Raw genomic sequence first — 53,619 nt, 5'->3', positions numbered from 1 at the left:
CCAAAGTGGCCTAAATTTAAATTGAACGAAAATCTCTCTATATTGACTCCAAGACTTTGTAAATATATCTATAACTAAATTCACAGCAGTTCAAAGATTTAATAATAATCTAATATGTGATTCTACAAACGTTAATTATGTTCATGATACTCATCCTGGACTGCTGCTGGACTTGCTTAATTTCGCATTATATGTTCTGCAATATATACTTCACGAAAGACGTCCTGTAATTCTGTCAGATGTTAAGGCAACTCTCAAAGGTAAGCACATTATTGTTTCTGCTGTTCTTTTTTTGTTCTGTTGTATGTATCAATGAATTGCACATTCATGGCTGCCAGGGTGTGTGAATAGAGTTCATGAATGAGTGGAAAATGCCGACTCAGCTTTCCAAATCCGATTAATTATAGTGGGGAATTTTTTTTTTTGAGGGTCAAAGTCATTGGTTAATTTCTTGACTGTCACTTTGGAATGGTTTCTAGTCATAGTTTTGTACCCTCTTTAATGCTATGTTTGATCCGTTTGACCTGTTTTCCTAGTGTAATCATATTTTTTCATCTCGTAATAGCAGCCGAACACCATGACTTTGGAGGCAGCGTCTGTGCCCATAGGCAGCCCAGAGAAAACTAAAGGTCTATTTAAATTATAAATAGAGATCATCTTTGCAATAACTAATGACATATTTAAAAACTACAATACTATTTTCTAGCTAGAAATAAATAAAAAGTTGTTGAAAGTGAAAATTCTACTTACATTTACACAAAACAATTCTCTAGCAGGCGTTTCGGCCGTTTCATTTTTTAGGCCTTGAGCCTTCTTGACTGATCAAGTTCCTCCCATGTTGTCATGGAAACATCAGGTCTCTGTCATTGGTTAGCAGTGAAAACGGTGCTTGACGTTTGGCGTTTTTTTTTCAGAAAAGTTGTAAATGTTTCAACCTCCAAAGACTCTTTGAGCTGCATATAATATTTTTTATATTATAAATTCACTGGTTCTCAACTGTCACGAAGGTTTCCATGATAGATAAACAAACGGGAGACTCGAGTTACTTATGGATACGACCCAGCACTCAAAATAATTCAAACCAGACTCAATTAGTTTCACAAACGGTGCAAAAAAAACCTTGAAAAATGATATATTGTAGTGTTGGTCAAAATATGGTAAGTCATTTATGGGGGAATTTTACTTTAAGATTTAATGACATGGCCGCTTCGCACGGGATTAAGATCACAGAGAACCTCTGCAATAATTACAAATGTCCAAAACAGGGATTGATTTCACGATTATGTTCTCAACTAATGTCTCTGAAAAACCATGACCTTTCAAAAATTTAGAACGGGTGGGAAGGCGAGTTGATGGTTGAGTTGTCAAACAGACACTGTCAGGACGCAGTACAAAGGATTAACTCATCCTCTTTTTCTGCACGCTTGGGGCTCATTCAGTTTAAAGTAGTGCATTGGGCTCACTTCAGTAGGGCTAGATTAGCAGATATATATCCAGGAACGGACGGGAGTTGTTTTAGATGTTCCCTCTCTCCAGCTGATTTAACACACACGTTTTGGTTGTGTCCCCGTCTAAATCAATATTGGTCATCTGTTTTTCAAACTTTATCCGATGTCATAAAAAATTCAAATTAAGCCTTGTCCGTTGATTGCAATATTTGGTATTCCATAGGAGAGTTTAACCTTAACCCGGAACCAATTGGACATTATTGCTTTTACATCACTTCATGGCTGTCGTAGAATTTTACTGGTTTGGAAATCCGCTACTCCACCAGCGGTGGCCGCATGGTTAAGGGATGTTTTATTTTTTCTCAAACTAGAAAAAGTTAAATTCATGCTGAAAGGGTCAATCCAGAATTTTAACTTAAAATGGCAACCCTTTGTGCCATATTCTTCTCTCTGTTTCCTTTTCTATCTTTTTTATGTATGCACATTCAAATCAATGGTCGACTTCCTTAATATAGTGGGAACTGAGCAGCCCGACTGACAACCTTTAAACTCTGAGTTTAAAGCCTTGTTAACCAACCGGTGTCGAAATGTGGGCATGCAGTTGTATGCTTGTTTTCAGTGTGTAGATCCTTAAACTGTTTTGAAGAACTGTTTAAAAAAAATGATGAAAACAAAAAAGCTGTTTTCCCAGAATTTTGTCAAAATATGGGGGATGGGAAGGGTAGCACAACTGTGTGGGGAGGGGGTATCACTAAGCAAGGTTTTCTTTTCTTTGTTGTGGGGTTTCACTTTTTTTGTAACCATGTAAAATCATCGATCCTCCAATAAAAAGATTTATTTAAAAACGTAGCACCAAAAGCCATACCTGACATTTGATGATCATAATCTTACCTCTCCATCTTCTGTCCCTCTCTGATCACATGTTTTGGTTTGCATATCTTACTTGGTAAATTTTTTTTACAATTGACTAAGGATCCCCAGGTAATACTAATCCTGTGCGAATAGGGTTGTCAGAGCATAAGATTGCATCGCCATTCGTAACGGATCCAATATTGACGGCACAGCACTGCATTTTAATTTTAGTCTCTCTGCTATCCAGCCTCGACCTGTGGCTTGTTTACGAAGGAATCCGCGGTGAAATGAAGCGGACAAATGCTCAATGTTTTACCCACATGAGCTTAAACGTCTTTAAAAATAAACTTCACCCACGCATTACTAATAGCAGAATCCGAAGTGAGTTTATTCAGCGACTGTGTTCTTCCACAGCCAGACACTGACTGCACAATATTTTGCAATTTTTAAAGGCATATGTATTCCTTGCTCGCTCTATCTGGTTCTGCGCAACTAGTGTCTTCCTTCAGTACTGTCATGAGCGAGCCACTGGGCGGTGACTCACGTCACTGGACGCACCCAAGATTGTCAACGGAACCCCTGAGGCTGTGTATCATTTGCACTTATTTTCCCCTTTGCGTGTAAAATAAACTAAACTAAAATAAACTACCCTCTGGGGACTTGTTGCATTAACCTGAGTTTGTTTCGTGCTTCACCCGTCACAATAGGTATGTGAAATCCCCTGGGATCGAACCCACAACCTTGAGTTGATAACGCAATGCTCTTACAACTGAGCTACAAGAAAGCTCAGTTAATCTTTTATTTAGAATAACTTTTATTGCAGGACATGTTTAAAACTAGTGGTACTTGAAGAGACCCCGGTGGTATGTGCAGGGCCTGATTAAGAATTCAGGGGCCCCTAGTCACAAGTGTTTGTGTTGCCCCCCCATACACATAAAGTTTTAAATTCGCCTATAGGGTACTCAGTGTAGGAAACACCTCCATTTTATAGAATTACATTGACAAATTACAAACAATGATCACAACCTGAAGAAAAATATCAATACACTCAAAACACATTCTTAATCCTACAGGATTTACTGCATTAATGCTTTCCTGGACCAGCCTTAACAATATTAAGACATTCTTCTACAATTCACACACAAACATGCCAGATTAACAAAACTGTTCTTTAGACAAAATAAAACAAATTTAACGATAAATTATAGAAAGTTTTTAAAAATATTCTTAAATGCAACTCTCCAATATTTTCATCTTCTTTTTTCGAAGAATAAAAGGGCAGTTTTTGTCAATGATTATACTAAAAGAATTATTTGTCCATTTGTCAAACTTTGTTTGTGTAACAAGCACCTCGGGACTGTTATTATGTATGAGTTTAATGTGTTACAGTTAATAGCATTAACCAGTATTATAGGGATACTTCTTTAGCCTATATATTACGATATCATAATATTTGTGTGTATGTAAACATTTTGCAAATATGTAAAATCACTGGATTATCTAATAATGAAGGCTAAACATTATATATAATATTATATATTATATTGTATTTATAATGGTATAATAAGGCAGTTACTGATCAACATTATATCAATATAAAATAATTCATAATTGGTAGGAAACACCACCAATTAAATGTCTTAATTTTTAAGATGTAAGACAGCCGCAAGGGTATTACAACAAGAAAGCTGTTCTTATTGACATATTTTAGGTTTCTGACGTCAGTTCATGACCCGCAACATCGAACAGCTGTGATTTTGGCTGTATGTTCTTTCACACAGCGTCATGGTTGTTGGAAACGCTGTTTTGTACTCATTTTATTCACGAGTCACCTGTCGTACAGTCCTGCTTCTTCCTTCCGCTCACTGTAAAGGGTGACGCCAAGAGAAGGGAAAGAGACACCTCGCACTCGCCGGGCAACAATGGCGACATTTTCCCACTGAATGGAAGCTAAGGTTTATCCAAGAAGTCGCTATGTGCTCCTGAACAAAAGCCTCTAAAGAGCTTCGGAGAATTCCTAAGTTTTAAACACTGTTTTGTGTGCCCAAACTGCCCATCTCCATGTGCGCGGGCCAGGGATGTGCATGGCAGAATGAATATAGCAGAAACGATGTTATGTGAAATTGTCTTCGACTTGCCTGGGCCCCAAGCGTGCGTGGGCCTCTGGGCCTGTGCCCATAATGCCCATTGGATAATCTGGCCCTGGGTGGTGACACGACAGTAAATTAAAAGCCATATATTAATTTACATTTCGTGTTTTAAATACAATTTCAAATGTACGATCACATTTTTCAAACATTATTTAGTTTGAAATATTGCTACTATAGCATAAATAACACCCGCAAAAGGATAAACTCAAAGTTAAATGCCAAGCAAGGTATTGTCTTTAACAGAATTCACTTTTCAAGGACTACAGAGAACGGCTGGAATTGACTACAGCCCTCTACTTCCCAGGTACATGATGTCACTATTCCGATTGCATTTAATAACCTAAGGCCAACGTCTGTTATTTGAATAAATGGCAGCGGCTGCACATTCAATCAAATATGTGGTGTTTAAATGCTAACAGTTTACAAAACCTTTTTTCATCTTAGCAGCCATATGTACTCAATAGGTTTACAGCAAGACTTTTGGCATTGTTTAGGGTAGAAAATAACCAACATTTAATCTCTTGAAATCATTTAGAAAAATAATTATTTTATTTCACAGGTGTGCGAGTGCAACATGTTGTCATAGCAACGTGGTACTTCCTGTTTCCTGTTCTGCAAGTATGTCCTACGAACGTCCTCTCGTTTAATTCTGGGCATTTTCCAAACGGCGTTTATGCGCCCTTGAAGGGCCCTTCGCGCTTCACCAAAACATTGAAATAAGACATAATTACTCAATATTCAACACAAGTTTAAAAATGTTGTTTATTGTAGGCTTTCTGCAAGTCCCACGAAGTTGATAAATCCCCTATAAGAGTTTACAGAGACCTGTTAACAGTGCACAACAGAAAAGTGTTTTGTGTCAACTATTACCGCTGACTAACTTGAAACATGGAAAAACACATTCTTTTCTTTGAAAACAGCTGCTAAATAAAGTGTTTGTATTATTAAAAATATCTTTGGATTCACAGCTCTACTATTAATTTAAGTGTTTATTCATGTTTTTTTTCTATGGCGGGCATTAGGTGGTATTTGGAACATCTTGGAACATTTGATTAAAGATGATACTTGATCTGAAAAGTTTGAGAACTACAAGGATTGATGCTAAATTCCTATTTAGAACGTATTCATATTTTGTGTAATAAATAATGTAGCAAATAATACTTTGTATGTCCTTACTGATTTTTGTTGTGGCCTGTTACTACCTGTGAAAGTTGAACTCCATCACTCTCTCCATTCAGAGCTTAATGGTGTCTCTAACAATGTCTCATGGTGACAATGTGACCGTTATCACTGTCACCACAAACAGTTTTGTCATGGGGGCTATTCTTAAGAAAGCATGACCTCATGCAAACAAAAGCACCTTTTTGGCTTTGTGCTGTGGTAAGAATCATCATTCTCCTATCCTAATGTTTTAAAAGAGTTCATGTAGGAACATAAATTCTTAAAAAAAAGTTGATAGTGACATTTAATTGGACGTGTTGTGAGCATGTGGTATTCAGAATGCCTTTTTTAATGAATTTTCAAGTTTTTATTTGTTTGCCCTGTAGTGTCTGGCCATTGGAATCATGTTTGTTATTGCTGCCAAGTTTCCCAGTCCTTGTCCTCTCCTGAAAGATGCCGCTGCCAATCCTGCATTGTAGAGAGACACAACCTGCATGAAAACACATATATTCAATGTATTGCGACACATTGACGATGTTAAATGTACTCTCATTTGTAAGTCATTTGTGATGCTTATACAAATATTAAAATAATCATTCTTGTATTTTACACAACAGTTTAAGTTTACTCAATAGATTTAAAAGTGGAAACCTTATGCTTATGCTTATTTTAAATAAACTTTTATCGCGTTTTGTTTGATGCCTGTTTTCTTTTTTTAAAGCTTCTGATGTCAAACAATGATCTGATAGCCCTCTGCATCATCACCACTGGCCCCAGTTGAAGACTCTTTCTAAATCGTTATTAATTCATTAATAATCAATACCTTGGTTTAATCAATTAAACTACCTGCTTCACAAAAAAAATGTAGTGTTTTGACATTCACATCATCTGCTGCTCAAAGGTGTCTGCAGAGTCAGACAATAGAAATAATGGAATGCATTATTTTTATTTTTATGTTTTGATGGGCGAGAAATCTCAATAGTCATCATTAAAGATAGATGTTTAATTGACCTGAGATCAGTTATATCCTGCTGCAAAATAAATACATGAACTTACAAATAATTACAAATAATTTTAGAAATCTCACAAACCACCAGCTGCATTAAAACTAGCCTATTACAAAATTCCCCTGTGTGTTTGTATTTTATTCTTGTAGGATTTAGAAGTATTCCATTGGCCCATCATATCAATAGAGAGACCCACAAAGACCAATATAACCATTTTGCTAGTTTCCATTACCAATAGCCTACAATTCCCATTATAATCCATAAAAACATCTTCAGATTCAACTCCATCTGTCGTCAAAGCAAAACATTACATGACGTGTCAAAACCACGTTGCTGTCCAACAAATAGTTAAACAGTTCTTACGTTGTCGTCTTTTAGCTAAAATCACGTGACTTGGTACACGTCGGAGCACATTTAAACACTTCAAAACACAAAGTTAATTTAACAAAGACTGAAGTACGCAAGAGGTAAGTTTTTTATATAAAAAATGTTAAGATACGCGAATACCACATACTATTAACAAGTAACAAATCAGCAAGTGAACAAAGTGCGATTTAAATCTTCACTTCCTTGTTCAGCAGACTGTACGTGTGTCAGGTAAAACTTCCTCCTACAAGCAACGATGTTTTAAAATGTGTTGAGAAAGATAAAACAAAACGTTACACGTTTTCATGACACTCATTTTTATTGAGAGATATTTCTCTGTAATATTAAAGTATAAAAGTGCTTTAAAATCAATACTGGCGTAATTTTGGATTGCTTATAGCTGGATTGCACAAATAAAAAACATAACATCATGCCAATAATCTACATTAATAATCATGAAAAGTACAATTGTAATTACCAGTGTTTTAAAAAAACTTTTTTTTAAATTAATACAAATTATACAATCTTAAATAGCTGGATACATAAGTAATACCATTATACTACAGTTGTATAGCCTATATAAGCATATTTGAACATAAATGTGTTAATTTAATGGAGATGTGTTCTCAGTGTTCTTCATAAGTATGTGGGATTTTTTTTAAATCATTATGACTTCGTACATTAAAATAATGAGAAATTACATAAATCAATTTCGACTCTGTTTCTCATTATTATGAGATAGTTAGTCACTATTGTGTGAAACCTTCTCATTATTGTGAATTTTCTATTATGAGATTCTAAGTTATATGACTCCCATGCTATTATAACATACTCTAAGTAGTATTTTATACAAAAAATCATGCCCCATTAAAATGTGTTGTATTTTGGACAATAATAGAACAGGTGCAAAATTATTTTTTGTTCTCTTTCAGTAGTAGTCTTTCAGATTTAATCATGTTCTCTGTGACTTTCAGTTACTTGCTCGTTTTCCTTCTAAGACATGGAATTTACAATAGTCATTTAGCAGTCGCTTTTATCCATGCATCGTGATTTATGTATTGTTTTAAAAGAATGTATGCACTATTTTGTCCTAATTGATTGAAGGTTTTTCACTTTTCTGCATTCAGAGCTTCAGGATGTCTCTGACAATGTCTCAGGGTGACGGTGTGACTGTTTTCACTGTTGCCACAAACCCAAAGAGCAAATGGCCACTTCTGTGTCAGATTCTGGGTACCATTTGCTACAGTCCAGTGTGTTCCATAGCTCAACATATAAAAGGAGGGCTGACAAACACCCTGACAGCATTTGCAGTGAGTAACTATATTTTTGATATACATGCAATTGTTATGAAATGGACAGTTCCAACCTCAGATGCTTTGTGGTGGATACTCTTACATTCTTAATGCTATTCAATAAACAGTATTAACTGTCTGTAATATATTTATTATGTTGTACAGGGCATTTAAAATTGACCATATTTACATATTGTCTTATTCCATAGGTTATACAGATGATAGTGGGAGTCCTCAATCTTGTGTTGGGTATTATACTTATAATCTTCCCGGTAGTCACTTTCGTTTTGGAAATGAGTTCGGCACCTTTTTGGTTGGGTGGTGTGGTAAGAATATTCTCCTCATTATTATGGAAGACTGAATCTGTTCATGTACAGTAGGAAAAATGTGAATCATTCCAGCAGTAAACTACATGGGTCAATAATAAGAGTTCGCAACCCTTTAAATATGATATCTTATACTGAGTTTTTCATGTTTTTATTTGTTTTCCTTGTAGTTTCTTGCCATTGGAATTGTGTCTATTTTTGCTGCTAAGTTTCCCAGTCCTTGTCTGGTGAGTGTGCATCAAAGCCATTATTTTATTTTGATCGGCATGTTTTCTTGTCCGCTCTGTTTTCTTGGCATCTGTGGGATCTATTGTTTGTGTGTTACAGCTGTTTGTTGCAGTGATTCTGAACATTGTAAGTTTTGGCCTGGCGATCACAGCTGTTACGTTCCATTCAGTCGACCTGGTAGTGGGCAGCTATCAGCGCTGTGATGACTATTATTATTCAAGTTATGAAAGTGGAACACCCTCACCTGAACAGAAAATGGACACAGAAAAGTGTCTGTACTTCAAGCATCTCAATCAGGTGATTTACTTTGTTTTCTGAAGATATATAAGACTTTGTTGCATCAGATTTCCTCACAACCAAACATCTAGTAAAAACAATTGTACAAACTGTAATGCTTTATTGAAATGAACACCAAGCATACATTTACAACTGCTTTAGTTGTATTAGAGCTGGTGTTCCTATTTTTTATCCTTGTAATAGTAATTTTGTCTATTGACAATGATGTTTTTACTGTTCTAGTTGATCCTCGGAGGTCTGGATATCATGATGATTGTTTTGGCAGTTCTTCAGATCTGCGTAACCATCAGTTTCTGTGTTCTGACTCTGAATGCATTGTGCAAGAAGAGTGGGGCTGCAAAGGTACATTATTACCACATAACAAAACCAAACACATCCACTGTGATGATCACAATTTTAGAGCGATGCATATATTTGTTTGTGGTTTTACAGTCTGTGGAGGATCCACAACCTTACGAGCCGCTCCTGGAAGATGCCGCTGCCGATCCTGCATGTTAGAGAGAAACAATGAGCATGCATGAGAAAAGCAACACAATAGTTCTGTTACATTTTTATTAATGTTTAAGTTACATTTTATTCTTGTAAACTGGATTACTGGGAGCTGCTTTTTAAATAAATAATTAGAGCAATTTGATTTATTTTCATAAAATGTTTCATACTGGTATTTTAACTGGGTTTTCACCTTTTACAACTTTTTTTTATATAGTTAAATTGTTGAACCTTGCTTAATGTATAGTATATGAAAACCAAGGTTTCGTCTCCATGTTACATGTAAAGTCTAGAAAACAAAATTGCATTCCTTGTGATTTGATTTGTGATTATTTGTATCACCACTAGATGGCGCTGGGATCTCTGGGTGTTATACGAGTATATTTGTTGTATTTCAGTAAACATAGCAGAGCAACCAGTCAGATGCTACAGTTAAAATGTCTAATGGCAATTTTTGACAAGCCTCTTTATCTAAAAAGTGCCCAAAAACCTTAAGATAAACCCCAATGTGAAGCACTTAGATTTTAGTGACTGCATGTTATCATTACACAGCTGCTTACCAAAACAATAAATAAATGGACAATTCTGACTTGAGTTTACATTTTTTATATGAAAAGAAGCAGCTAACCGTTGTGCGAGAAAATGTATGATTTTTAAGCCAATTAGCATTTTTTCCCAGTAGCCTGGGAAACATTAAAAAAATTCAGTTAAATATAATGATTGTTTCATTTATCCTAAAGGTTGAACTGTGTTATTCATAAATATCTGGTACGGCAGGTTTTAACTTCCAAAAATTATTAAATTGCCATCTCCCCTATGCTTTGACATAATAATATTATTATTATTTTTACATCCTGATTTGATTTATCATACTGCTTTTTGTTTGCAACTGCTTACATGTTGCTAAAATAATAGATCTACATTTTAAGTGTACTAAAAGTTTATTTATGTCATCTAACGCCAATTCCCGACATGCCCTGATAAACGGTATCTTTTATTTGGGACATTAATGCTGGACCTATTTAGAACCTTTTTTGTCTTCACCCTACCGTGAGGAGTATTCTCTAATAAATGATTTGACAACTAGCCCCACACATCCCTGGTAATGTAAATGTCATGCTTGTTTTTCCTCTAAAACTTAAAAAAGCCTTGTGGCTTATCCATTGCTTCAATAAAAATAATGTGTGACTGTGTTTAGTTAGAATACTCAGTGTTGACAATTATCACTTGTGTGAAGGTTGAACTCCATCACTTCGCTCCAATCAGAACTTCAGGATGTCTCTGACAATGTCAGATTCTGGGTACCATGTGCTACAGTCCAGTGTGTTCTGTAGCTTAGAAGCTGAAAAGGAAGCCTGACAAAAATTAATGAAGTTACGTCTTTATTTTTGTTAGTTGGATTAACGGGAGCTGCTTTCGTATTGGGAAGTTTATATGGGCTTTCACGTTCCACAACCGACAGAACTTAATAAATTTAGCTTTTGCTTGTGCTAACTTTTTGTTATGTAGAGTTGAAGCTTGCTTTAAGTGATAGTTCACCCCTCTCCCCAAAAAAACCTCTGTCATCATTTACTCGCCATCATGTCATTTCAAACCTGTTTGATTTTCATATTGAACACAAAAGAAGATATTTTGAAGAATGTTAACTGGCACCCATTGAAAACTTGCATTGGTTTGATGTACATACAATAGAAGTAAAGAGTGCCGGTGCTGTTCGGCTACCAACTTTCTTCAAAATATCTTAATTTGTGTTCTGTAGAATGTCATACATGTTTGAAATGACAAGAGGGTGAATAAATAATGCAAGAATTTTCATTTTTGAATGAACTTTCCTTTTAATGTATTCTTAAGTATATAAAGGTTTCATCTTCATCTTACATAAAAATACTATTTGAGAAACAAAAATTGTTTTTTGTTTTGATTTGATTTTATGTGGTTACTATCATTGTACCACTAGGTGGCGCTAAAACATTTGTTGTCAAAATATCTAATTGTAGGCTTTGACAAGCCCTTTTTAAAAAACTACACCTTTACGTTATCTTAAATTTAACCTCAATGTGAAGCGCTGATTTTTTTGGTGAATTTATATTGTTTACCAAATAAATAAACAGTTTTTGATATTTATGACGTGAGTTTAAATAATTTCATATGAGAAGAAGTGAAACATTGTGAGAAACATGCTCATCCTTTTAATTTCTCCATCATCAGCAATTCTTGCTTTATTTTCTGGGTTGTCAATTTTGGCTTAATTGGATGGAGTAAAACATTTTAACCGGTGTGGTAATTATAATATAGTCTTTCATATGATCCATAATCCAGCTACTTTTACAAACTATTTTCTGTTTCTCCCCATGCACTTGATTTTGCTTTCACTGACCGCACAACGAATGACTTCAAGCATCTGAAGAATTTTTTGATATTACCGTAAACGTAGGTATAAGTGCCGTCAAATCTGTTGTTGATATGACGTTACCGCAATGATGATTATAAGTGCGCACTTCGTACGTACTACGCTAACTTTACTGCAACCAGACGTCCCATTAATACCGGACGCGTTTGCTCCAAATCTGCCTACAGTAAGTAAACAATTGCAAAACTCAATACGAACTATAAAGCCTCGTTCTGACAGAAGTTAAGTCATATGGGCAGCTTATATCATTTTATTCGTAGGCCTATTATTTGCGTGAGATTTATTTTGGCAGTGAGCGCGTGAGAAATCGCATCATGAGGATGTCAACCATGATGTCATACAAATAGTTAAACCGTTCCTGTCGAGTGTCCAAATTTACCGGAAATCATGTGGTATTGTCGTTGTTTATACAATTTGAAGCACACACAAACGAGAGTGTAAAAACTTTACTCTGGATTGAAGTGATCTCGTGGTGAGTTTTCATTTAATTTTAAGGAAATATCCGCGAATCTCAGTAACAATTCTGAGAATAAACATCGACTTTGACCTAAATCGCAGCCATTTTCTCGTTAACGTTGCGCACTTTCATGCTGTCAAACTTCAGTTTCAATAAAAACGAAGTGTAGTTTTAAACATGTTTAGAAAGCTGAAATTTGACAAGAGTAATGTGATATCATACTGTATCCCATTTAATAAGTCCTGGAGAAGCTGGCGGACTCCACTTATCGGCAGTTTATTTATTTAAAAAGGATTGGGGGCGGTTTCCCGGACAAGGAACAGTTTAAATCTGGACTATATACCTTAGTTAAATTAGAAAATTTAAGTAGTTTTGCCTTACTTAAAACATTACTTGTGTGCATTTTGAGAGAACACAAAGGTACTGATTTGTTTTAAGGTGTGTCATCCTGTTGAAAAAAACAGCATGCTGGGTTAGGTGTATTCTGATGCTGGTTTGACCAGCTATGGACCAGCTAAGGACCATCTTAAATGTGCACATGACCAGCTCAAACCACCCCATCACCAGCTTAAACCAGCAAACCAGCATCAAAACATACCAAACCAACATGTGCAGTTTTTTTCAACAGGGCAGTGCGAGTTGTTTTCAGTTTGGACAAGTCATACTTTTATTTCAGTTTAGGATAAGTTTAAAACCTGTACGGGAAACCGCCCCTTGGTGTTTGATGTTATCACCCGCTTAAAAACTCTCCTTAAAAAAACAGTGTTATCATTTTTTTGTAATATCTTCTAGATAAATAAATGAATACAATAATACCAAACCAAAATTCAGTTATATATGCTCTTAAGTTTAATTTATCCCAAAGATTGAACTGTGTTGTTTATAAATATTTTGTTAGGGCAAATTCTAACTTAAAGGGGTCATATGGCACGAATACAAGTTTTTCTGTGTCGTTGGTGTGTTATAAGTTGCCCATGCATGTATGAGACACGTGAAATTGCAAAAATGAAAGTGCAAAGATGCATTCTATCTAAAAGCAAATGCTCACCCAGACCTGCTTGAAACGCCTTGTGTAACCACACCCCCACAAATCTACATCAGTTCGTGGTATGATTTGACTAAGATGCACCCAAATGCGTAGGCAAGTAAGATGGGCGTACATGTCAGTACAATTGACTAATCACTACGCACTTGTTAACTGGCCAATCATAGCTCACCTCGCTTTTCAGAGCGACGAGTTTTAAAAAAAATATACACGTTTTAGAGAGGCGGGCAAAGAAGAGACACAAACATGCACGGTATTTGGAAAATACAGCGTTTTTTACCTTAAATCGTGTTTACACATTGCATTACATCTAAAACAAACAATAATATTCAATTTATGTCATATGACCGACCCCTTTAAGCATAAAAATTACAATATGTAATGTTATTCTTTTATTTTATGCCGAGCTGTTTTATCAGACTGCTTTTTTCAACTGCTTTCATGTTGCTGAAATAATAGGCCTACATTTTTAAAAAGTCTTAAAACTAGTCCCAGACAACAATGAAGGTTTGAGTTGCCTTAACTGAAAATAATGTGCACTGACAAACCGTAAAATACAACCGTGCCATTGCTTTGTCTCAACATGCACACCAGTCATGTTTTTACTGAGGCATTTTTATAAAAGTGACATATCTCCTAATTCAACTAGGGCAAATTAAGATATTTGGAAGAATGTCAGTAACTGAGCAGATCTTGTCCCCCATTTACTGCTAAAGTAGGGAAAATAAATACTAGTCAATAGGGAATGAGATCTGCTCGAGTACTGACATTCTTTCAAATATCTTCCTTTGTGTTTAGCAGAACAAAGAAATGTTTACAGGTTTGTAACAATCTGAGGGTGAGTAAATGTGAAACCGGGCTGTACTATATTAGAATAGCATATTATTTTTAGTAAAATGTATTTGACACCTCAGTTAGGCTTAGTGTGACAACATGGCCCACATTTTAATTAGGACATAATGGTGGACGTGTTAAGAGCATTTTAGCTATACTCTACTCTACCATGAGGAATATTCTTTATAATAATAATGTGACAATTAGCCAAACATCCTTGTTTCATTTGGCTTTAACTTGTTCTCTGTGCTATTCAGGTTCAGGTATGTACCATGCTTGTTTCTCCTCTAAAACGTGTTACGTGTGCACTATGTTCTATAAGAGTGTTGATATGTTACTTTTTGCCTTTTTTTATTTGCCATTTTCACCTGTGTGAAGGTTGAACTCCATCACTTCTCTCAGCCCAGAACTTCAAGATGTCTCTGACAATGTCTCAAGGTGACGGTATGACCGTTATCTCTGTCACCACAAACCCAAAGAGCAAATGGCCACTTCTGTGTCAGATTTTGGGTACCTTGTGCTACAGTCCAGTGTGTTCTGTAGCTCAGAAGCCGAAGAGAAAGCTGACAAATACTCAGACAACTTTTGGGGTGAGTTACTATATTTTTGATGTATTTTTAATCTTAAGCAAATAGATGGCTTCTGTCCTGGATGCTGACTGTACAATAGGCGTGTTATCTTAATGGCACAGCAAGGACCTCTTCACCTACCTTCTATCACTACCCAGCGTCCAAAGAGGAATAGTTGTGTTTTTAATATATTCATTTTGTCATAAAAAGCTTCCTCAGCATTGAATATATTCACAATCCAGCAAAAGCTCTTGTACATTAGTGCTCATAAAAGATGCATTTGTTAGTACACACTAGTACAAGTTATTTTACTTATTTTGTAGGTTGTACAGATGATAGTGGGAGTTATCAATATTGTGTTGGGGATTCTCCTTGCAAGTTTCGGAATATATAGTGTAATTACGGACTGTCGAGCACCCTTTTGGCTTGGTGGTATGGTAAGCTCAATCTCATTCTTCTCAATAATAAATAATACATTTTCCTTAAAGGTCCTTCTGTAAGATTTCATGAAGAACCTTTGCATCCTGAAATAACCTTTCGGTTGCACCCAAAGTACTAAGAACCTATTACTGAAGGTTTTATCTGAGGACCAAAAAACAACACTTTTTTGTATGTTTATTTTATATAGTCCATATCATTATATGCTTGAATCTATTTAAGACATGGCTGTCAAACATTTAATTGCACTCATGTGCAGATGTTCTTTTCACTTTTTTCACTTGTTGTTTTGTAGTTTCTTGCAGTTGGAATCGTGTGTATTCTTGCTGCTAAGTTTCCCAGTCCTTGTCTCGTAAGTGTGCATCAAAACCGTAACTTACATTTTGTTCTTAACTTTTTACTTCCGATTTTATTTTACAAGGATCATCAGTTTATTTTTGTTTGTTTGTTACAGCTGGTCATCACAGTGATTTTAAACATTGTTAGTGCTGGTCTGGCAATCGCCGCTGTTGTGCTGTATTCAGTGGATGTGGCAGTGGGCAGCTACCAGTGGTGTGATCACTATTACAATGATTCAACACCCTCTCCTGAACAGAGAACGGCCACAGAATTATGTCAGTACTACAAGCATCTCAATCAGGTGATTTTCTTGGTTTTCAGAAGATGCTGTAAGACTTTGCTGTCAGATTTCACTACAATCAAACATCCAATTAATATATTTGTACTCATACTAATTAAGTGTTGTTGTGCTTTTGTCTTTTGAAACTGATGTTTTTGCTCCTCTAGATGATCCTCGGAGGTTTGGATATCATGATGATAGTTCTGGCAGCTCTTCAGCTCTGCGTAACCATCAGTTTCTGTGTTGTGACTCTGAAAGCTTTGTGTGAGAAGAGTGGGGCTGCAAAGGTATTATATTATTACCACAATAAACTTATCATATGTGATGATGGTGACGACAATTTCATTTGTGTATGTTTGTGGTTTTACAGTCTGTGGAGGACCCACAACTTTACAAGCCGCTCCTAGAAGATGCCGCTGCAAATCCTGCATGTTAGAGACACAATGAGCATGGAAAAGAAAGCGATGTATTGCAACACAATAATCAAGTTAGATGTTAATTATTGTGGGATAAGTTGCAATTGCTTTTAAAGAAATCACTAGATCACTTTGGTCACACCCCTTTTCCTTTTATATAACACCTATGTAGAAAAAATAGAAATATTCAGTAAAAGAGAAGATCAATGCTCTCACTTTTCACAACTGACCTTATATAACCATATATAAATGAAGGTCGTTTTTTGCTTGTGATTTTCTATTAAACGTGCCCTAATGTATCCTGGTGTGGTATGAATATATATTTTTAAGTATATGAAAGTCAAGCTTTCATCCATTACATGTAAAGATTGATTTTCTGTGGTTGCATCATTGTTCCTCTAGGTGGGGCTAAGATCCTCAAATATATCTTGTTGCCACCGAGAAAGTTAAACGGAGCCACCACCTGGTGCCAGAAATTTCTTTTCCATTCCACCATGACATCTATGGGTAAATTTAAATTTAGTTTTAACGGATTATCTTTAAATTGTTATTTCATGTCTATATTTTATATCTATTGTTCTCCATGATAAAGTTTATTTGACCATAAATAAGTAAGGAATAAATAACTGACAGCACCTCAAGCCTCAGATTGAAGCAGTTATTTCTATGTTTTCCGGAAAGCTATGTAATACAAATAAACTGTATGGAAATAAAAAATGCATGATAATCTCAAAATGAAGTCTGTACAACATACTAGTTTAATGATTGACAAATCAGGATTAAACACCATGGAAATCTTTTGAAAAAAATAGTTTTTTGGGCATGTTAATACATATCACAGTAACAAACCTCCCAATTTATATTCATCAATGTGTTTCGTTAGTATTTTAGATGTCAAAGTAGCAGTGGTTGTGCTTCAGTAAAATTATGATGATTTTTGTTCCTTAGTTTTGTTCCTCACATATCTCTTAAAAACAGCAGTCAGCAGACGTCAGCGATTCAGAATCCAGTACTTTCAAATAGAAAATCCAGAGTTTACTACCGTCACAGAAAAAATTAAAAGACCATTCCAAATTTTCCTTTAATCAATTTCTATTATTTGTGGCCATTCCAGTGTTGTGTCTTTTGAATTTCAAAAAAATCAAACCTCAGAAATGACAAAGTCATCCAACAGCAACGTGAAAGTGACAATGTGTCAAAACAGATGAAAATCCAGGTTAAATCCAAATAAAAAAAGAACTTTTCTGTTGTATTATTTTAAAGTAAATTTCTCTCTGCAGTATTTGAAGTCTGAAATATTATCAAATATTTTTTTATTTTCATCTGTTTCTCCTGTTTTTATTTTCTGCAAATAAAACTATATTTGTATTTGAAATTTGGGAGAAATATTGCTAGAAGTTCACAGAATGGAACAAATTTTTTAATTTTACCTAGACAAAACCATTTTGTGCATTACATGAAGTATAGTACGACGAGGTAGGAAAGGCATATATTGCTTGAAGCAAGTATAATTCTGTATAAACATGATGTATAATACTATGCTTACAATTTTTTTCACTAAAAAGACTTGGATGTACAACCAGTAACTCTTGAACATTATTGTTTATAATGCTAACTGTTACTACAATTTTACATAGTTTTTTCATCTGTTCTGAATGGAAATAGACAGATAATGTATTCAATGTGAGTTTACATGTTATTATTAAAAGGAGAGTTCAGGTGAAGGATGTTCTTTAAGTAGGGTCTTGATGTTTTTACTTATATCTAGCCTATGAAAATTGTTTGTATATTTTTGGTAGTGTAGACATGACATTTAAATTTTATTAGTTGTAGATATCTTAACCTTCGATAAGTCTCTTACTTTATTTCTTTTCATTTCATGTATTTTCTTTTGTTTATTTTAAACCAATGACATCACCAGTGAACCAAGAAAATCTGACTAGTACTTCCTGTCTATGCACATTTATTCATGTTCAGATTTTAAAAAACAAGAGCCTTGGGTTCCTCTTGAGAAGAACTCTTAATATCTATGTCTTGGCTTCATTCAGCGTGTTAAACCAGGAAAAACCTCACCCTATGGATGTTTTTCCATGTCTGCGTCAAATCCTGTTGGATGAGCCAGTCCATCATTGAACCCACTCACCTTCCTAACATTTATTCGATTTTTTTCAGATGAAATTGCTCCAAAATTAAATTATTTCAACAGAGACCGCTTTAGGGAAGAACTAAGGTAAAACTGAGCTGAAAAATGACAACACAATGTATTTCTGCATCTCGAGCGAAACCGCCCGATGCACGTGATGTTTTTCTGCGTTCCTAAGGTCACCTGATGGGGCCGGACTCAATGCGAGGCTCTGTGGCCAAATCATATACATGGAAAAGTAATTTTGGACTGATTAGAATGATCTCTTACGCTATTAACGGGGAGTGTATGTCCATGTGTTTCCTAAAGCCGGCCATGCATCTTAAGCACATTTCTCTTATTGGTTGGCCTGATTTCTAGTGAGAACTCTGCCAATAAGTCTATTTTCATTTTAAACGGTAAAAAATGAAGATTACTTGTCTTACTTGACAACATCAAACCTATACATTCTTTCCCTGTTGAAAAAAACTGCATATGTTGAGTTAGGTTTACATGAGCAGGCTAAGGACCAGTTAAAACCACTACGTGACCAGCTTGAACCAGCACATGACCAGATTAAACCAGCACAAACCAGCATATGCTGTTTTTCGACAGGGTTGTCTCTTGCCGTTCTGTTACATTTAGCCATCGTCAGAAGTGAGGCCATGTGTCCTAACCAATAAGGCCATTGACAAAACTACGGGACATTGCTTTTTGGTAAAACAATTATGGCTGGAAAACAAGTAAGTCACCCATGATAATTAAACAGCATGATACAAGACTGTGCTGAAATAAAACCAGTCCAAAAACCTGTTAGCAATAACTGATGACTCATCTTGCACTACACACATTTCGTCCTAAAAAGAGCATGAATATCACGTACCATTAGGGTTAAATTGGAATTTTTTGGAGGTGGAGAAACCCCAAAATCTGCTGTAGATTACCAGTGATTTGATAGAGAACTACAAGGGGGGAATGGTTCTTTAAAAGAGGAAGCTGTACCATCAAAGTACTACGGGTACATGAAGGTCGTGATTCTAAACATCATGAGAATTTGCTGCCCACTAGGACTTTAACTGCAATAAAACATGAAAAGGGCAAGACTTATTTAGACATATATAATGAAACACCTATGTAAAATGTATAGGATAAAGCAATGTAAGTCGCTTTGGATAAAAGCGTCTGCCAAATGCCTAAATGTAAATGTGATATTTAAAGTAGATCTGTGTGCTACACAAATAGCAGACCTGGGTTAAAGGATATTTAATATCAGTGGAGTTAAGTGCTAGCGTGTTGCTGTTCTAACATAACAATACACTAACATTCTACAAGCATAATAATAAATATTACAAACAAATATTTTGTTAAATGGTCATTTAAAATTGTATTCATTGTTCAAATGGTTATTTATTTATTTTTTAAGCAAGGCAATAACATCATTGAAATCATTCAGTTCTGTTGTTTTCTCCTTTATGTTGTAAGAGCCGTGCAGAAAGTTTACGAATGCTCTCCCAAACCCATCATCCTGGAAGCTGTTTGCCCTTCTGTCCACAATAATTTAAAATTCCTTGGAACAATTCCTATCTTAAAGCCTTTGTAAAAAGCTGTTAGTTTTTGACCGCTGTGCTATAGGGTGGATCTTGGGATAATAATAGATCTGCGGCTCTTGGTCAAAATTACAGGGTATGATGGGTGTTTCATCCACAGAACTATTTTTACAGTGAACCGTCTACAGCGATTTAAAAGGTGGATGTACAATGTTATAATTTAGGAAAACTTCAAATCTAATGCCTGTATAACCTGATAGGTTTACCAGATTTACATTTCATGAAGGAAATAACAGTAGATATACAAAGTAGGACATATGCAAATAGCATATGCAAATACAATGTTAAGTATTTTGTAAGAGTGTGTTTCTGTGGTTGATTTTAGGAATTTTTAATTTTAAAAGAATGTTTGGCACACTATATGGTTTGCTGAAGTTTAAGGAATGTCAATACACTTCTGTGCTAGAGATTATTTATGGAAATGTTTCCTCTGTTTCTGAGAGCTCAGGTTATCAGATTTCACCAGAAACAGTCTGAAACAGGATCTTTGAAGTGTCCAAATCCAATAAAGTGATGGGCTTATCCTGTACGTCTAGAGAGTACTTGAAAAACAGACAGATATACACTTCAAAAACATTTTGTTTTATGAAACAAAAGTAGAAGAAAAGGTTGAGTACTTTATCATGAAATGACTGTAAGTACGAACAAGACAAAACGTTACAAATTATAGTTAACATGCAACACAATCCATTTTACTTCCATATTTGACTTCCGCTGTATTTTTTAACAAAGAAGGATGATCATTCAGAATTTCAGATTGTAATACATGTAACCACTTTTCAATCCAAATAATGTAAAACTTTCATAGAGGGATAACTCTGGAATAACCTCAACAGATACCCACCTCATGTTTGCACGGCCCAACGCATGAAAAATAATAAAGTGCACAGATAAGTCACTTATGAAAAAACACTTATATTTCCTATAAAAATATATGATTTTGATCATGCTGTCTCCTTAAGAGAAAATGTGCAATTTAACTCCAGCATTTCAAACTAACTAAGATTTTGCAAAAGTAACTTGCCTAATACCGATAAGCACTGACACTTTGTTCAGTATATATTCTTTTTTCCCACAAAATTAAAATACATGTTCAAATGCAGTTCATTGTGAAGATCAAGTTTATTCAATGACTGACAAAGAGTGAATTTATTTGACAATGCTCACGTTGAACTTTAGTCTTCATTATAAGCATACAGGAAAATTTCACATTATGTGTTTGCAACATATTTAGTACTATAATTATTCAAGGGACAAGTCAAGATGTATGTGAATGACAACAACGTTTTAATGATCGATATTTTGATCACTGACTTTTTTTCCAAAACTGTAAATGATCAGTTTTAATATGTCATACTGAATATGTGGTTTATATTCTGATATTAGTAAATAATCCAGACCATTATCAATGCACCAAAACACTACACAATTTTGACTAAGATTCATTTTGAGTCTTCAGAATCAACTGTCCTTGTCTGTAACAGATCAAGGCTTATGTCATGAACTGGAAGCCACAACATAAAAATCAATACTAAAATCAATGCAGCCTTTTATAAGGGTCATATTTGTTTTCTCAAAACGAGACCTTAAAAGTAACCTGAGCTGAACTGGAAACCTAGACCACGGGTAAAATATCAATGAGCATCACTTGTGCATTTATATGCACGGGCCATCAAAAAGGTTCAAAAGATTTCTGTCTTGTTTGGGCAAATTACACAACAATACAGATCAGTGGGCTATCAAAAATTAAACAAACCAAAATGTATCATTGCGAGTAAAGTCCAACAGATGTTTGACTGAGTGACTGTACATAAACAAAGTAACAATAGAATGAACATTTTTGCAAAAAAATTTGATTGAAACACATTATGTTTCCATTTCATATTTAAATGATAGAAAAATGGTAAATGAAAATTATTTTATTGACCTACTTTTATTCTTTTTATCACACGCTGTAAATACATTACGAAAAATCAACATTTCAATACAGAAAGGCTTTCCGTTTTACATACTCAGTCGCCATTTTGCATATCACTTTCTAAATTGAAGATGGCTGCCCATTTCTTCAATAAATAACAGTCATATGCAGTATCATAAAAGCAAACTCATACATTTTCAAGACCCAATATTTTCAGGCAAGCCATTACTAAACCAAAAAAGGAAAATTTGAAAGAATATGTAAATTTCATTACTTTATAAATATGATGATGGAGGCCAATAGTTATTATGTTATCTAGCCTACCTATAAAGCTGTTTCATTCCTGTTTTAGCTGTTGATGAGCTGAAATCCCCTTCACACCACAGCTATAAAAACAAATAGGACAAAGAACTACAGTCAAAGCTGAAATCTTAAGAAACAGAGAAAGACGGACTACTTGATACTTTAATGCTAACCAGTATTTTCAGTCCCTAGTATTTTTTTACCATGGGCAGGTTGAAGTTGTAACTGCACTCAGTTACATTGCACCTCTACTATTATTCCTCCCTAAAACATTCCTCTGTTATTTGATATCGGTCGCAAAAGCAGTCTTAACAAAATCAGACTTAAAGAGCTTCAAACAAATATGAATGTATAAACTACTACGCTCTTAATATAAACTAATAAGCTAATAAGCACTAATCAAAAGCATAACTCAGTAACTTTTCATCAAAGTTACTGTACAAATCACACTGTACTGTTTTCTACCCTTTTCTGTTTTGTTTTGTTTTCTTCCCGTTGTAAATTGTAAAAAGCGGCATATAAATAAAATGTAATTGAATATGACATGCAAAAATATCAAACCACCACAAGTTCACAAATGTATAGGGAATATGATTTGTATTTATTTATTACACCAAAGAATAAAAGTAGACGAGTCTTCAGGCAACAGGCTAGTTTGCCACAGTGTGGAAGCAGATCTTTTAGAGCTGCGAGAAAATACTCTATATTCGGGACAATGTGCAGGTGATCATGTCAACAATCTCTAGTCTTGGCTTCTGGAAAATATTAAAGGCACAACATGATGTATGTATGATTATACTTGTGCTTTGAAAGAAGACAATAGATAGATAGATAGATAGAAAGATAGGTAGAAAGATAGATAGACAGATTTTAGTATTATATTGATCTCTTTGTTTGTCCCTCACTTCAAAAATAGTGGTACAAAAAAACTCTCAGATGTCACTAACATATGTTTTGGCCCTTACATCATAACCACAGAATGGTTTTGTACTCTAATTGTGGTTTACTAAAATATAATGTTGCAAACTCATTCTTCAACATCTGTGTAGCTGTTGAGAATGGCATTACTGTTTTAGGCTTGTTTTAAGCAGAATGAAGAAAGACATAAAAGTTCTTGAACTCATCATTGTAATGTAGTTCATCAGAGAAGCTGCAGGAGAAGCCCAAATCTTTACACGAGGTCTTGACTGTATGCACCACACAATGAGGGATTATCTCAAAAAGCTGTTCAGCCATCGCCGTCATCTCAGGCTTCTTCTGTTCAGACACAAAAGTCTGTATCCGATCTTTATCAACGGGTTCAGGTGAGGCACTGTAGGAAATCACAACATTTAACTTCTCATCCGACGCCATCACCTGAAACCGACTCTTTCCCGTCAAACCCTGGAAGTCTTTCTTGTTGGTGAACAAACCTTTGGGAGAGTTAAAGACACGGATCGACCAGAACACCCAGTCATACTTATTTTTTAAATGGTCTGTTAACATGTCAGCCAGTTGCTGGTTGGTTTTGTCGCTGTGGTCTCTTACGATGCGTTTGGCTTCCAGCTCAGCCTGCGTGGGATAGCTGTTGATGCAGTCTTCAACGACTACGGTTATTTTAGACTGAACCTCTTTCATCTTCTCACCCCACTCTTGAAGCAACTTCTCCTCTTCGCCGTATCCTTCCAGGGCTGCGTGTCCCAGTAAAGCGATCAATCCGATGCAAAACAGTTGCTTGAGCATAGCGCAGAATTCCTCCACCGGCCTGCGGCTCTTCTGCTCGTAATTCAGCGTGATCTCCAGCACAGACTCTCCAGAGAAGTTATTCCCTGTCACAGCATTATACAGTTTGTGGAGGTTCTTGTCACCATCTGTCTTCTTGAAGTGTTCCAAAAACGTCTTCTTTCTCACCTCCTTGAATTTAGGTTTAGCTTTGAGAATGTCCATAAATTTGCGGAACTGGTTGGTCAGGTTCTCTTCCACGGAGAAGTAGCTAGCATCAATCCCGCTTTTCTTGATCTCATCGTTGATCTGCTGGATTTCTTCGGAAACGGCTTCGAGGCGATCTCGTACTTTCTGGAACTGTTCCGCCATGTACACCGCCTCTTTGCTTTCCACGTTATCCAGCGCCAGCTTCACGAGAGGAGCTGCGATGGCGAAAAGGGGGAACAAATCTCCAGCAATGCTGGCCACCACTTCAGCACCCTGCTCGAAGACTTCCATCACGGTCTCCACAACATCCTTCTTTTGTGACACAAACTTCTGCAGCTGTTCGGCCATGTTTCAAGAGTTGGAGAGCCAAAAATATCTGTGTGAAGTATGAACATCATTAGAAAAAAGATATATAAATATATAAAATATATATTTTTACTTGTGCTGTAAAGGGATAGTTCACCAATTTTTTTTAAATAAATTCTGTCATTTACTGTCAAGATGTTTCAAACCTTTATACATTTTGTTTATATAGATACTTATGAGAAATATATATTTTATGAGAATCTTTTAATCAAACATTTTTTTGAAGGAATGTTTGTAACCAAAACGTTGTGAGGCACTATTGACTACTGGTTAGAAAAACTATGGTAGTGAGTAATTTTGAACCACCTGAAGGTGAGTAAATAATGAGAGATTTTTCATTTTACTATCCTTTTATACTTTAACAAAAAGACCCTGATTTACTTAGAAAACATGTAAACTGTCCTAATTTTTTGTTACACATGTTACAAACTGGATGTGTGGTTTGTAGACATATTGCTAGTGGTTTACAAAAAATAATGGTGCAAATAGCCACACATGCAAAAAGTTACACCCATACTTTAAGGCTTTCGTGCCTGGAAATAATGAATGCTTGCCCTCCAGCACAATGTCCAAACACCAAGGGTTTTCTAGTATGACAATACTAGTGCACTACAAAGTGTGCATGTACATTAAAACCTTCATAAACCAAAACCATTTTTTGAGGGATGCCTGGAACAAGAACTTACATGTGTTAGTGCTGGTTTCCTCTTAAGGCTGTAGTGGATGATGGTGGGCTCGCTGAAAAAGTGCAAAGAAAAGAAATAAGAAACCGCACAACTACTGTTAGAAAGCAAAAGATCATCAATAGCCAAACAATACATGCCAGGTCTATGTACACATGGCAAGAGACTTCTGACGACCACACCTATAGATACACAACAGAGACAGATGCATTCATTCAAATTCAAACAAACACTGAAAGAAACAGCAAATAGTCTTTTTAAACACTCACTTGCTATAACCACACAACAGGATTGCTATGCAAGAAAAAAGCATTTCAACTGGAAATAACCGGACCAGTTCAAATGGAGATGCTTACATAACATAGCGCAACAAAGCTTTTTTTACTAGGAGCACAGGTATTTTGTTCCAAAAGTTTTTACCTTTTGATCTAAAAGCTCATGCTTTAAAGCCTCTCAGTTGGAAACCTCATTAATTTAGCACTGAGAATGGCCAATGTTCCTGCTGGTTTGGCATAGTTTTGTTTGTTTAATAACAAATAAATAGGCAGGTGTGAACAGACTGGGAGCAAAACATTAAACAACTGCTATTCATGACCATTGTTGATGATAGTACAGCTACATGTGAATCGTTGTGATGGAATTTTAAATGATCCTTTTAACTTCCGTCATCATTTATTCACTCTGATCTGGTTTAAAATCCAAATTGGGCTCTTTCTTCTGTGAAACACAAACGAAGATCATTTGAGAAATGTCTCAGTGGTTTTGTGTCCATACAATGAAGGTCAATAGAGGCAAGACATTGACATTCTTCAAAATATCTCATTTTGTGTTCTACAGAAGAAAGTCATACAGGTTTGATGATATGAGGGTGAGTAAATGATTGAAGATGTTTCTTTTTCGGGTGAGCTAAAAACATGACACAGTAGCATCTAACATGAGGACAGAAAAGTCTAAATAAATCTTCACAATATACCACACATGCTTCACTAACATTCAGGTTCAACTAGCCCAGCAAGAACGTTTTCCAAAGCACTACAGTAACCATGACAACAAGAGCAGAAAAACATCATGTCAGCTTCTTTCTGTACACCCGCATTTATAAAATACTGTTATCAGCTTTTTGTATAACTTTTTTTCACGACTAAATCTCTGATTCAAGCAATAATGTTTCCAAAATGTCACACCACGACATTAAATCCCACTCCGTCCACAAGTTTCTCCGTTTATAGCAAGCACGATGTAGGCCTCTATGCATTTAGATAAACGTTACCAGTTTAAAGATGTGTGGACACAAATCACACAATGTGTTAAGTGGCTAACGTTACAGTAACAGTAAGTGTTAAAAAGTGTTATTAAATCTGTCCTCTAACCAAGAGGGCTTTGTTAAACAGCATGTAACTTAACGTTACGCGTTTTAATTACAGCAACACACTGGTAAACTGTCGTGTTTACACTGTTTTGTGAGGTTAATTTAAATTAGCATACGCATTTAATTCAGTTAGCTTATTTGTCCAAACACATATAAATAAAGTTGTGATACAGCTGCAGGTATAGGCCTCCGATATAATCAATCACACGTGCAAGTCAAGCCGAAGGAAAAGTCTCTCAAAAACATACGTTAACGTTTATTATTTACATTATTTCATTTTAATTATCTTATATTGTAGACTGGAACAGTGAACACTGTTGTCATATGAAACACTTCCTGGTTTAGGGCGCAGCACAGCGAGCAAACGAGTCATCAGTTTTTGATAACAAATACGATTAAAGCGATGGATTTACAGAGACAGAGATGATTTTGCGTAGATAATTGATCAGATGTGTAACTTGGTCGTGTTTTAAAAAAAGTATCGAAGTCACGAGAAATGTCAGACGCTGAGAACAGGGTCTGAAGAGAAACGCCCTAAAACTTCAGCTCCCATGAGAAAGAGTTGAGACAGAGAAGAACTACATTATTCACGTTTAGAGAAGATATTATTATTCTGCTCGAACAAAACTCACCTTGAATCGATCACAAATGGCAAAAAAAGAAAGAAATAAAAACTAGTTTGCGCTGATCTGTGTCGAGTAGTGTTACTTCTGATCATGTGTCGGTTCTCCTGTATAATCTCTCGACACACCCATCAGATACAGCAGGAATCCGAAGTATTGCGTTTGAACCTTAACATTGACCATGATAACTATACTATAGCTTCTGCCAAAATACCAGACTAAACATCCACTAAAATTGTGTAGGTTTCAATGGAAACGTCATATTGGTCTATTGGGGTCTTTGTTGAGTTAGGTCTATTATTGGAATTTTATCTGGTTGATGGAAACAAAAAGAACACCATTAAGTTATACTTGAATGAAGCCCAAACACCACATGGAGACATTTTATAATATCTTTAATGGTAAATGTTTCAAATTCTCAGTAACTATAATATTTGGCGGAAGCTATGGTCACTACGGTAAATTTATGGTACAAGTCCTTACAAATGTGAAACAACAGCATGGCTAGAGATACTTTGAAACGAAATTCTGGATCATATTTGTTTTATTGTGTGATTACATACCATGGATTACACAGGCTATATATGTAAATGTATATTTTCTGTCTATATATATCTTTTGAGTAAAGCCCTCTCCCCTTTTTAATAAATGTTTATACAATTTAAATCTTAAGTAATATGGCTTTTGATTGTAAACACCATAACTAACCATGACTGCCATTAATCAGGCTCCTTTTGTCAGCCACAAATGTGTTAAAAAAAGATAACAAAACGGACTAATGATAATTTTACACAATATCTGTCATATTTATACATTAATATTTGGTCATTTTAAATGCCAGCAATAATACACTTTCTCAGGTATGCAACAACTGTAGCTTTAGAGAGAATCTGCAGTATTTTTGTCGTATGTTATGCTGAGCAATCAACTACATTGAAGTCTGATTGCCATTATGATGTTTCCCGTCTGGGCATATCTATTCAGAATGAATGCAGAAATAGGCTTTCTTGTGAATCCCAAAGTAGTAGCATTCTGGCTGGAAGTTGTTTTTCTCCTCGACATTCTTATAGCGGCTGACGGCATGAACCACAGTGTTGGGAAGAGAGCCGCACAGAGTCTGAGCAACAGACACCATGTTACCCTTCATCTTCTGGCACTCAATCTGTTCTAGTAGCTGGCTTTTGTTGAGCGGTTTCGGGTCTGCACTGAAAGACACTACGATTCTGATTTCGTTTGTGGTGAGAAGATCGAAAAAGTTGCCACCTCCACCTTTTCCTTGGTACTTTTTGCCAGCGAGCCAATTCCAGAAGAACAGTCCGCCGTGCTTGAACACCCGAACAGACCAAGAGACCCAGTCATATTTCTTGGCAAGGATATCCAGTATAAATGACGTGAACTCTGGGTTGACAGAGCCCTGCCGCTCCACAAGTTGGCACTCCACATCCAACTTAGCCTGCTGGGGGAAATTTTCGATGCATTCGTCCACCGCGGCCTTCATGCGGTTCTCAACCTCTTCCATACGATCCTGCCATTTCTTGACCATGGCCTCGCCTACCGCTCCATCCTTCAGGGCAGCGTGACCCATGACTGAAATAATTCCCACAACAAACAGCTTCTTTAGCCTGGCACAGAACTCCTCAACCGCTCTTCTGCTCCGCTGCTCTGTGCTCACCACCGTGTACAGCATGGGATCTCCAGACGTATTCTCACCGAGTACGGCGTTATACAAGGCATCAATGTTCAGATCTGCATTCGTGTTCTCGTAGTGGCTCAGAAACTTTTCCTTCTTTTTCTCCTTGAACTTGGATTTAGCATTGACAAAGTCTTGAAACTTCTCGTACTGGCTGATCATCTGCGCCTCGCTGTCAAAGTTTTGCTTGTTCATGGATGTCCGCTGCATCTCCAAAGCTATTTTGTCGATTTCATCTTGGATGCCTTCGAGTTTCTGGTTGATTATTTCGAACTGCTCGGTGAGGTACTTGGCCTCTTTACCATCTGGGTTGCTGAGGAGCTCGGCTGAGGCAACAAACACAGCCTCCAGGATGGGGTGTAATTGTCCCACGGTGGCTGCTAAAACCTCACAACTTTGCCCCATGATTTCCACTCCTTTCTCGATCTTGCCCTTGTTCTCCAGAACCCATTCTTCCACCCGATTCATTCTGACCCAAAGGAGTGAATCCTTCCTATCCTGTCTGTAACAGATCGAGGCAGATATATCATAAACTGGAAGCCACAACATAAAAATCAATACCAGAATAAATGCAGCCTTTTCTGAGGGTCATATTTGTTTTCTTTAAATGGGACCTTTAAAGCAACCTGAGATTAATCGGACAGCTAGACCACAGGGGAAAAATATCCGCGAAGGTTACGTGGACATTTATACAGGTTTTCCATTGACTTGAGCCATCAAAAAAAAAGAAAAATTCTGGTCTTGTTCGGGCATGTTCTGAACCACATAACACCCCGCCCACAAAGTCTCGGCAAATGATACAACAATAAAGTCAGATCAGTGGGATCAGGTGTCTGCTAAGTAAGAATTAAAAGCAAACACTCTAATGTCTACAATGGTTCAAAGTACACATTAAAATGTAATGAGTACACAGCCATTGTGAATCAGAGAGAATCATTTATCATTTAAACCCCAGCTGTGTAGCAAGGCAGATGTTTTCAGGAGAGGTTCCTGGGAAAATATATTTGAACGCTCTGGCTGTTTAAGCATTACAGGACGTTTCTGGGCACTTTGATTACACAAGGGAGATGATCTCACACTCATATCTAATTTCCCAAGACTCAATATACAGAAAAAAAGGCACACCCAGATCTGAGAAAATCTGTAACCAATACACTTGTTTTGTGGTGAAAGCATTATTTCCAGCAAAGAGTAAAATTACTTTTGTAAATAAGAAGAAATACAATTCAAGAGTTAACATTAGATTTGATACATTTTAGTCAAACGTCCATTATCAAAAATCTTGAATGTAAGTCTCACATTAGGATTTTGTAGATTAGAATTTGTAATTTATGACTCAACAATACATCTTTCAGACATTTTGACTTTACAGGAATTAGGAGCAAAAAGAATACTTACTGAACAATACAACGATCCTGATTGTTTCAAGTCCTCCTTTGTAAGGATGGTTTTAAAAAGAAATTCCAGGATTTTTCAGATTTGAGAAAAACTGTACTTCATAAAAAAATTAATTCAAGCTAGTAACAGATATAAGCAACACTGTGCCTTTGATGGTTCCAGTTTGAGAATAAAAAGAACCAAGCAACTGGTTCTGAAAAGAGGAAGGGAAACAACCAACTGTTCTGTTTAAGCTCAAAGCCACATCCCTTATTTGTAATCCAGTGCATTTAAATGCAGCTCCGAGATCCATGAAAGCCAATATTGACTCAAGCGCAACATCCTGTTATAAAACGATTCCCGAAAAGTGTCCTCACATCAAATGTGCATCAATAAATGTATAGAAAACTGACCAACCTTTTTATTTTATGAACTATTAATATTATCTTTGTAGAATAACTTTGTAACTTGGGTCCTTTGCAGTTTTTTTCAATTGTGAAATATAAGAAAAATAAAAAGCTAAAAAGAGAACAAATTCATACAAGTATTTAGAGAAAAAAGTCTTACCGTTAATGTTGAAATGTACAGAGGTGTTTTCTTATGTCCCAACACAGTCCAACAGTGCGTGAAAGCACCAGCTTCTCAGGGTCCTTTATAGACTCTCCCCTGCGGCCCTCCCACTTTGGATTAACTCCGTCCCCTGCAAGCATTCCTCAGAGCCCACTCGGAGAGATGAGGGACAGGCATGACGGCAGATAACATCCTGTAAACATTCATGCAAGAACTCAGCATTTATTTTAAAACCAGCAACACTTTCCCAGAAAATGTCCCGCATGCTGCGTCCTGCTACACTGGTTGCCATGGGTACAAGCATGTACAATTTTAGTCTTTATTTACGTCATAAGTTCTCTTTTCTTTTCGCTTTTTTAGGGGATGTTTGGGCAACACTTGTCGAATTTAAATTTGCATGAAAACTGGCCTTGGGGGGACGGTCATATCAGTCACAGTGCTTTACATCGCAGAGAAAGACTCCTCTGTTTGTGCATCCCCAGCGTGGCAGGCAGTCAAACGCAGCTCCTTTGTGCTGCGGCAATCGCTGTGACACGCTGGCATGCAATGACTCATCTGAGGAGGAACAGTGGGGGCTTGTCATGGACTACACAGACTATGGTGCAGGTGAGCAAATACCTTAGCAGTCTTCTTTATCTCACTTTTACATCTCACACGATGCAAATCAGCAGTGTTGCAAACAAATGAGCATCACACTGAACATGCTCATCAGTAAACATGGTGCTTTCCATTCACAACACTCCATCTAGCAACACAATGAGGACTACTTGGGACATCCTAACATAGCCCTGGCAACATCCCACAACACCCAATGTAGCCTATTGTGATACACTTTCATTTTCATTTACAGAAAAGTAAAACAATGTAATTAGTTTTCTGCATGTATAAGTTAATCCACATATTGTTGTATTGCCGCAATGCATTAGGAAAAACACAAACTTTAAAGATGCTGTGTGTCTAGCATGCTTAGAATAGTAATGCATACTTTAGTTTGTGGAGAGCATCACTATGGTTGCACACAGTGTGTGTATGTGTACTCGGCCACAAGAGGTCACTTCAGTTCAAAAAGAGGCCACGAGACAAAATATGACATTATAAGAAGTCTGATATTTTTGTAAGCTAATTTTTACGAATCTGTGCTAGAAAGTTAGACAGTAAACGTGCTGTGATTTTTTCAAGCGCTGGCAGGTAGCTTAGGGAGGTCTAATGGAAATAAATTTGTGTGGGAATTAGCTTTAGGCCTTGTTGAAATGATTCAGACAGGTTTGGCCTCTTAACTGAAATAAACGACGATTTAGGTGGGCCTTACCTGGAATTACATCACTACTAAAGTGCATTTGGCACGATGTTGCAGTGGTGTAAGGTTCAATGCACGCCTTATTCCAAACAACAAGCATTAAATAACAACAAGCGTCAACAAGCAACTTTTGACACCAGAGCATCTAACGTACGTTTAACGAACGAGGAAATGTTGCGTTTTTGTTTAACGTTACGTGGCTTAAATCTGCCGCTTCATCGCAAATGATTATTTGTGTACTTTAGTATAAGATTGCGACCCTCACGAAAATTAACCCTAGTTTTACCATAAAGTCTTAATCATTAGCACTATTTGTAGCAAAACCATATTTATCATATAAATCATATAAAAACACTTTTAATAAATAAATGTATGGTTCCTTTTCGCAAAGGGATTGTTATTAAAAGTCCAAATAATAACATTGGAATAATTATTGTTATATAATTACATTTCTGTGAGTAAAACAATTAATACTTTCTGTCGTTATATTACCGAAAAAGTTGTTTCTCACTTTACCCTAGAACTCCAATAACTGTCTGTCAACGTGTTAGCAACCACTCGGAACGCCCACTCTGCGTGGCTGCATAGCAACGCCCTGAGAAGATACGTGAACATGTATTACACTTTCGACCGTTCAAGACACACCGCGTCCGCCATCTTGGAACGGTCGATATTTCAGTTGCTGTCGTCATGAACAGTACAAATGAATGTGTTTTCCATAGGTTCCGCAACATTGCGCAGCCGCCGATTTAGGGCCGCAACAATTAGTCGACATTATTGACAATGTCGACAGTACAAAAATTGTTGACAAATAATTTTGTTGTCGAGTAGTCGTTTGATTTCACATGATGTGATGTAAGGGCCCGCAATTACGTTGTTTGACCTGCGGGGCGCTGTATCGCGACTACCCTTCAGGAGGCATCGCTTTAAGGCAGGGGTGTCCATTGTCGGTCCTGTAGGGCAACGGTCCTGCAGAGTTAAGCTCCAACTTGGCTCAACACACCTGTTTGGAAGTTAGTCTGTTTTGTGAGACCTTGATTAGCTGTTCAGGTGTGTTTGATTAGCTAAACTTTGCATTACACCGGCCCTCCAGGACTGACTTTGGACACCCCTGCTTTAACGCGAATGAACAGAGATTTTTTGCATTTTACGCCTACTTCGCCTAGCATATGAACACATGAACACACCTTCGGTTTATTGAATGGCACGTGTGTAATTTGACAAGGGTGCATATTTATTGTGAGTTTAAAATACATCCAGTGTCACAGAGCGACCGTTTCGCAGTGAGGGAGGAGGAAAATACTGCAAACACTTTCTTGACCCCCCAAAAACATGTTCTCTTATAAGCTGAAATGTATCATTTAAAATGCTCCATCTGTACCTTCATAAACGTCCCGGCTGAATAAACAATAGAACCCTGGCCAAAATACCATAGAAAATGTCATGGATTATGGAATATGATAATTGGTTTTAATGGAAGCTATAATGGTCTAATGTCTATTGGTACGTGATTATATTCTAATAGTGGGAATAATGCCCAAAACACGCTACAAAAAGGAGTTTTGTAACGGATTTAATGAGTTAGGTTTATGGTTAGTAAATTATAATAATTTTCAATAGAAACCATTAGAATGTCTTTTCAATTGTGAAATGTGTCAAATATCTTATTTAAAACACAGCAGCAGCAGTTTGACTATTTATTACTATTGATGGAAGACCGAAACCTGAAGGAAATTTCTCCATTCAGCTGGATCGAAGTTCACTCAAAAGCCATGTTCAAAAGCTGGAATAATGTCTTTGTTTTGTTTATAAGTTTAAATAGATCACACTCAATATTTTAAAAATAGCAAGATCTGAATAATCGACCAAAACCTTGTGATAAATCCGAGAAACGAATAGATGATTAGTCGAATAATCGTTCTAATAATCGCCAGATTAATCGATTATCAAAATAATCATTTGTTGCATTGTGAAAACAACAAAGATTTACTTTCCTGAAGAAATAGGAAATTCTTTCACGTGTGGAAATGTGCTAAATTGTGTTTTTATATGTATTAAGTCAGTTTATTTTAAACTATTATGGCTAACTGTCGAGTGTGCACACACTGTTCTAATATGGCGGATGACTATAGTGGCCCTTAGAAACAGCCATTAATGAACCGTCTATATATCTACTCGCAGCACCATGTAGCGGCTAATTTTGCACAGGCAGAAACTGTAAAAATCTAGTTTGATTTACTGCAGTTAAATCCCATTATAGTTTAACCATGGTAAAAATACATAAATTCAAAAAAAAAAAAATTGGAAGTGCACGTTTACTATGTGAAAACCATGCTTTATTTTTATGAGGGAAATGTCAGTCAAAGATCTGTGTATAGGTCATTTCCTCATTTACCGGCTATGTCATTGCACATCTGCCTCAGGATCACAGAGGTTAAGTGAACTCTGTAGAAATGTTGTTTTGATAAAGGCTGTTGTACTAACAGGTCAGGATATCTGTTTCCTTTTCGGTCTGCCTAATAAATAAAATCACATTATTTTATTATTTAGTTGTTTTTTCTGTGTAGGCAAATTTTCTTTTAGTCCATTTAAAACCACAATGATTGCCGAACTATACAAGTATATATTTGATCATTTCAATATTTACTGTAAATAGTCACTGATTAAACATATTTAAAATGTAAATGAATCGTTGCATGAGAAGGTCAACATGTGTTGTTCCCATCGGTTGGTGAGTTTGTCTAGCCATTTATCTGTATTAATTGCAGTCAGGTCTCGCTCTGCCCTTTAAAAACCTCAACCTTCGTGTCCGATACAAATTGAAAATGTGATTACGACCCAGACAGTGATGAAACTTGAAGGTCACCTCATTTCACTTCTTCGTTCATGCACGATTGTGTTTGTGAAGGCTTGTAAAGTGAATTTATGATCTGTTGTCATTGAACCTTTTAATGAGTTTGTCATATCATTTTGTTTGCCCTCACTCCCTGCACCACACATGGAATTTAAAATGAGGAGTCTTAAGCAGGTGCACATACTCTTCGCTATCTGTTTACATTCAGCTTTTGTCTGAAGGACATTTTTCTCATCAGTCTTGTTTGTGTTCTATTGCAGTCCAGGGTCACTTTGGTGATAACATGATGTTCCACCAAGAGCTACAAATGACATTAGACTAGTTGCTGCCACTCAGAGATAAAAGCTTAGAGGAAAGGCTTTGTGGTTACTGATGTTTTTTTTGGTTTTCTGAAGAACAGCAGCCTTATAGTATAGTTTCATTTCAGTTATTCGCAAGAAATTTTCTCTTGGTTCAGGTTATACTACTTTATAAAGGTTAAATATAATAATAACAATAACAGGTCCTTCAGGTCTTTAACTGTTTTCCTACCTTGATTGAATGCAGCATCCAGTGCGTGCACACACACACACACACACACACACACACACACACATGTATATATATATAGATGTATGAGGCTATGATGCACAATGGCTAATGATAAGTCACTATTGAAAGTTAACCATGACTTTACTGGAACAATGGAATAAATCAGTTTGCTTGGAAAAACCATTAAAATACCTAAAAACCTGTATAATCCTAAGCAAAACAATACTATGTATCATTTTCTTGAGCTATATTTAACACATTTTACAATGTAAAAATAAATAATTCTTACCTCAGTGCAGAAATGCAAGTGTGATTTATTTATTCTGCACAATTTTAAATTACCTGTAATAGATATATTTTTAAAAGCATTAAAATAATTCTTATCTTCAGGTGAATCATCAACTCATCAAACAATTTTTCTTTAAACCCAAACTTCTAGCAAGCCTTTTGAATTGTCTCAGTGAATGAAGCTGGATCTTGTTTTACAACTTTGGGTCTGACTAAGCAAGAAAGCATAATTAGTTGTTATGCAACAAACAATTAAACAATAAATAATAAGCAAGTACTCATTAGGCAAACTGCTTATTTTCCTGTTGAAAGCACATGATGTAATGTTGATGTTGGGTGCTACGGTAGACCCACCAGATGGCACTAGTTAGCATATCAACCAGTTCCAGGGTTTAAAAAATTACTTTTATGATAGGACATTTATTCTACTAAAAATTACTAGAATAATACTATTCTAGTAAAACAATAACTTGATAAGTGTAGATAAGATTGTTTTGACCGATTGTTTTGAACATTTTATGTATGTATTTCAGAGGGCTTTCTGCCCCAAGCCCTGGTCTATGTCTTTTTTCGGTGACTCTTTATATTAAGGTACACAAATTGGTTGTATATTAGTACGCATAAAGAACATATTAATGCGTTATTTTGTATTGCCTTATACTACATCCCTTAATCCTACCCAATACCTTAACCTAAAATATACCTGATACGCAGTACTTTGGGGTTTATTGAGGCAAAAGTCTTAGTTAATAGTTAGTAAATAGTGAGAATTGGTCCCTATTCTAAAGTATGACCCTTTTTTCTTTACCTGATAATTAAGAAATAATTTCTGTCTAAAAATAGGTCTACTTCATATCATCGCTACTTTACAATGTGCAGACTTTGGATAAATTCACGGAGTTGATAATATTGCGACACTAGAAAGGAAATCCATCATTTCCTGCCAGAGCTGAACGAATGTTATGGAAATAAATGGAGTAAAGAGCAGGAGGAGGAGAGGCAGATAATCTGACAGTGTGATGTACAGCAGTGCTCAGGACAGCGAGGAGACACTCACACTGTTTAAAGTAAACAGAGCAGAGGAGCTGAGCTTATCACAACACATGAGAAAACATTGAGATGGAGAGAGATTCCAGAGTGCTGACGTGTCCTCAGATACAGACGTTTGAGGACAGATAGATTTCAATTTGCAACTATTTGAGCATTTACATGCTCAGATTATAAAAATAAAAATACATATATACCTATCCTTACCCGGCTATCCATAACCAGTAGTTAAAGTAGAAGCAAAAGGGCATAAATGATGCCAGTGGGTAGGCTGGTGTGTCACAGTACAAATGTTTTAGTGTTGTTTATCAGATCAGGCCACTTAAAGACAGGAGAGCGGTCGATGGTCCACTCTGATGAAAAGGTAATGTCATTAGTTTAGCCTGTGATTGGCAAATCCAACCAGAGTAAGGCATTCTAGAATAGATCATCTGTCCTTGGCACTATAAGCTGGGCTTGAAAAACACTTGAAAAAACACTTGCTGGTTTATTAAATATTGAATAGTAACTTCCATAATATGCTGACCTTCATACTTTTATTTTCTTCATTTATAAATAAAGTCTATGTCATCTCAATGTACTGTATTCCAAATAAATTTCTAAATGTGTTAATGGATTAAATAGCGGTCACGTTGTTTAGTTTAGTTTAGTTCTTGTCCACCACGTGTCTTTTAACATCCTTTTGTTAAAACATGACATTAAGAGTATAGGAAAATATATCAGTCATTTTCCAACAACTTCTGCATCCACTCAAGCGATGTGTTGTTAGCGCCCCCTGTCAGCAAAATGTATGCAGCAACTTTTAGACTAATGTTAAATGTCCAAAAGAAGTCAAGATTAATGTCATACTGGAATTGTATGCATTTGTTATGGTCCGTTATAGTCAGACTTAAGGTTAAGTCGCTTATAACAGTCGCTTAATATCTTTATCAGAGATAGAAGCCTTATGGATCAATAATGTTCCTGCAAAATATTTGTCTTTAAAACATTTGAAACCCTTAAAATAATTCAGGAGTCCCAGTAATCTTTAATATTTAGCATAGGCTTCTTGTTTTGTCAGATACAGTAAATGTCTTATAATTGATTCAAGTGGATTGTTATGGTTTGTATAGAGCTATGATGTGTGCTAACCGATTGTGCATAAGATTTAGTATTAATTGCAGATTATCTTTACATCTCACCACCTCGTCAGACAGAATGTGCAAGATTTGGACCCATGCACTAATAAAGACACTGTATTTCACAGAATGTTGCTATATTAAAGCGTTTAAAACCTTTGCTTTTGTGTTTTTGCCTACTCAAGTCACTTTGTAATAAAAGGAACATGCATATATCTCACAAAAACAACAGACTTTGACAGATGTAAAAGCTTGTATGTAAAGTTAGTATACCCCTGTGTATGATATTTTATAATGTTTTATGAAAATATAAGGGGGGGCACGGTGGCTTAGTGGTTAGCACGTTCGCCTCACACCTCCAGAGCTGGGGGTTCGATTCCCGCTTCCGACTTGTGTGTGTGGAGTTTGCATGTTCTCCCCGTGCCTCGGGGGTTTCCTCCCCTGGTCCAAAGACATGCATGGTAGGTTGATTGGCATCTCTGGAAAAATTGTTCGTAGGGAGTGAGTGCGTGAATGAGTGAGTGAGTGTGCCCTGTGATGGGTTGGCACTCCATCCAGGGTGTATCCTGCCTTGATGCCCGATGACTCCTGAGATAGCCGCAGGCTCCCCGTGACCCGAGGTAGTTCGGATAAAGCGGGATGGATGGATGGATGGATGGATGGATGAAAATATAAATGCATTTCATATACATAAGTTCTGAGTCTCAGGAGTGACAAACCAGACTTTAAACTAAGGAGGCCTATTATATATTAAATAGAGGGAATGTATAAACTCTAAGAATTCCAAAATCAAGTAGTTTAGGCCTCATTTTAATATCTAAACTATTTGGACAATTGTGGTGTAGGTGTTTTCCCAGTCAGTAAGAAATAAAGGATAGGCCTATAAATAAATACATTCCGCCGCTATGAAAGTACCAAAATTGGTAAAGATGCAGAATAGATGAACATTTTATTTAATTTGGATTAAAAAATAAACACATGAACAGAGAAAGATTATTTTTATATTTTTTATGTATTTGTAGAACTCTTGCACTTTAATACAATGTACATGTGAGATGAGTGATTAAACTGTATGAATCTTCTCGACCGATCTGCACAAATCTTATCACAGAACTTTATCATTTTAAGTTTAAAATATATTCGTTCATGTTAAACTAAACTGCTGTGAACATGTGATTTAAGGCAGTAAACATAATTGGCCTTTCAACTTTTACAAACATTTTGTTACAAGAACTAAGGAAAAAATGAGACGAAAATGCTAAGACTAACTGCGATGATTTTCTGATTAAAGAAGTAAAAGATCAAGATTATCCTTTCTATAGATACTGCTTACCATGGTAACTTTTTGGAACATTTTTAGATAATATTCATTCACGCTAAAGTGTAAAAGACATCGGCCTGCTGCAAGCGGAAGGTAAATCTCAGATGAGAGCTCCATCTCTATTATATATATATTTTTTATTTTGCTTTAATCGCTTGCATCTTAAATATGACCCCAAAAATGTCCCAAATGTCTAAAAAAAATATAACAAGTATCAGTACTAAAGAAAGTCTACTAAAATGCAATTCCTCGAGTTAAGCATTCTAATAGTATGTTTAGATTTCCTTATCCAGTCTGCATGTAACCTTCTCTGAAGCCTGTAACATATCCAAAATGTGATTTAATAAATCAAAAAGCTCTCTTCACTAACCAAACACATCCCTACAGGAGGGAGGTGGCCAGTCTTGTTACATGGTGTGAAGACAACAACCTCACCCTCAACACTGACAAGACAAAGGAGAAGTTAGTGGACTTAAGGAAGAAGAGGAAAACTCACCAACCACTGTTTATCCGAGAGCTGGAAGTGGAGAGGGTGAGGAGCTTTAAATTCCTGGGGATCCCCATCAGCGAGGACCTCACCTGGACACTCAACACCACCCAGCTGGTTAAGAATGCACAACAGTGGCTGTACTTCCTGAGGAGGCTGAGGAAGTTTGGCATGTCACCTAAGATGCTCAACAACTTCTACAGCTGTGTTGTTGAGCGTCTTGACCAGGTGCATGGTATGGCAGCACTAGAGTGAGGGACCGCAAACGGCTGCAGAGAATGGGGATGACTGCTGAGAAGATCATCAGGACTCCACTGCCCTCCCTGCAGTCCATTTACCATCGCAGAGTTCATCAGAAGAGCTGCATCCATCATTAAAGACCCCACCCACCCCCAACACACACAGTTACTGAGTGTAGCTCACGTCAGAGGAGTCCTGGCCCACCCAGCTGATACTGGTTTCTCCCAAGGTGTTTTTCTCCATTTATTAATCATTGGAGTTCTTTGCCGCTGGCCATGTTGGCTTGCTCACCGGGCAACTGCTGATATATAGATTAGTTAAAGATTCTGTTAACTCCCTTGACATTGTGTCAGTGCCTTCACTTACAGTACCACAGCTTATATATAAACTTGAATTGAACATATGCTGTTGTCTTACAGGTCAAAGTTCATTTGGTGTCAGAATTGTTGACTGTCACAGAGGACCAACTTCAGAAGAACAAAAAGGGGACACACACCATGTTGACCCTCTACTGAAGCGGTTCCCCAACATTTGCAATACAGGATCCACCTAGACAGGTATAAATTATTTTGTGAACAAATACTTAAAATGTATATGTGGGGTAAAAAATACATAGACTATTCATTCTCTTTAGCTCTTATGTACAGTGTAATTTTTTGTAAATTCAAGTAGATTCAAATCTAGGTTTCTGCAGAACCATAACCAGTGTGGCTTTAAAATTTGTAGGACATCTTTGTTAAAGACTTATTTGAGAAATAGAGTAGACACTGTAAATAAGAGGACGTGTAACACATTTCCCATTTTCCCTGCTGCTGAAGAGACAAGCATTTTTTATGATTCATCAAGAGGGGGTGATGCCCCCCAGAGTTCATATTTTTCTTATTTCTTTAAATGATGGATATTTTAGGCTCTGAACATCCGCTTGTACTGTACATATCTAACACTAACTACTGTCTGTTATATCAACCCGGCCACAGAAAAAGTGTCCAGATATGTTTGTGAGAGATCAACTTTAATCTGATGAAATTGTCTGGACTTTATCACTTCCACCTGGAACTGATCAAAAAACTAGGTTAAAATAGATGTTACAGAGATGATTGGGGAATAGAGAAAAGTTTGACATTTTGAGGAAGAGTAAGAAGACAAACTTTACTTTTTATTTGGAATACCATGCATCAATGAATCCAGAACAATTATATACATTCTAAAATACATTATGTTTTTCACAAGGTACCAAGACGCCGCTTGCTCATTCTTGCTGGTCATATGTTTGTTTCCATCCCTACTTTGATTTTAAAAGGGTAAAATTTGTATTTCCCATCCCTGCCTTCTCACGCTGTAGGCTATATGCCCTTCACATCCCGACAATAAAACCCCTGTCCTAAAAATGGACCACCAAGAGAAATTTAAAGTTCCAGCCATTTAAGGGAGATCAAGCATTTGTCACAGGTTCGTGTAAGAAAGAGAGTAGTCCAACATCTACTTCACACATCAAAATAAGGAATTTTAATATAAAAACGAAAGGGGAAACATGGAACCGGGAACACAACACACCATAACTTAAACAATAGCAGACCAGGAATACACATTATGGGAGAACTTAAATACAACATATATCGAGGGATCAACAGGTGCTGGGGATAAACTAATAATGAGACAAGTGAAAACAGGCAAGGGAACAATTAACTAATAACAAAACACAAGTGAAAACTAATGAACTAATAATGAAATTAACAATGGGAGGAAGAACCAAACAAAACATACAACAACTGTGACATCAGTGAGGTTGCGAATTACACAGCCTGAACTCATTGTTCATACAACCCCCGGCTCACTCCATCCCTCCCTTTCGAAGCACTAGGGGGGCTGACAGTTAAACCATGGTTTTCAAATACCAGATTTAAACCAATTGCTGCTGAAAAACCATGATTTTAATAATAGTTTTAAAAAACATGGTTTTACTTTGTTAAAAAAGGAATCCTAATGGATCAGCGTTTCTGAAATTATTTAAAAAAACCATACCACTTTGGCTGTATATATTTTTTTTCTTCAGTGAGCAATGAGCACTGTTACCTGCCAGGCAGCAAGACAGTACCCGTTTCAAGAGGAATGGTACATGCATTATTTGTTCGGTCGTTTTTCTAACTGTAAAAAGTAATACCTAAGATATACTCAATAAAATTATGGCAACAAGCATTTTTTTAATTAATACAATTTATTAGAAATTAGTAAATTTCAATAAATGTTATTGCTTCAAAGTTACGAAATAAAATACGAAATGTAAATACATATTGTGACATAATAAAATTGATATAAGGTTCCAAGGTCTCCTTAATTAAATACGAATCAAAAAGAATCAAAAAGAATAATTTAACTTTAAATATTATTCAGAGAAGGTTGAATTTATCTAAAAATGATCAGACACAAAATGTTCTGAGATGAATTTATCTTGGTAAAAACTTTTGAAAGAAAGAGTCAGAAAGACAGAGACATGAATTGAAAGAAGCATACAGAAAAACAAATATAAGTCCATAAATAACAACCATAACAAATTAATTCCTTCCCTTCTAACACTGTGGCCTAACCAGATGATACAAGAAGGCACAACATTTAAAAAAGCCATTTATTTTGTAATGTAGCATTAAACAGCATGGAAAACATATACCCAGTTAACAATAGTTTGTTATAAGAAGGTTTTTCATGCTTTTGAAAACGTTTTAGGACATTCAGTGTCCAGTTTCTTATGTTTTAAGAACGTTCCCAGCTAACAAAAGTCACCATCATGGTGATCAGTGTTTTCTTGAGTTGGGCTCTTGACCCTTGACTTTTGTTGATTGTTTTTTATGATGTTGAATTCTATTCATCAAGTGGTCAAGACGCTATCTACTCTGCGTCAGCGTGTCACATGTGCTTATCTCACATATGCCATAGAGAGAGAAGAATTTAGGAGAAGGAGAAGCACAAGACAATCGTCTCTCCACGTGGTTTACAAAGCTCGTTTAATGTGACTCGTGACCCGAAGGTTGCTGGTTGGAGACTCAGGGCCGGCAGGTAACGACTGAGGCACCCTCCACGAGTATCAACTTAGTCCCAGATGTTCCTTCTAAATTTGATGAGAAATGTTTCGAGAAATGAATCGTGTCTTTTGACTGCAGACTTTTTTGGCAAATCTGAACTCAGTTTGTCACATTGTTGAGTTCTTCTCATGCAGACATTTTGGAGATTTCTGTTGCATTTTCTCAACAGACCTGAGCAACATTTCTCATTTCCTTTAATTTCATTGTTGTCCTTGTAAAAGACCACCCACTGGCCCAACGGCGGAATCCAATGTCGTGATTGAAGGGATCTCGTATTCTGCTTCTCCTCAGTGATTTCTATACGAAGTTATTTAAGAACTGTTAAAATTTTGTTCAATTTACATGACTTTGTTGTTAAAACCGATCTGACTCCCATTTTGATATTATAATGTAAAATAACTTATATGACGTTTAAAATGTATCTGTTGATTATAGTAAATTTAGTTATAAATCTTCATACTTCATTATTTATAGTTATTCTTTTGATTGGGACCTGCAGTCACACAGAGTCTCACACCAGCCGGGTTCATGGATCTCACGGACACAAAACTGTCAGTTCTGACCTTTAGTCAGAGGTTGGCGGGTAAACTAATATCATTAAGTCTGGCCGCTACATGCTTGCTCAGAAACATAACACTAGCTATTTTAGTCACGATCATGCAACGGGCTAAGCCAGATGATAGGTGGAAATTTGTAACATGTGAGCTTTAGTAATGCCTCATTTATAATTTAGATAATATCAACAAGAACAATTGGTAACACTTTATAATAACTGCACGCTATGAATCATTAGTTAAGCATCAGTACATAGTTAACTAATCATTTATGAAGCATTGGCCCCACATTAATAGACATTAGTAAGCAGTTTATAAATACAGCTATAAATGCTTTGTTCTTGATTTATAAGCATCTATATAATATGCTTAATAATCAAATTTTCATACTTTGTTAAGGATAAATTCATCATTTCTAAATTAAGGATTACATTACTTACAAACCAGTTAGTTAGGAGTTGTCAGTGGTTCATGAGATCATTTAGAAAGTGTAAGTAAATGATTAATAAACTCTTTGAATGCACATTTATGCATCTTATTATTCTGACATATAGTAACAGTTACTTAATTTGATAATAAATGCTTTTTTAACACACATTCCTGCTGTAATTCATGATTAATTAAGGTAGTTATAAAACATTTACTAGTTGTCAGTTAACTATTTTTGTGAGCTCATCTAAAGTGAGGACTATGTATGCCTTGTAGAGCATTTACAAATGAGAGTTAAAGGCTCAGTTATCTTCTAAACAGAAATAGGAAAAACACAACACCGAGGGATAAAGAACATAGAAATATTTATTTCAAGATGCAAAAGAAATTAAACTGTACAACTGTACATATTAATGAATATAAAACGATTTAATAAAAAATAAAAAATAAACCTCTGCAAAATTAAAATTGTACAACCGAACATATAAATTAACATTAAATGAATTGATATAAAATGAAAAATAAACTTCCAGAAAAATATAACTGTGAAGTGATATGCAACCCTCATTTGTAAATGCTTTACAAGGCATACATAGTCCTCATACATACTTTAGATGAGCTCACAAAAAATAGTTCTCTAACAACTAGTAAATGTTTTATAACTACCTTAATTAATCATGAATTACAGCAGGATTGTGTGTTAAAAAAGCATTTATTATCAAATTAAGTAACTGTTACTATATGTCAGAATAATAAGATGCATAAATGTGCATTCAAAGAGTTTATTAATCATTTACTTACACTTTCTAAATAATCTCATGAACCAGTTTGTAAGTAATGTAATCCTTAATTTAGAGATGATGAATTCATCCTTAATAAAGTATGAAAATTTGATTATTAAGCATATTATATAGATGCTTATAAATCAAGAACAAAGCATTTATAGCTGTATTTATAAACTGCTTACTAATGTCTATTAATGTGGGGCCAATGCTTCATAAATGATTAATTAACTATGTACTGATGCTTAACTAATGATTCATAGCGTGCAGTTATTATAAAGTGTTACCGAACAATTTATTATACCAGGCAGGTACAACATTAATTAAAATCATAGAATGCACATACAAAGAAAATCCTAATTTAATAAGAAAAGATTATCAACTTAGTATAAGAATAAAATAAAACCACAAAGTTGATCACACCTGGTAAAATCGAGACACACAGTTGCAGTGTGGAAAGTTCTGGTTACAGATGCTTGCCTGAGTCTTTTGCCAATGCACTTTATATACCCAGAACAAAGCCAATGGTCAGCGAGAAACAGGGTTTTTTGTTGTTTCCTCGTGACTGATGAGAGGATCAAATGAGATCTCAATCTATCTGTAAACAGGATTTTCCGAGGAAGCCACACCTCTATGAGGAGTGCAGGTTATGTCCTAAAGTTAAAAAACTCTAATACACTCTTCATTAGGTTTGAAGGAAAATAGACCCTTTAACCCATCGCAGCATGAACTTTAAAACAATAACAAACATGATGATCAACACTTTATATACGACAAAAAATGATATATACACTATGAGCGTTTTCCCAGCGATCAGAGCTGGAAGAGATGAAGGGGAGGGGAGAAGTGTGATAAGAAGGGTTCAATCCCTGGACATCAACAACCTCTGAGTTGAGGGCAGGATATCATTCCTCAGGATTTAGAAACAAATGTGAATTTATTGTTTTGTGTCTCAACATAAAAAACAAACTCAGTTCTTAGAATTTTCCCAGCTGTCTTACATGGTATAGTATTGTTTGGTTCCTATAGGAGGAACCAAAACTCAAAGAGTGACCAACTAGAGGAAACGGTGGCGCAACTTGACAGAAGATTAATACTGTAATCCAAACTGTGAATTATACAGAAAGCAGTCTATTATGCAGGGAAATTATTATTTTTTTGTAGAAGATTATAGAAGTATATCTCATTTTGTTTGTTGTATCAAGAACCACAGCTAGTGTCGCAGCAAACATTGTTCTTTAATGTGTGGTTATGATGTTTAGTTTTTGTCTGAACATAGGGTCTGGCCATGATCATCACACAATCCGATCAGCCTACTGGTTGCACACGGCCTCAGCGTTCATCTCCTCACAAATGTATCTGGCAGTACATTGTGAAGAAGCAAATCCTGTGTTTCTGTAGCTCTGGAGGAAGGCCTCAGTTTTTGTCAGTAGATGAACAGCAACTTCCAGCTGCATAGACTCTAAACTCTCCAGTTAGTAAAGTATATAAACAAATAAACGCTTATTTGTGTAATTATTATTAGTATTATTATATGAAAGCATCACTAATTAGTAAAAATACAGAAAACGTAAAATTTTATTTATCAAGAAATAACAACATTCTTGTATACGATCACTTTAATACAATGTATCTGTAAGATGAGTGATTACATGAATCTTCTTAAGCAATCTGCATTCATCTTATTCTTAGAAAAAAAAGACAAGTAAAAACATATTTGTTCATGTTTAACTAAACTGAACATGCGATTCGGAAAAGCAGATTCAAGGAAATTAAATTGTTTCGTGTACTCATTAGGAGGTTTGCTCTGCCTTTTTCTTGATTATACTGGTTGTGCAGAACATGCTGGAATATATCAAATCCATTTATCCACCGCTTCCTTCACGTCATGAATTTTTTTCTCCCAATCCTCCTTCCGATTTTTCATGTGATCATTCTTGAATTCATAATAGGTCATCGTAGTGATGCAGCCAATGGAGAACAGGTAGGCGAGACGTATGTAGAGGTTTTTCATGACTTCCTTGTTACCCTTTGAATGATCGGAGTACCCTTGAATTGTCTTGCTAAAGAGCTTACGGTTCCCAACCAAAAGGTCATAGAGGTTGTTTATCTTTTGGTCAATTTCGCCAAACTCATATCTGCTTATGAAATCATCCTTCTTGCTTTGCAGATGCTCTGGCTTTGCCTTCACAATCTTCAAATATGAGCTGAACTGGCTGCGAAGGTATTCTTCAATATTTGTGTACTGTGCGTCCACCTCTGTCTTCTTGATGTTCAGCAGGATTTGAATTTTCTGGTCTAATATTACATTTATCGCTTTGTTTAAGTCTTCAAACTCACGTTCTAGGTTTTTAAAACATTTATCATCCACAGATGTCTCCACAACCTTGATGAGAGAGGCTGCCACACTGAAGAGGGGATTGACCGCCCCTGCTGAGGCGAAGGAGGACACCCATTTTAGAACGTTCACTAAGCTCTTCTTCAACACTTCTGGCTCAGTCATTGTGTCTGGAGAAAGATGAAACAATGATAATACTGATTTGAAGAAAGAAAAACCTGGTATCAAAGGAAAAATGTACCTCTGGACACTTTTTGCAGTGCCACAAGATATGTATCATCAGTTACAATTTGCATACCCGGTATCACAATTTCCAACAACAGTAGCGTTAACAACCCCATATTATATTTTCTTGAGTGTAATGATTTAGAAGTTAATTTATTTACTTTTACTATTTAGTCTGCACAATTAAGATGTTTTTGAGCACGTAACTCGATCCCACCTCTTAACCTTACAGTTTGTATATTAAACAATATAAAACACAACATATAACAGGAAGATATGGTGACAGAAATTCACAAGATTCAAAAATTTCCCCCAGAACATCAGCTTCGACAGTAAAATGGCATTGGCTCTTGTGACTTGTTTCGTCATTAAGTTAGCAAGGTTATGAAACGCCATTGGCTGTCCTGCTACAATAGCATCACGGTCTAACCCTGCGACTGTCATGCAGAGGTTTGTCATGACTTTCCTGTTACTCTTTGAATGATCGAAGTACACTTTGAGAATGTTCTGGCTAAAGACCTTACGTTTCCCCACCACAATAACAACATAAAGGTTGTTTATGTTTTGGTCTGAGGAAGTGAGCAAGCAACCACTATTTAAGTCTCTGGTTTGAAAAACCATCCCTCCCTCTGTGCCCATTCATTTTCTGATATATTTCTATAGCACTTTTTACAATTTTGCATTGTTGCGAAGTAGCTTTACCGAAAACATATTTTGCTCAAGCAGTCAAAAGAGGATAAAATGTATAAAACAATTCTTAAATATATACGCTGTACAATAAGATGATATACAATATATACAATTATAAAACACATGGAAATTGGCAATATAGGAAAATGTTATTGCTCAGAGTTTGCTCTTTTATTGAAGATCTCAGTTGTGATTTATTGAAGTATCAACTTAGTCCCAGATGTTTCTTCTAAATTTTCAAAAAATTATTTGGGTAAATTTGATGAGGAATGTTTGAGTTCATATTTAAATCATACGTATCATGACTTTTGATTGCAGACCTTTTTGGCAAATCTGAACTCAGTTTGTCACATTGTTGAGATCTTCTAAAACTCTCATTAAGACATTTTAGAGATTTCTGTTGCATTTTCTCAACAGACTTGAGCAACATTTCTCATTTCCGTTAATTTCATTGTTGTCCTTGTAAAAGACCACCCATTGGCCCAACGACAGAATCCAGTGTCGTGTTTGAAGGGATCTCGTATTCTACTTCTCCTCAGTGATCTCTATATGAAGTTATTTAAGAACTGTTACAATTTAGTTCAATTTATATGACTAAAACCGATCTGACTCCACTTTTGATAAAATATAAAATAACTTATGTGATGTTTCAAATGTATCTGTTGATCATAGGAAAATAGACCCTTTAACCCATCGCACCATGAACTTTAAAACAATAACAAACATGATGATCAACACTTTATATACGACAGAAAATGATATATACAGTATGAGCATTATCCCTCTGATCAGAGCCGGAAGAGATGAAGGGGAGGGGAGAAGTGTGATAAGAAGGGTTCAATTCCTGGACATCAACAACCTCTGAGGGGAGGGCAGGATATCATTCCTCAGGATTTAGAAACAAATGGAGTTTTATTGTTTTGTTGTCTCAACATAAAACACAACCTCAGTTCTAAGTCTTTTTTCCAGCTGTCTTACATGGTATAGTATTGTTTGGTTCCTATAGGAGGAACCAAAACTCAAAGAGTGACCACTGGAGGAAACGGTGGCGCAACTAGACAGAAGATTAATACTGTAATCCAAACTGTGAATTATACAGAAAGCAGTCTATTATGCAGGGAAATTATTACCATTTTTATAGAAGATTATAGAAGTACATCTCATTTTGTTTGTTGTATCAAGAACCACAGCTAGTGTCGCAGCAAACATTGTTCTTTAATGTGTGGTTATGATGTTTAGTTTTTGTCTGAACATAGGGTCTGGCCATGATCATCACACAATCCAAACACCCTAATGGTTGCACACGGCCTCAGCGTTCATCTCCTCACAAATGTATCTGGCAGTACCTTGTGAAGAAGCAAATCCTGTGTTTCTGTAACTCTGGAGGAAGCCCTCAGTTTTTGTCAGTAGATTGACAGCAACTTCCAGCTGCATAGACTCTGATCCAGTTAGTAAAGTATATAAACAAATAAATGCTTATTTATGTTATTATTTTTTGTATTATTATATGAAAGCATCACTAATTAGAAAAAATACAGAAAACATAAAATTTTATTTATCAAGAAAAAACAACATTCACAAAGAAAGATTTTATTATAATTTTGTATGCGATCACTTTAATACAATGTATTTGTGAGATGAGTGATTATATAAATCTTCTTAAGCAATCTGCATTCATCTTATCGTTAAAAAAAAGACAAGTGAAAACAGATTCAAGGAAATGAAATTGTTTTGTGTACTCAGTAGAAGGGTAGCTCTGCTTTTCTCTTGATTACACTCGTCATTGCAGAACATGCTGGGATATATCACTTCCATTGATCCATCACTTTCTTCACTTTCTTCATGTTTTCCTCCCACCTCTCCACCCGATTTTTCATGTTATCATTCTTGAGTTCATAATAGGTCATCATAGTAATACAGCCAATGAAGAACAGGTAGTCGAGATCCATGCACAGTTTTTTCATGACTTCCATGTTACGCATTGAACAATAGCAGCTCACTGTGAGAATGGGCTTGCTAAAGACCTTAGGTGTCGCCACCACAGAATCATAAAGGTTGTTTATGTTATGGTCATCTTTGCCACTCTCATATCTGCGTATGAAATCCTTCTTCTTTCTTTGCAGATGCTCTGGCTTTGCCTTCACAATCTCCATATATGAGCTGAACTGGCTGCAAAGGTTTTCTTCAATGTTTGTGTAGTCTGCGGCCACCTCTGTCTTCTTGATGTTCAGCAGGATTTGAGATTTCTGGTCTAATATAACATTCACGGCTTTGTTTATCTGTTCAAACTCATGTTCAAGGTCTTTAAAATATTTATCGTCCACAGCTTTCTCCGCAACCTTGAAGAGAGAGGCTGCCACACTGAAGAGGGGATTGACCAACCCTGCTGCTGAGGCGCAGGCAGACACACATTTTAGAGCTTTCTTTAAGCTCTCCTTCAACACATTTGGATCAGTCATTTTGTCTGGAGAAAGATGAAACAATGATAATACTGACCTGAAAAAATAAAAACAAAAACCTGTTCTCAAAGGAAATATGTTCCTCTGTACACTTTTTGTAGTGCAACAAAATAAGTACCATCAGGTACATTTTGCATACCCGGTATAAAAAATTCCAACAACAGTAACGTTAACAAGCCCATATTTAATAGAATGTTGTTTAATGATTTAGATGTTAATTTATGTACTTTTACTATTTAGTCTGCACAATTAAGATCTTTTTGAGCACGTAACCCAATCCCACCTCTTAACCTAACAGTTTGTATATTATACAATATAAAACACAACCTATAACAGGAAGCTAGATGACAGAAATTCACAAGATTCAAAAATTTCCGCCAGAACATCAGCTTCGACAGTATAATGGCATTGGCTCTTGTGACTTGTTTCGTCATTAAGTTAGCAAGGTTATAAAACGCCATTGGCTGTCCCGCTACGATAGCGTCACGGTCTAACCTTACGAGAGTCATGCAGAGGTTTCCCAACCACAGCCTCATAAAGGTTGTTTATGTTTTGGTCTGAGGAAGTGAGCAAGCAACCACTATTTAAGTGTCTGGTTTAAAAAACCATCCCTCCCTCTGTGCCCATTCATTTTCTGATATGTTTCTAAAGCACTTTTTACAATTTTGCATTGTTGCGAAGAAGCTTTACAGAAAACTTATTTTGCTTAAGCAGCCAAAAGAGGATAAAATGTATAAAACAATTCTGAAATATATACGCTGTACAATAAGATGATATACAATATATACAATTATAAATCACATGGAAATTGGGAATATAGGAAAATGTTTTATTGTCAGAGTTTGCTCTTTTATTGAAGATCTCAGTTGTGATTTATTGAAGTATCAACTTAGTACCAGATGTTTCTTCTAAATTTTCAAAAAATTATTTGGGTAAATTTGATGAGGAATGTTTGAGTTCATATTTAAATCATACGAATCATGACTTTTGATTGCAGACCTTTTTGGCAAATCTGAACTCAGTTTGTCACATTGTTGAGATGTTCTGAAACTCTAATGCAGACATTTTGGAGATTTCTGTTGTATTTTCTCAACAGACTTGAGCAACATTTCTCATTTCCGTTAATTTCATTGTTGTCCTTGTAAAAGACCACCCATTGGCCCAACGACAGAATCCAGTGTCGTGTTTGAAGGGATCTCGTATTCTGCTTCTCCTCAGTGATCTCTATATGAAGTTATTTAAGAACTGTTACAATTTAGTTCAATTTATATGACTAAAACAGATCTGACTCCACTTTTGATAAAATATAAAATAACTTATATGACGTTTCAAATGTATCTGTTGATCATAGTTCATTTATCTGTAAATCTTCATACTTTATTATTTATTATTTATAGTTATTCTTTGATTGGGACCTGAAGTCGCGCAGAGTCTCACGCCGGCCGGGTTCATGGATCTCACGGACACAAAACTGTCAGTTCTGATCTTTATTCAGAGGTTGACGGGTAAACTAATATCATTAAGTCTGGCCGATACATGCTTGCTCAGAAACAATAGCTATTTTAGTCACGATTGTGCAACATGCTTTAGTAATGCCCCATTTATAATTTGAAGTCTAGTATAAACTAGTCCATCCTATCCTGACATGTCGATTTTGCGGTAACAAATCAGGCTCCTTCCAATCTAATGGTGATAACAGACTTTAAAGAATTCAGATAATATCAACAATAACAATTTATACCAGGCAGGTACAACATTAATTAAAGTTATAGAATGCAAATACAAAGAAAATCCTAATTTAATAAGCAAAGATTATCAACATAGTATAAGAATAAAATAAAGTCACAAAGTTTATCATACCTGGTAAAATCGAAACACAGTTGCAGTGTTGGATGTTCTCGTTACAGATGCTACAGAGTCTTTTGCCAATGCACTTTATATACCCAGAACAAAGCCAATGGTCAGCGAGAAACTTGTTTTGTTTTCTTTCCTCGTGACTGAAGAGAGCATCAAATGAGATCTCAATCTATCTGTAAACAGGATTTTCCGAGGAAGCCACACCTCTATGAGGAGTGCAGGTTATGTCCTAAAGTTAAAAAACTCTAATACACTCTTTAGGTTTAAAGGAAAATAGACCCTTTAACCCATCGCACCATGACCTTTAAACAATAACAAACATGATGATCAACACTTTATATACGACAGAAAATGATATATACAGTATGAGCATTATCCCTCTGATCAGAGCCGGAAGAGATGAAGGGGAGGGGAGAAGTGTGATAAGAAGGGTTCAATTCCTGGACATCAACAACCTCTGAGGGGAGGGCAGGATATCATTCCTCAGGATTTAGAAACAAATGGAGTTTTATTGTTTTGTGTCTCAACATAAAACACAAACTCAGTTCTAAGTCTTTTTTCCAGCTGCCTTACATCGTATAGTATTGTTTGGTTCCTATAGGAGGAACCAAAACTCAAAGAGTGACCACTGGAGGAAACGGTGGCACAACTAGACAGAAGATTAATACTGTAATCCAAACTGTGAATTATACAGAAAGCAGTCTATTATGCAGAGAAATTATTACAATATTTAAAGAAGATAATATAAGTACATCTCATTTTGTTTGTTGTATCAAGAACCGTGCTAGTGTCGCAGCAAAAATTGTTCTTTAATGTGCGGTTATGAGGTTTAGTTTTTGTCTGAATATAGGGTCTGGCCATGATCATCACACAATCCGATCACCCTTCTGCTTGATTTGGGCTACGGCTGCATAAGGATGACCATGTGGCTGATTCAGAGCTGGGTTTGTCCTAAGGGGATTAACTGCAAAGTTTATCTGTCATAGAGTGAAAGACAGTTCTTAATGCGATCTCTTTCCTTCTCTCTACTTTGGCGAGTTCAGTATAAAAGTGTAATTTCTGTTTTATATATGAATATACTT

The 53,619-nt window shown here is 36.0% G+C and overlaps 5 protein-coding genes across 9 annotated transcripts; 2 read left to right on the top strand and 3 right to left on the bottom strand.

Moving 5' to 3' along the window:
• The first annotated feature begins 6,955 nt into the window (after window positions 1–6,955).
• Window positions 6,956–10,205, top strand: LOC130432433 (uncharacterized). Its single transcript, XM_056761776.1, has 7 exons — window positions 6,956–7,085; window positions 8,112–8,294; window positions 8,486–8,602; window positions 8,773–8,829; window positions 8,930–9,127; window positions 9,350–9,469; window positions 9,560–10,205. The coding sequence occupies exons 2-7, from the start codon at window positions 8,121–8,123 to the stop codon at window positions 9,623–9,625; spliced, it is 732 nt and encodes a 243-aa protein (XP_056617754.1). The 5' UTR covers window positions 6,956–7,085; window positions 8,112–8,120; the 3' UTR covers window positions 9,626–10,205.
• A 1,856-nt stretch (window positions 10,206–12,061) lies between these two features.
• LOC130432434 (transmembrane protein 176A-like) lies at window positions 12,062–17,045 on the top strand. 2 transcript variants are annotated; one of them, XM_056761778.1, is made up of 7 exons: window positions 12,062–12,192; window positions 14,741–14,952; window positions 15,255–15,368; window positions 15,665–15,721; window positions 15,824–16,009; window positions 16,156–16,275; window positions 16,359–17,045. In XM_056761778.1, the coding sequence occupies exons 2-7, from the start codon at window positions 14,779–14,781 to the stop codon at window positions 16,422–16,424; spliced, it is 717 nt and encodes a 238-aa protein (XP_056617756.1). In that variant the 5' UTR covers window positions 12,062–12,192; window positions 14,741–14,778; the 3' UTR covers window positions 16,425–17,045. The 2 variants fall into 2 exon arrangements, with proteins under 2 accessions (XP_056617756.1, XP_056617755.1); XM_056761777.1 differs by lacking the exon at window positions 12,062–12,192 and adding an exon at window positions 12,341–12,498.
• Window positions 17,046–22,036: 4,991 nt separating this feature from the next.
• Window positions 22,037–27,537, bottom strand: rpz4 (rapunzel 4). Its single transcript, XM_056761775.1, has 3 exons — window positions 27,316–27,537; window positions 25,318–25,369; window positions 22,037–24,641 (listed from the first exon to the last, which is right to left on the bottom strand). Exon 3 carries the CDS (start codon window positions 24,611–24,613, stop codon window positions 23,438–23,440), a length of 1,176 nt encoding a protein of 391 aa, XP_056617753.1. The 5' UTR covers window positions 24,614–24,641; window positions 25,318–25,369; window positions 27,316–27,537; the 3' UTR covers window positions 22,037–23,437.
• Window positions 27,538–27,684: 147 nt separating this feature from the next.
• LOC130432430 (protein rapunzel-like) lies at window positions 27,685–32,818 on the bottom strand. 2 transcript variants are annotated; one of them, XM_056761773.1, is made up of 3 exons: window positions 32,733–32,818; window positions 30,941–31,136; window positions 27,685–29,498 (listed from the first exon to the last, which is right to left on the bottom strand). In XM_056761773.1, exon 3 carries the CDS (start codon window positions 29,462–29,464, stop codon window positions 28,283–28,285), a length of 1,182 nt encoding a protein of 393 aa, XP_056617751.1. In that variant the 5' UTR covers window positions 29,465–29,498; window positions 30,941–31,136; window positions 32,733–32,818; the 3' UTR covers window positions 27,685–28,282. The 2 variants fall into 2 exon arrangements, with proteins under 2 accessions (XP_056617751.1, XP_056617752.1); XM_056761774.1 differs by lacking the exons at window positions 30,941–31,136; window positions 32,733–32,818 and adding an exon at window positions 30,395–30,862.
• Window positions 32,819–45,340: 12,522 nt separating this feature from the next.
• On the bottom strand, window positions 45,341–52,836 carry LOC130432436 (protein rapunzel-like). Of its 3 annotated transcripts, none has more exons than XM_056761783.1 (2): window positions 52,541–52,836; window positions 45,341–47,476 (listed from the first exon to the last, which is right to left on the bottom strand). In XM_056761783.1, exon 2 carries the CDS (start codon window positions 47,469–47,471, stop codon window positions 46,824–46,826), a length of 648 nt encoding a protein of 215 aa, XP_056617761.1. In that variant the 5' UTR covers window positions 47,472–47,476; window positions 52,541–52,836; the 3' UTR covers window positions 45,341–46,823. The 3 variants fall into 3 exon arrangements, with proteins under 3 accessions (XP_056617761.1, XP_056617760.1, XP_056617759.1); XM_056761782.1 differs by lacking the exon at window positions 45,341–47,476 and adding an exon at window positions 49,755–50,717 and having other exon boundaries at window positions 52,541–52,795; XM_056761781.1 differs by lacking the exon at window positions 45,341–47,476 and adding an exon at window positions 49,755–50,685 and having other exon boundaries at window positions 52,541–52,784.
• Window positions 52,837–53,619: the final 783 nt, after the last annotated feature.

The sequence above is a fragment of the Triplophysa dalaica genome, chromosome 12 (genome assembly GCF_015846415.1).
Source record: "Triplophysa dalaica isolate WHDGS20190420 chromosome 12, ASM1584641v1, whole genome shotgun sequence".
Classification (NCBI taxonomy): domain Eukaryota; kingdom Metazoa; phylum Chordata; class Actinopteri; order Cypriniformes; family Nemacheilidae; genus Triplophysa; species Triplophysa dalaica.
This window is presented reverse-complemented; position numbering and strand designations above follow the sequence as displayed.

Coding starts and splice junctions, on each gene's coding strand:
- LOC130432433 (XM_056761776.1), top strand. CDS start 8,121: ATGTCTCTGACAATGTCTCAGGGTGACGGTGTGACTGTTTTCACTGTT. Junction 8,295..8,485: donor ACACCCTGACAGCATTTGCA/GTGAGTAACTAT, acceptor CTTATTCCATAG/GTTATACAGATGATAGTGGG. Junction 9,128..9,349: donor ACTTCAAGCATCTCAATCAG/GTGATTTACTTT, acceptor TTACTGTTCTAG/TTGATCCTCGGAGGTCTGGA.
- LOC130432434 (XM_056761778.1), top strand. CDS start 14,779: ATGTCTCTGACAATGTCTCAAGGTGACGGTATGACCGTTATCTCTGTC. Junction 15,369..15,664: donor CCTTTTGGCTTGGTGGTATG/GTAAGCTCAATC, acceptor GTTGTTTTGTAG/TTTCTTGCAGTTGGAATCGT. Junction 16,276..16,358: donor AGAAGAGTGGGGCTGCAAAG/GTATTATATTAT, acceptor GTGGTTTTACAG/TCTGTGGAGGACCCACAACT.
- rpz4 (XM_056761775.1), bottom strand. CDS start 24,613: ATGGCCGAACAGCTGCAGAAGTTTGTGTCACAAAAGAAGGATGTTGTG.
- LOC130432430 (XM_056761773.1), bottom strand. CDS start 29,464: ATGAATCGGGTGGAAGAATGGGTTCTGGAGAACAAGGGCAAGATCGAG.
- LOC130432436 (XM_056761782.1), bottom strand. CDS start 50,680: ATGACTGATCCAAATGTGTTGAAGGAGAGCTTAAAGAAAGCTCTAAAA.